Below are 72,089 nucleotides of genomic sequence, written 5' to 3'. Positions count from 1 at the left end.
TCAGGACCATTTTTGCAGTTGGCACTCCACACCTGCAGTATGTTTCAATCTTTGCTATAATAACTAGCTTTATGACCTGGAATTGCTTCTTTTCTTTGTATTTCCACTTCCATCTTTATCTGGGAAGTCAGAACACTGAACTAAATCAAGGCTTGGTGCTATGGCCTGGCTTAGTCTTCCCCAGATACCAGCACAGAGGGTTACACTCCAGAGTGGTGGTCCTGGGAGGGGCTGTAGCCCGCTAAGAGATGGAGCTTTTTAGAAGGTCCTTAAGCCATTGCAGATAGGAGCCTTGAAGGGAACTCTCCCTCTTCATCCCCTCGCCCTCTTCTTTTCCCTCCCACACTGCACCCGCCGCCAATCTGCCTCAGAGTAATTGATCGCCACAGCTTATACTCCTGATAGGCTGCACAGCCTACATTGGGAGTCCAAACAAACAAAGGGACAACTCTGAACTTGAGTCTCTAGAACCATGCCCCAAAAAGACTTCTCTTTACATCATTTGTAGCCTGTGTCAGTTTTTTGTTGCTATGGCCATGACAGAAAAGTGACTGTTGGCATAGCATGCATTTGGCACACTATGACCAACATACAGCGTATCACCTCATTAGCCAATAAACTTTAACAGGACACCTATATATTAACAACTTGCCTGTGGCTGATTTTGTGCTAATAGGACAGGATTTAGTAGCTATGACAGGGATCATATGGCCAACAAAGCTGGAGGGTTTTTTTTTTTTTTTTTTTTTTTTTTTTTTTTTTTTTTTTGGTTTTTCGAGACAGGGTTTCTCTGTAGCTTTGGTGCCTGTCCTGGAACTAGCTCTTGTAGACCAGGCTGGCCTCGAACTCACAGAGATCTGCCTGCCTCTGCCTCCCGAGTGCTGGGATTAAAGGCGTGCACCACCCGGCTAGCTGGAGGGTTTTGGGAGGGGGGAGTTTGCATACCTTTTTGGACCCCAGAAGCAAAAGAGTCCTTGGGTTCTTTCTGAGGATTGATACAGTCTGCCCTGCGCTTCCCATGGAGCTCATTGGTCATGGCAACACTATGGTCTGAGGCATTGCCATTACCTGTCTCAGCTCTAGGATAGAGGTATTCCAGCTGGACAGTCGGGGGCCTGGAGAGAACACCAGTTCTGAGAGGAGGGTCATTTTCCCACCTATAAAATGACAAGCATGGTACTCCTCCCTCAGGAGTTCTCCAGGGTGGCACAAAGTGGTCACTGTGAAGGAAATACTAGGGGTGACTCTCTCTGAATGCTGAGGAAGCAGAGGTCTGTAAGGGAAAAATGACTTCTTAACATCCTGTCTCCTGATTCCTACTTCAACACTTACTTCATGTGTGTGAAGATGCTCGAGAAATAATGGGGATGGATGGAAACGGGGCTCAGTTGGGAAAGCTGTTGCACTTTGTGAGTGTGAGGACCTGAGTCTAAATCCCAGCATCCATGTAAAAACTGGGCCCAGGATAACTGGCATGACTCACTGGACCACACAACCAATGTTTCGGTTCAATCCTGGAACCCCTGTAAAAGTGAAAGGAAGAACCAGCTCCACAACATTGTCTCCTGATCTTCACATATGTGTGTGGCATCTGTGTGTCCTCACTCACATTTCATACCCACACACAATAGTACTATTTCAATAACTCTGGTACAGTGATATATGTTCATGTTCCCAGGATGGAACAGGGAGCAGGGACAGCAGATTCCTGGGACTCACTGACCAGTCAATTTAGCCGACTAGTAGGTTCCAAGTTCAGTGAGGAACCTCTCAAAAAAAAAAAAAAAAAAGAAGACGGAAAGAAAGACGTGTGGAGTGACTGAAGAAGGTGATCAGCAACAATTTCTGACCTCCACACCACACACACACATGCACACACATAGCAGGAGAGAAAATAGCCCTCCATCACTCACTAAGAGATGAGAGAAGAGACATGACCAAGTAGGAAGTTAAACAGGGTCCTCTGGCCCGGAGGCTGCACACCAGGAGTTGAAGAGAAGATGGGGGAGTTTGAGGAGCGGGAAGAAAGCTGAAGCAATCAAAGGCCTGCTGTCAGGCAGCCTGCTGTCCTGTCTCCTGCAAACAGACCTCTGGGTTTGTAGGGGCAGGGGAAGAGAAATCAGAGCCAAAAGTCAGTGTGGACAGGTAAGGAGGTGGCTGCAGGACTTCCTCCGCCCTTGACGGTACACTTAATGAGGATACTTTTTGGGATGGTCCTGGGGAGCCAGGTATGTTACTCAAAATAATTTCCCACATCTCAATCCCTCCTAGTCTCCATAAAGCCAGCTCCACATCCTTTCCAGCAAGGGCCAGCCCCTGACTGACACACAGATGGTCCAACCTTACAGGCGAAATTACCTTTCCAGGAAAATGCTTCCACCATTCTGCAAAGGACACAGAAAATTGTGTAGAGAAGAAGATTGTGAACTTTCAAAACAGAACATCCTTTCTGCCCCTGAATTAGTACCTTTCATTTTATTTATGATGGTTGCTATGGTGGCATACATCTTTCAATACAGCACTCCAGAGACAGAAGCAAGCAAATCTCTGTGAATTTGAGGCTAGCTTGATCTACACCAAATTCTAGGCAAAAAGAGGAAGGAGACAAACATTTGAATGGAACATAGTGAGGACATGCAGAAAAACCTCTTTTTACCTGGATACACACATATAAACATTACTCTGATGAAATTGTGGGACAGCGGCCATCAGCCCCACCATGATGACCTAAAAGGGCACTGGCTCATATTTCTGACATGTGTTCCCCAGCTGGTGGTATTATTTAGGGGAGGTTTTGTCATCTTCAGAATATGAGGCCTAGTCAGCAGAACTACTTCTAGTGACACCTTCCAGAAGAAACTCAAACAGGGAAAGATTTGTTGCCCCTCACTATATTATCTTATTACTTATCTTGTGGGATCACTAGGGCTAGGCCTCAGAAGGGCACAGCCAAGCACTGGTCTGGTGCCACTCTGCTTTCTGACCTGCTGCTCTGGGAACAGCCTCCGCTGCATGCCTTACAACCATGGACTGAGCTGCTGTACCTGCCTTTTCTACATGATTGAATGAAGCCCCTTCAAAGACTGAGGTAGTTGGCCGCGGAGGCCTGTGGTTCCAATACTGGGGAGACCACGTCAAGAGGATCATGAGTTCGGGGTCATCATCAACCACACAGAGCTGGAGGCCAGGCTGCATTGTGAAACCTTGTCTCACACCGACAAAACCTAAAATAAGAACTGTGGGCTGCAAAAATCTTTCCAGGCTTGAGTTTCTTCTGGAAAGTATCCTGGCCACAGCACTGCTAGAAAAACGTATGGGAAGAATATAAATTAAAACAAACCTTACAAAAAACAAAAGCTAGACTGCAGAGCAAAACTTGAAAGCTGACAACGTTGTGACTGAGGTGAGCTGGGGTGCTAATCTGAATAAGAAGGAAGTGATCTGAACACAAACATCCATCTCGCTCTTCTTGACCAGCTGCCCCAAGTTCCTGATGCAATCTCCCCAGCCATGGTAGCTGGTGACCTGAGCTGAGCCCAGATAAACCACTTTCCTCCCTAGTTGTTTTTGCTATGGTATCACAGCAACAGAAATGTGACTAAGACATTAACTCATTTAATCGCCTTATTTATTGCTGCTATGAGGTAGGCAATGTTTTTAGTCTTATTTTCCACAGGAGGCAAGTTAAATTCCTGGAGGTCGGTGACTCAGCCGCAGTCAAACAGCCACGGTATCAAAGCCAGCATGCAAGCCTAGACATCCTAGCTCTCAAATGTGTAGCCACCATACTTCATTCATATATGGTGGATATGTTCCCCCAGTGACAGAATCCCAAGTCTCCGGGACACTGTGAAGTATGGTCTATGGTCAATGGAGAAGGCACACTCACTAGCAGTCTCTGCTGTGCACACATGGCAGGAGAGCGGGGGTGGCTCTCTGTGTCATCTCCATCAGTCTGCTTCCAGTGCTGTCAGGTCGTATGAAATGTATGATTGCAGAGAAATCTGGACCCAGGGTTGACATTGTGAACTCACACATTGAAGAAGACGCCATCTTATCTCCGCTTACCCCACCCACTGACTTCCATATCTGCTGTTTCTGCACAACTCCCATTGCCCACCACTCAGTCCCAGCTCAAAGTGAATGGAAATCTACAGCCATTTGAGGAAATGGGCTTGTTCCCCAACAGGAACAGAGAATTACTACAGAGCATAGAATCTTTCAGTGTTTTGATGTTTTCTGGCCACAAGGAATAAATGTTTAGAATCTATGAGAATGAGTTTGAAAATGAGAAAAAGATTTCTCTCACATCTCAGATCTTATCCCAAACCGCACACGTTTGTTGTTGTTGCTGTTGTTCTTTCATTTTCATTGTACTGACTGTGTCCTGAGTTCTTTTTTCTTCAATTCTTCTCTCAGACAATACATCCCGACTGGTTTCCCTCCCTCCACACCTTTCCTCTCCCCCAGATACACTCCTCCGCCGCAGCAGTTTCTCTCAGAAAGAAGAAGGGTACCCTGGAAAAATGGGGTTCGTTCATCTCATCACTCGTCACAAGCCTGGGAACCAGCCTCATCCCTTTCACTGCAAATCGGCCTACAAATCGGGCTGTCTTGAAAAGCTTCTAAGATCCGTGCGTGAGTCGGGTAGACCAGGCTCCGCTCTGGCTCTCCTGGCCACAGGCTGTAGGGAGGGCTTCGGATAAATTCCTCAACCCTTTACATCCTCCTGTGCAAAAGAACTGAAGAAGGGGCCACAGCTGGAGACCTGTGCCCGCAGAATTTTAAAGAAATGCTCCTTTCTTTCCTGTCCTTTCAAGGCTGCTGGCTATTTGAAGCTCTCTCTCAGCAAGCATGGGTGTGTGTCATGAACCCACTCACCGAAGAATTAACGCTAAGGGGATCCAAGTCTTTTCTCTGCACCTTCTCTTGGGCCCTCCTCCTCTCCATTTTGATTCAGCTCAAAATAACTGAACTCGGACTGAACCAAGTGGAATATCTCCCTGTATCCAGAAGCTCCACAAAGAGGATTAGACCTTAAACCCCACAGCTGTGGAAGAGTTGAAGCCAGACTCTGCCTGGCTACCTTAGACACCCTGTGGCTAATTTTTTTAATCTTAAAAACATGTGATTGAATGATTTCTAATTTTAAATTGTTTTAAGCCATACATACAATCCTTGTCTGATTAAATAGAATGAAAGAATTTGAAATGAGCAATTCTCCTCAGCTAGCTATTCTCAAAAAATTCAAGAAAGTGTTCTTTAAAGTGTTTTTATTAATTCTTTGAGACCTGCCTACAAATGTATTTTGAGCATATTCACCCATAATTCTTCCCCTTAACTCCTTCCAGATCCACCCACCTCCCCAACGCCCCTGACTTCCTGTCCTTTTTTTATTAACAGCTCCAATTTGTACTGCACATATATATCTTCATATAAATCTGCACATCTATGGGTGGGGGCATTCACTGGAGCCTAATCAGATTCTTACAGATCTTGACACACTGCTGTGTTTACTCAAAGTCAACAAAGGAATTATCAGTATAGTTCTAGATAAGCACAGGTGTAAGTATTTGTGTAGATGCAAATGTATATTTAAATATCAATATATAGGTTTAGAGTCCTACTGAAAGGAACATACCATGTTTAATAGATTTAATACAATATGTTCCCCAAAGGTGTGTGTGTGTGTGTGTGTGTGTGTGTGAGTGTGCATGTGTGTATGTGGGTTGAATACGTGATTCTTGATCCTCAGGTGATGGCACCATTTTGGAAGGTTCTGGAATTTTAGGAGGCAGAGCAGTATTGGAGAAAGAAGGTCACATGGAGAGTACCTATATAGTCTGTGCCTGGTACCTGGTAACTTCCTCTGCTTCTTTTACGCCACGCGGTGAAAGCCACCTCCAGATGCTCCCCGCACCATGTGCAGCCTGACTACAGGTCAAGAAGTCCAAAGGTGGAAAGGTCTGCTCTCCTGGAATCTAATATCTACAGCAGTACACTGACATGGGGGGGGGGGGGAGATGAGATAGATAGATAGATAGATAGATAGATAGATAGATAGATAGATAATGTATTATGTAAATTTAGAGTAGATCATAGAACATTGTCGAAAATATGTTCCTTTTTGAGAGGTTAGAGAAGAATTTAAAACCATGGTTAAATGGGAACACTAATTGATCCCTTCCTCTGTTTGACAGAGAACTGTTCTACCTGCATGGATGCCTGTATTACAGAAGAAAGCACCAGATCTCATTATAGTTGCTTGCGAGCCACCATGTGGTTACTGGGAATTGAAATCAGGACCTCTGGAAGAACAGTCAATGCTCTTAACCTTTGAGCCATCTCTCCAACCCCTCTTCCTCTGTTTACCTGCATGTTGAGGGACATAATTTAGTGGAACACTTACCCCTGCCCACTCCTGGGTTAAACCCTGCAGCAGCAGCAGTAATAAACCCAATGCTGTGACTCTCCTAACTCACATCCTTCAGAACACAATGAGGAAACATGACCTGTCATAGCTCCTCCCTCACCAAATCCGGCATCAAAAGTGCCTGGACATTGATCTTTAGAGGGAAATTCAAACCCCAGAATCTGTTATAGTCTCAAAAGGGGGGAATAAAACAGCTTGGAGCTCAAAGGGCTGGGGGCAGGACAGACTCAGTGCGGGCAAGCAGATGTTGCTAGGTCAAAAAACAAATGTTTTGGCCACAGCTGCCAGAAAAACCAGGTGAATGCCCACAGACCTTCTCCAGCCTCTCAGTTCTCCCAAATCTAATGCCTCTGTCTCATCCCCAGTGCTACAAAGGAACCACCAGCTGCACCCCCACCCCTGCCCACAGACCTTCTCCAGCCTCTCAGTTCTCCCAAATCTAATGCCTCTGTCTCATCCCCAGTGCTACAAAGGAACCACCAGCTGCACCCCCACCCCTGCCCACAGACCTTCTCCAGCCTCTCAGTTCTCCCAAATCTAATGCCTCTGTCTCATCCCCAGTGCTACAAAGGAATCACCAGCTGCACCCCCACCCCAACACATCTCCTGTGGAGCCCACAGATCATTGTCTTCTAACCTCCCTCCCCACAGGTAACACTGCACCACAGTCTCCAACACCGCGGGCACTCCCTGCGAACACACCAGCTGAACAGGCCACTAAAACAGGCAACACACAGACATCACAGTGTCCAGAAATTCAGAGAGAAAACAGAAGCTAAGGAACCAAATGCACACCCAGCAAAGAAAAACCCAGGAATCAGCACCTAGACCTGTAGTCACCCCAAACCCATATGCCTAGATACCAGCCTAAAAACACGGTCGATAACAGCCAAGGCAATATTTCCTCACTAGAGCCCAGATATCCTACCATAGCAGGCCCTGAATATTCCCAAACAGTTGAAGCACAAGAAAAAGACCTTAAAACCAACTATATGAAGATTATAGGGATCCTTAAAGAGGAAATGAATATATCCCTTAATTAAATCCAGGAAAACACAAACAGTTGAAGAAAATGAATAAATTCCTTACATAAACACAAGAAAATTCAACAAACAGTTGACTGAAACTGTTGAAGACCTGTCAATGGAAACAGAAGCAGTAAAGAAAAGACAAACTGAGAGAATTCTGGAAAAGAGAAATCTGGGTATTCCAACAGGAACTACAAGGGAAGCTTCACCAACAGAACACAAGAGATGGCAGTGGAAGGAAGAGCCACAGCCATTGAAGATATGATCAGGGAAATAAATACATTGAAGATGTGATTGGAGAAAAGAATACCTTGAAGATATGGTCGGAGAAATGAATACATTGATCAAAAAAGATGTCAAGTCTAAAAATTCCTGATACAAAAAATACAGGAAATCTGGGACATTATGGAAAGACCAAACCTAATAGTAATAGGAATAGAAGGAGAAAAATCCCAGCTCAAAGGCCCAAAATTATTTTCAACAAAAACATAGAAGAAATTTTTCCTAACCTAAAGGAAATGTCTATAAAGGTACAAGAAGCAGTCAGAACACCAAATAAACTGGAAGAGAAAAGTAAAGCCCCTTACTCCTTAATAACAAGAACACTAAACAGAACAAAAAAATTAAAAACTGCAGGAGGAAGAAGCCAAGTAACTCACAAAGGTAGATCTATTGAAATTGCACCCAATTTCTCAATGGAGACTCTAAAAGAAAGAGGGGTATAGACAAATTTGCTGAAGACTCTAATAGAACATAGATATCAGCCCAGATTACTATACCCAACAAAACTTTCAACCACCATAGATTGAAAAATTAAGATATTCTATGATAAAGTCAAATTTGAACAATATATATCTATAAATACAGCCCTACAGAAGAAACTAGAAGGAAAACTCCAACCTAAGATGGTTAACTGAACCTAAATGCACCCGTAAAACACAGGAAATAAATAATCTCACCAGCAAAACAAAAAGAAGGAAAACACAAACATATATACCATCACCACCATCATCAACAACAAAATAACAGGAATCAAAAATCATTGGTCATTGATATCTCAGTATCGATGGTCTTAATTCTCCAATAAAAAGACACAGACTAACAGAGAGGATTTGAGACAGGATCCATCCTGCTGATGCATCCAAGAAACACATCTCAACCTCAAGGATAGACAATATCTCAGGGCAATGGGTTGGAAAAATATTTTCTAAGCAAATGAACCGAAGAAGCAACCTGGTGTAGATGTTTTAATATCTAACAAAATAGACTTCAAGCCAAAACTAAACAAAAGAGATTTAAAAAGGACATTACATACTCATCAAAGGGAAAAATCCACCAAATGACATTTCAGTTCTTAACATCTATGTCCAAACACGAGAGCACCCAAGTTCATAAAAGAAACATTATTGCAGCTTAAATCACACATTGACCTCACACACTGATAGTGGGAGACTTCAACACCCCACTTTCACCAATGGACAGGTCATTCAGACAAAAACTAAACAGAGAAATACTGACACTAACAGATGTTATAAACCAAATGGACCTAACAGAGATCTACAGAACATTTCACTCATACAGAAAATATACCTTCTTCTCTGCATCTCATGGAATTTTCTCCAAAATTGACCACAAACTCAGACACAAAGCAAGTATCAACAGATAATTGAAATAACTCCCTGTATTCTTTTATACCTTCAACAAAACCAGAAACAACAGAAATTCATAGAAACTGAAAAAATTCTGAATGACTACTGGGTCAAGAGGTTTGATTCAAAAAGGCAGAAGCCACTGGCACCCTTGGTGAAGCAGAGTGGTTCCGAGCAGCCTGAGAGACCCAGCAGGCATCAAGAGGAGATGCAGGTCCCACAGTAGTTCCAGAACAAGTTTTTAAAAAGGCAGGTCTTACGGGAAGATGTGTCTCGAATGTGCTGGAATGGAAGTGGAGAAAGGCCATCGGCCACAGCAGAGGAGCAGCAGGTAGCAAGTGAAGTTCATGCTCCTTTAGGCAGGGCCATGGGACCACAGGCCCCAGAATGTCCTGTGCTTCTGCTGTGCCTCTACATGCTTGTTACTGCAATATTCCTCCAGTATCTAGCATGTTGTGGGGGGATGAGGGGAGATCTCCACTGCCTGTAATATAGTGTGTTTAGTCCTTGGAAACAGCCAGTTCTACTGGGCATTTTTATCTGTGGTTTATCAAGAAGATGACCCCTTCCTAAGCTGTGCTGTCTAAATTGATGATGGTAGTGATAACGATGGCCATACAGAGCTTTGATGAGTAGAAATAAATACGAGAATATGATTCACAGCCTGGGCCTGTGACTTTCACCTAAGGAGCTGCATAGATTGTAGTTCAAGTTAATGATTAACAATTGAATTCCAGTAGCCCAGCTAATTTAAATTCTTTTAACCTTAATGTTGGGAGATGCTCAAAGGTTTTGGAGTGCATCACAACTGAAACAAAGCTTTGAAAATAACAAAGTTAGACTAAGATGTGTTTGTTAAATGGCTTTGAAAATCTAAAGTTTTAGAAAGTCACATAGTTTAATGCAGAACTCGTTAAGGTCAGGGAACAATAACAAGCAGCCCAATTATCATTAGCTGACGTACCTTTCTTGCTAGGATTGGTTGATGATCAAAGTGATGATTAATGCCTTATACCCATTTCTGCCCTCAATCTCCTGATATTAAAAAACTATTAATGAGTGTGTTTATACTCTAAAGATATAAAGTAGAGCTGATTGATTCTTTTTCATATATAAAAGTTTAGGTTTGTGATTCCTTTAAGGTTCCTTATAAGATTACCTTTTAAGATTAGTAATAAAGCAATTGACCCTTTCTTTTGTAGCTGCAAAACACAGCCTGCCAGTAAAAGACCTGACAAGAATATTTCACTTGCCTGCAGTTAATCTGTAACAAGTTGCTTGAGTATGAATGTATGTGGGTTCTTGGGATAATTTGATTTTCACCTATAATACATAAAATGTTTAGTCATGTGAGGGAAATGAAAAACATGCCGTTTTACTGTTTGCTTTGTATTCATTATAATCATTCGCTTGAAAAACAGAATGTAACCACATTGTAATTCCTATATTGCCTGAAAACTTTATTGAATTATATAAGCTGTAGAAAGAAAGGATACATGAGAGAAAAAACATAGAAAGAACACAAGAGAAAAGAAAAAATAAAGAAGAAAGCCATCAGGAGAGTATGTGAGTGTTTTCTAACCCCCCTCCCCCACCACCACCACCCAGATAGAAAAGTCTAGCTTACGCCAACTGCAAGGATTCCTCAAAGCTCCATGTTGCTGGAGGCTGCCATAGACAGCAGGAGAAGAAAAAGAGGGTGGACTGGAGCCACATTCAGGAGAGAAGTGGAACTGGAGAAGCCAAATCAGAATTGGGTATGAGAGTACAGAAGCGACAGGCAACAGAGCATGTCCTTGCCAAGTGAGAATGGTTCCTGGCCTACCCAGAGACTCGGGCCACCTCTGGACCTACCTCACCCTGTTGCCCCCCACCAGGCTACTGGCACCAATAGGCCCACAGGCCCAGCTTGGGCATGGAGCTGCTACTGCCATATCTTGCCCTGCCGGTGGGGAGGAAAGCAATGGGCCATGGTGCTGCCCTCTACTGCAAACACAGTGGTCATGCCCAGGGAGCCATCAGGGCAGCCACAGGGGCAGCCTGCATCAGAGAGGTGTGCAGCAGCCTGGAACTCTCAAGGATCCTGCCCAGCTGCAAGACCATTCTGACTCCTGGTAACAACAGGATATCTGAAATGAGTCTCAGTCATAGTCCAGTATTACAGTGCTTCTGAAACCTTGACCCAGATCAACAACTCACTGCAGTAAGCATTTGCATGTAAAGCTGTTTGGGGAAAAAATGTACTGTGTGACACACAGCAGTTTGCAATGCCACTTTAATAAACGGCAGGATGAAGAGAGGCAGAGCTAGAGATGCAGCAGGATTGAGAACACAGTCATAAAGGACAAAGGAGCATGTCAGTGACAAGTAGGGAGCACAGGATGGTACACACCAGTCTGGAGCTCACACAGGTTCTGCCACCAAACCTGCTGCCCAACTGCATGATGAAGAAAGAGACATGACTTGGAGATGATGAAAGGTTCATTTTCCAGATTAAGCCTCCTCTATAGACCTTCATGGTCCCCATGTTGATATCCATGATCCATGCTCCCCCTGGAGGACGTGGAGAGATTCATGGTCCACAGATTCATGGTGCAGCACAGCCATCACCGAGGACTATGCTGCTGCCAGAGGCCGTGTGGATGTCAGTGGTCTGTGCCCCCCCAGAAACAACATGGAAGTCCGTGATCCATGCTGCTGCAGCTGTTATCAGCAAGGGAGCCTCTTTTGCAGTGGTATTGATGACTGCAAACTCGTAATTGAGAATAAGAAACATTGAATGCCTCTGTGACAACCTCTCCTTCCTCCTCTGCCTGCAAAAAATAAAAAAAGCAAAACAACAACAGACAGGAAGCTAGTGAAGAGAGTCGTCGAAACTGTCACAAAGATGCTGAAGTGCAGCTCCTCTCAGTCATGGCTGTCTGCAAGGGCTAGGGAAGGACTAGGCAGTCTTTAAGGGGCTGGCCACTGGGAGTTTGACCATGTTACAATAAGGATATTTTCTTTTCTTTTTTGTTTCCTTTTTTGTGAGGATGAGGGAGACAAAGAGGTAAAAGGGTAAAACTGGAAGGAATGGGAAGAAAGTGTGATTAGGGCAAATTTTATGAAATTCTCAAATAATTAATAAAAATTTGTTGCAGAAAACATAAAATCAACATGTACTCAAAAAAGAATAATGAAGGAAAGAAAAGAAAACTGGGTCAAAACAAAAACAAAGAAATTAAAGTCTTTCTGGAGTTCAATGGAAATGAAGACACAACAAATCCAAACTTACGGGGCACAATGAAACCCATGCAAAGAGGAGAGTTCATAGCACTAAACCTACATTTTCAAAAAGTGGAAAGAAAAAAAAAGTGGAAAGATCTCACACTAGCAACTTAATATCACATCTGATAGCTCTAGAAAACAAATAAGCCACCCAAGAGGAGTAGACTGCACGAAATTATCAAACTGAGGACTGAAATCAATAAAATAGAAACAGAGCCCAAAGAATCAATGAAACAAAAAGTAGATTCTTTGAGAAAACCAACAAGATAGACAAACCCTTACCCAAACTAACTAACAAACAGAGAGAGGATTTCCAAATTAACAAAATCAGAAACAAAAAGGGGAACATAACAGACACTGAGGAAATCCAGAGAATCAGAAGGACATAATTTAAAAATTTGTACTCCACCAAATTGGAAAAACTAAAAGAAATGGTTAATTTTTCCTTAGGTACACCTTACCAAAGCTAAATCCATTAAATCAGGAAAAAGAGAACAGTGCTGAGTGCTAGTTTTATACAGCCTAGGACCCAGTCCTTGGTGTGGTCCCACCCACATGTAGTGTGGTTCTTTTGACCTCCATTAACCTAGATAATCCTTTAAGGATATGTTCAGAGGTTTATCTCCACAGAGACAGAATCCTATCAAGTGGACAGTCAATACCAACCATCACACAGTCTGTTTGCAACTTCCAGTTTTGGAGACAGTACATTCCCATTGGTTTCTTTTTTTCATTTTTTATTGTTTTTATTGAGCTATCTATTTTTCTCCACTCCCCTCCCTTCCTCCCACCTCCCCTTCTACCCTCTCTCATGATCTCCATGTTTCCAGTTGACTCAGGAGATCTTGTCTTTTTCTACATCCCATGTACATTAGATCCATGTATGTCTCTCTTAGGGTCCTCTTTGTTGTCTAGTTTCTCTGGGATTATAAATTGTAGGCTGGTTTTTTGTTTTGTTTTGTTTTATAGGGTTTATTGGGTTTTTGTTTGTTCATTTGTTTTTTGCTTTATGCATAAAAGCCACTTGGAAGAAATCAACAAATTCCTTAAAGAAAACCAAGAAAAAGCAATCAAGCAGATGAAAGAAACAATTCAAGACTTGAAAACCAAAATAGAGACAATAAAGAAAACACAAACCGAGGAAATTATAGAAATGGAAATTAAGAAAAATATCAGGAACCACTGATGGAGGAGGGTCATGTGTCTATGTGTTGCTTTCATTGGTTAATAAAGAAACTGCCTTGGCCCTTTGATAGGACAGAAAATTAGGTAGGCGAAGTAGACAGAACAGAATTCTGGGAGAAAGAAAGCTGAGTCAAGCAGACACTATAGCTCTCCTCTCCATGATGGACGCAGGTTAAGATCCTTCCTGGTAAGCCACCACCTCGTGGTGCTACACTCATTAATAGAAATGGGTTAATCAAGTGTGAGAGTTAGCCAGTAAGAGGCTAGAGCTAATGGGCCAAGCAGTGTTTAAAAGAATACAATTCGTGTGTTGTTATTTCAGGCATAAGCTAGCCAGGTAGCCGGGTGGCAGGAACGTAGCCCGCCACTCCATCTACAATCCACAAAGCATAAACAGCAGAATACAAGAGATGGAGGAGATAACCTCAAGTGCTGAAGATACAATAGAGAAAATAACTACGCCAGTCAAAGCAGACATTAAATCTAACAAAATCTTAACATAAAATATCCAGGAAATATGGAACACCATGAAAAGACCAAACCTAAGAATAATACGAATAAAAGGAGAAGTCCGACTCAAAAGCACAGAAAATATATTCAACAAAGTCATAGAAGAAAACCTTCCCAATCTAAAGAAAGATATGAGTATGAAGATACAACAAGCTTACAAAACACCAAATAGACCGGATAAAAAAAAGTCCCCTCACCACACTATTCTATTTCTTAATCTATTTATCTTTTTGATCACAGGATTTAGCTCTGTCCCCCTATTAAAGAAAGGCCACTTGTTGGTTCATGGCTTAGACGTAAAATAATCATACAGAAACTATTAATTAAATCACTGCTTAGCCCATTAGCTCTAGCTTCTTATTGGCTAACTCTTATATTAATTTAACCCATTTCTATTAATCTGTATATCACTACATGGCTGTGGCTTACCAAGTTAGGTTCCCAGCATCTGTCTCTGGTGGCTCCATGGCTTCTCTCTGACTCTGCCCTCCTTCTCCCAGCATACAGCCTAGCTTTTCCTGCCTAGTTCTGTTCTGCCCTTGTCATAGGCTCAAAGCAGTTCTTTATTCATTAACCAATAAAAACAACACATAGACAGAAGGACCTCCCACATCATCCAACTTCCTGGTTCCTCTTTTCTCCTCAACTTGCACATTTTGTATTTTTACTTTCTCTGCTTGTTCCTTTTCATTATAAATCTTCATTAGAGTTACCACTAATAACCACATGACAGAGTTTATACTAGGTTGTTGTGAGGTTTTCACTGACAATGGAATAAATCCAAAACTTGTCACTTTAACCTCAGGCAGACTTTTCAAACAAGGGCAAAAGGCAGCTTACTTTCTTTACCAAAATATCACAAGAATAATCTCCAGGCAATGTAGTAAAATTCTTCTCCACTGAAACCTCTTAAACCAGTCCCTTATAGTTCAAATAACTCTTAGCACTACTGTCTTCCATGCTCCTACTAGCATAGCCCATTAAGCAGTGCTTAAAGCATTCCACTGCTTTCATAACCCAAAGTACCAAAGTCCAAATTCCCCCAAACAGAAACATGGTCCAGTCTATCATAGCAACACCCCAGTTCCTGGTACCATCTTCTGCCTCAGTTAGGGTTTCTATTGCTATGAAGAGACATCATGTCCACAGCAACTCTTATAAGGAAAACACTTAATTGAGGTGGCTCACTTTTAATTTCAGAGGTTCAATCTATTATCATCATGGTAGGGAGCATGGTGGCATGCAGGCAGACAAGGTTTTGGAATTACATCATGATCCCCAGGCAAAAGGAAGTAGACTAGGTGTCACACTGAACCAAGCTTGAACAGAAGACAAAAAACCATCACCTTTCCTCTAACAAGACCACCCACACCTACTCCAACAAAGCCACACCTCCTAATAGTGTCACTCTCTTTGGGACCTTTTTTTTTCCCAAACAATCTCAGTGTTGGAAAGGTACTCTGTATTCCACCTAAAGAGAAACATTGATACCAACCCAGCCACCAAACCTTTGACCCATAGTCTCTCTTGTCTGCAAAATATGCTAGGGAAATGGTGGCACCGAACTTGTGGGAGTAGTCAACCAATGTCTGATCTGACTTAAGGCCCCCTCCACAAGTAAGAACCCATACCCAACACTGAGTAACCAGGAACCAGAGACAGGATAGCCCAGAGACTTGGGGTAAAACCAAACACTGTTAGTCTAAAACAGAAAAATATCAATAAAATGATTCCTAAAAATATTCTGCTATACTCATAGATCAGTACCTTATCCAGTCATCATCAAAGAGGCTTCATCCAGTAGATGATGAGAACAGATACAGAGATCTACAGCCATACATTATGTGGGGAGAGAATCTATGTGGGAGATCTCTGTCAAACCCCTCCCCTCAGAGCTCAGGGATCCTGTGGGAGAGAAGATGGAAAGATTGTAAGACTCAGAGGGTTTGGAGGACACCAGGAGAACATGGTCCTTTGAATCAACTAAGCAGGGGGCATATGAGTTCACAGAGACTAGTACAGCAAGCACAGGGTCTAGCAGTGTCTACACCAGGTCCCCCATGTATTTATTATAGCTATCAGTTGAGTATTTGATTGTGCCTCTTGACTATGAGAAGGAAGCAGGACTCTGATTTTTTGATACTTTGGAAATTTCACATCATGTACAGTAATCCCACTCACCTCCCAGTCCCTCCCTATATGCTCCTCATCCCTGCAGTATTCCCCACAAATTAATTAAAAACAAAACAACCAAAAAAAAAGCTAACTCCCTCCTCCATCTTTTCAACACCTTTTCAGTCATCCTAGTGGCATGGGAAGCTGTAGTATGCCACACAGTATACCCATTTTGACCAATCATCCAGACCCATAGAATATTCATCATATTAGGAGTTCTCTGTTTAGATCTGTACCCCAATTTTATTGGATCGTTTGTTCTTTTGATGACCAATTTCTTGAGTTCTTTGTATATTTTGGAGATTAGCCCTCTGTTCAAAGGGATTGTGGGGTTAGTGAAGATCTTTTCCCATTCTGTAGGCTATCATTTTGTCTTGTTGACTGTGTCCCTTTGCTTTACAGAAGCTTCTCAGTTTCAGGAAGTCACATTTATTAATTTTTTTCTTCCAGTGTCTGTGCTACTGGGGTTATATTTAGGAGGTGGTCTCCTATTCCAATGCATTCAAGTGTACTTCTCACTTTCTCTTCTATGAGATTCAGTGTGGCTAGTTTTATATTGAGGTCTTTGATCCATTTGGACTTGAGTTTTGTACATGGCAATAGATATGGATCTATTTTTCTTCTTCTACATGTTGATATCCAGTTATACCAGAATCATTTGTTGAATATGCTTTTTTTCCATCTTATTTTTTTCCTTTGTCAAAAATCATGTGTTCATAGACGTATGGATTGATATCTGGGTCTTCGATTTGGTTCCATTGGTCCTCCTGCCTGTTTTATGCAAATACAAGTCTGATTTCAGTACTGTAGCTCTGTAGTAGAGTTCAAAGTCAGGGGTTGTGATGCCTCCAGAAGTTCCTTTATTGTACAGGATTCTTTTGGATATACTGGATTTTTTGCTTTCCTTATGAAGTTGAGTACTGTTCTTTCAAGATCTGTGAAAAATTGTGTTGGGATTTTAATCAGGATTGCATTGAATTTGTAGATTGCTTTTGGTAAGATTTCTATTTTTACTATTTTAATTCTACCCAAGAGCATGGGAGAACTTTCCATTTTCTGGTATCTTCTTCAATTTCTTTCTTCAAAGATTTAAAGTTCTTGTCATACAAGTCTTTCACTTGTTTGATTAGAGCTTATTTGAGATATTTTATGTTATTCATGGCTATTGTAAAGGGTGATGTTTCTCTGATTTCTTTCTGAACCCATTTATCATCTGTGTAAAGGAGGACCACTGATTTTTCTTTTGAGTTAATCTTGTATCCTGCTACATTCCTGATGGTGTTTATGAGTTGTAGAAGTTACTTGGTAGAATTTTGGGGGTCATTTATGTAAACTAACATGTCATCAGCAAATAGTGAGAGTTTGATTTCTTCTTTTTCAATTTGTATCCCTTTGATCTCCTTTTTGTTGTCTTATTGTTCTAGCTAGAACCTCAAGTACTATATTGAATAGATATGGAGAGAGTGGACAACCTTGTCTTGTTCCTAAGTTTAGTGAGATTGCTTTGAGTTTTTCTACATTTAGTTTGTTGTTGGCTGTTGGCTTGCTGCATATTGCCTTTATTATGTTTAGGTATGTTCCTTGTATCCCTGCTCTCTCCAAGACTTTTAACATGAAGGAATGTATTTTGTTGAGGGCTTTTTCAGCATTTAATGAGACAATCATGTGTTTTTTTTCAGTTTGTTAATATGGTGGATTACATTGACAGATTTTCATATGTGAACCATCCTGGCATCCTGGGATAAAGCCCACTTGGTCACAGTGGATGATTTTTCTGATGTGTTCTGGATGATTTTTCTGATGTGTTCTTGGATTCAGTTTGCCAGTATTTTATTGAATATTTTTGCATCAATGTTAATGAGTGAAATTGGTCTGTAATTCTCTTTCTTAGTAATGTCTTTGTTTGGTTTGGGTATCAGGGTAATTGTCACCTCATAAAATGAGTTTGGCAATGTTCCTTCTGTTTCTATTGTGTAGGGCAATTTGAGGAGTATTGGTATTAGTTCTTCTTTGAAAATTTTGTAGAATTCTGAGTTGAAACCATCTGGTCCTACTCTTTTTTGTTTGGGGTGACTTTTAATGACTGTTTCTATTTCTCCAGCAGTTATGGGTTTATTTAATTTGCTTATCTTGTCTTGATTTAATTTTGATAAATGATATTTATCCAGAAAATTGTCCATTTCCTTTAAGTTTTCAAATTTTGTGATGTATAGTTTTCAAAATATGACCTGATGAGTCTCTGGATTTCTTCCATTTCTGTTGTTATGTTCTGCTTTTCATTTCTGATTTTGGATATTCTCTCTCTGGCTTTTGGTTAGTTTGGATAAAGGTTTATCTATTTTGTTGATTTTCTTGAAGAACCAACTCTTTGTCTCATTGATTCTTTGTATTGTTTTCTTTGTTTCTATTTTGTTGATTTCAGCTCTCAATTTAACTGTTTCCTGCTGTTTAGTTCTCCTGGGTGAGTTTGCTTCTTTTCATTCTAAAGTTTTCACGTGTTCTGTTAACTCACTAGTGTGGGATTTTTTCCAGCTTCTTTATGTAGGCCTTTAGCGCTATAAACTTTCCTCTTAACACTGCTTTTATTGTGTCCCATAAATTTGGGTATGTTATGTGGTCATTTTCATTGAATTTTAGGAAGTCTTTAATTTTCCCTTTATTTCTTCCTTGACCCATTGATGATTCAGGTGAGCATTGTTTAATTTCCATGTGTTTGTGGGCTTTCTGAAATTAGTGTTGCTGTTGACTTCTAATTTTAAGCCATGGTGATCCTATAATGTACATGGGGTTATTCCATTTTTTTTTTATCTGTTGAGGTTTATTTTGCTACCTAGTATGTGGTCAATGTTTGAGAAGGTTCCATGAGGTGCTGAGAAGAATGTATATTCTTTTATGTTTGGATGGAATGTTCTATAGATGTCTGTTAAGTTCATTTGAGTCATAACATCTGTTAGTTCCCTTATTTCTCTGTTAATTTTCTGTCTGACAGACCTGTACAGTGGTAAGAGCGGAGTGTTGAAGTCTCCGGTTAGTAGTGTGTGATGTTTAATGTATGATTTAAGCTTTAGAAATTTTTTTTTTACATATGAGGGTGCCCTTGTATTTGGGTCTTAGACATTCAACACTGAAATTTCCTCTTGATGTATTTTTCCTGTAACTAATATAAAATGTCCTTCTTTGTCTCTTTTGATTGATTTCAGTTTGAAGTCTATTTTGTTAGATATTAGGATAGCTATACTTGTTTGTTTCTTAGGTTTATTTGATTGGAAATTTTTCCCCATCCCTTTACTCTGAGGCGATGTCTGTCTGTCTTTGAAGTTGTGGTGTGTTTCTTGTATGCAGTAGAAGGACAGATTGTTTTCATATCCAATCAGTTAGCTTGTGTCTAGGTCTCTGATTCTTTTGCCTGCTCTTGGGACTCTTTTCCTCCTGTTGGGTTGCCATGACCAACTTTTTAATATGACAGTTTTTACTTCATCTTATCATGTTTTATTTTGTCATATTTGCTTCTTAACTCCTAGAAGCCTGTTTTTTTTTTTCTAATGAGAGACAGAAAGGGAGCGTATTTGAAAGGGAGCAGGTGGGGAGGAATTGGGAGGAGGGAAGAAAGGGGAAGCTATAATTAGGATATTTTATGAGAAAATAATCTATTTTCAATAATTAAAGAAATGTTTTTATGACTGGCTAAAGATTATTTTAGCCAATACATAGTCCACTTTATTTTTTTTTATTTTTTTTTTAAAAATTTATTTATTATGTATACAACATTCCTTCCATGTTTGCTTGCATGCCAGAAGAGGGTACCAGATCTCATTATAGATGGCTGTGAGCCACCATGTGGTTGCTGGGAGTTGAACTCAAGACCTCTGGAAGAGCATTCAATGCTCTTAACCTCTGAGCCATCTCTCCAGCCCCCATAGTCCATTTTGTAAGCTTGCTTAGGCATCTCCAAATTGTGATAGGCTTTTCCTTCTACTCCTAATGATAAGTGGTGAACAGTGAACAGTCAAAGAAATATAACTAATACTGGCAATGATTTAGACAAAAGAGTATTTCTAAACACTGCTGATGGGAGCAAAAATTAAAGCATCCACTATGGAAATCAGCATAAAGGTTCCTCAACAAGTTCCTGGGTACGTGTCCTCACTTTCAGCCTTCACATTCACATGGAGATGCCTGCACATCCATGTCTACTGCAACATTACCCACAAGAACCAATTTGTGGAATCTGCACAGGTGTCCATAGACACATCAATAGATATATAAAAAAAATGTGGTGTCTACCCATAATGCAGCATGATCAGCCATTAAAAACAAATGGAATTATGTCACTGCCAAGAAATCTAGAGGATCACCATGTTAAACAAAATAAGCTAGATTCAGGGAGAGAAGTGTCACATTTTTACTCTTGGAGGGGGATGGATAAAGGAGGTAAATTATTTGGAGTGCCAAAAGGAAAGAGAGGACAAGAAAGGGTAAGATATGGGTAAATATGATCATTTTTATTAATGTATAGAAACAATGAAATCCCTTATTTGGTACAATTAATATGTACATCAATTTAACTACCAAATGAAGAGACCTCCCCAATCTGGAGGAGGACTTTTTTTCTGGCATTTCAAGAGGTCAGAAACTCACTGATCTTGACTGGAAACTTAAATCATGACTGATTCCAGTTGTTGCTTTTAAACTTGCACAAGAGAACTTATGCCCTCCCCCACTCGAACCATCTGAAGACGCAGCCCAGTTCCCCAGACTTCCCATCGGCTAGTCAGACATTCTTAGCTCTGCCAAGTTTTCCTTGTGGTTAATTGTTTTGAGGGTCTAGGCCATCCTTCCCACCACCATGGCACGGGTTCCTATGCCAGTATCTTTCCCTCAGAAACACTGGGCTCAAGATGAGCATGAGATACCAGCTGCTCTGGAGGCAAAGGACAAAAAAAAATCACTTGTGCCCAGAAATTCAAGAATGCCTTGGGCAACAGGATAGTGTGGAGGGGGTTAAGTTTTTGAAAACTGTGGTTCTTATAACCAAAATATGGTTCTCCACATGTGTCATTATTTTCCAAGACAAAGATGTTTGGTGTTTATTCTTAGCAGCAAAATGGAGGTGTGGTCATGGGAGGCTGAAATAAAACCACAAATCCACATAGTCCCATGACTACCTCCAAGATATCTAAAAAACTACTACATGAACTTCACTGCCATTTTACTTCCACAGTGACCATCTGGTAACCTATGGAAGGGCAAAGTTAAGTGAGCTGGCAGCCCTTGGCCCTGCTAGGCTCCTCCGCGGCACTGCCCGCCTGTTCTCATGGGAATCCAACTGCAGCAACCCACCTGTGGGCTGGCAGTGGTCAGAGCTGAGATTGCCCTGGCAGCTCCCACTGCCTGGCTCCTCTCTCATCTCTAAGTTCTTCCTGCTGACCCCCTTCCTAAACTGAGGTAAGATGTGAGTAAGACACAATTAATAGACGATTTAATATACAATCCATTGGCAATGCACAGCCACCATCTTTGCATTGTTCTGAAACACATCATAAGCCCTAAAGGAAGCTCCAGTGCCAATAAGCAGTCTCTTCTCATTCCCAAGTAAGGGCTATTTAAAAGTGAAAATAAGGGCTGGGCAGGGTGGTATATGCCTATAATCCCAGCACTTGGAAGACAGAGTCAGGCGGATCTCTGTGAGTTCAAGACCAGCTGGTCTACAAAGTCAGTTTAAGGACAGTCAGGACTCTTAAACAGAGTAACCCTATCTTGAAAAACCAAAAAGAAAAAAAGAAAAAATAAACTACACACTCCTATTTGAATGCCTTGTTTATTTTTCCCTGTGGGATTTTTTTTTATCATCTCATACAGTACTGACTTTTGTTTTATTTATTGTCCACTGCTTCTCATACCCTGTAATAGAAGGTAGAATCTTCTAGAAAGAAAACCTTAACTTATTTATAAGTTATTATAATCCCTTTGCCTATAGTAGTACCTGACATATATGTCCAAAATGCTCTCAAGAAAGAAAGAGAGAGAGAGAAGAAAGAAAAAAGAAAGGAAGGAAAGAAGGAAGGAAGGAAGGAAGGAAGGAAGGAAGGAAGGAAGGAAGGAAGGAAGGAAGAAACCTAAGGGCTAGCCAATGAGATTGTGTGCACTAGTTTTATGTCAGCTCCACACAAGCTAGAGTCATCAGAGAGGAAGAAACCTCAACTAAGAAAAATCCCTTCATAATATCTAACTGCAGGATATTTTCTTAATTAGTGATTGACGGCGGAAAGCCAAGCCCATTGTGGGTGGATCCACTCCTGGATTCTATAGGAAAGTAGGCTGAACAAGCCATGAAGAGCAAGCCTGTAAGCAGAACTCTTCTATGGGCCTCTGATAGCTTCTGCCTCCAAGTTCCTGCCCTGACTTCCTTTAGTGATGAACAGTGATGTGGAAGTTTAAGTCAAACCCCTTCCTCCCCAGCTTGCTTTTGATCATGGTGTTTTACAGCAATAGTTAACCTGACTGAAAAAGACGGCTCACCTGGTAAAGATCTTTGTTGACAAACCTGATAACCTGATTTCCATCCCAAGGACCCCATGATGAAAGAAGAGAACTGATTCCTACAAGACCTCCACATGTATACTATGGCTTTTGTGCTATAGCATGCAAACACACACACACATACACACACACACACACACCATTTAAGTAAGATCGTGAGTGGGTGCATGCCAGTTTCCAAGGAACGTGCTTCTTTTTCCATATACATAAAAACTTAACATTTGAAATAGAAGTTGTCAGTGAGCTCTGTCCTAAGAATATGCTTATCTTTTTCTTACCTGAAAAATATCGAGTCCGGGACTGGTTCGGTTAATGAAGTGCTTGTCAACAAGCATAAAAACCAGAGTTCAAATCCCAACACTAATGAAAAAGAAAGGAAGAAATCAAGGAAGGAAGGAAGAAAGGGAGGGAAGGAGGGAGGGAGGGAGGAAGGGAGGGAGGGATAATTGACAAGACAGCACCCCCCTGTAATCCCTGTGCTGGGAGGGGAGGCAGGAGACTCTGGCACTCCATGGCTAGTCAGTCAAATTGGCTCTCAGAGAGAGCCTGACTCACAAACTAAGGTGGAGAATGATTGATAAAGACCCTTTTCATTGACCTCTGGCCTCCACATACAAAAAACTCAGAGATACATGTACACATCAGAGAGAGAGAGAGAGAGAGAGAGAGAGAGAGAGAGAGAGAACACATAGGGCAGCACTGACTAAGGCTTTTTCATAAAAATATGAAAACCTGCACCTATTTCTCTCTGCGGATGAGTTCATGAACAACTTGGTCAGCCTAAGAAGACTTCCCAGCCCCCACACATGCAGTTGTTTGTCTCTCCTAGTCAGGCTTGTGGGACTCTAGACCTAGGTGAGACTTCTCAGTTTACAGAGGTGAGTAGTACAGTCCACATTAAACCAGAAATTACAAACCCATGTCCCAGTCCCCATGCAGTAAAAAGCTCTTGGAGAACAGAGTAACAGCAGCAATGAGAATCACAGTCAACAAGCACGCAGTGCTTCCTGTGTGCCATGTCCGTTGCAACAATCACTTTAAGTGGGACAGATACAAGGAGGGAAATGTTCATTGCCAACAAAAAGGGGATTTCCCAGTTCATGAATTAGAGAGGGTCTCTACCAGCAGTGATTCTGGGCAGAATGAATCAAAGATCAAATGGGCAACCTGAGCATATGATGGAGAATCATGTTCACATTTCCCCGTACTCTTTCTCCTCCCCATTTGAAAGACAGAGGCTTCCAGACTGAGCCTTCAGCAGCTCAAAGGGGATGCAGCACTGTGTATCTGATAATACCCACCCTAGGCCTTCAGGAAGAACAGAGGAGGTGTTTGGGGTAGATGGTGAAATGCTGCATAGTCATCTTCAAAAATAGCAAGAACACAGATGGGTGCATATCAAATGTGCCTCGAGCACATGACTCGGCCACCTCCCTTCTCACCAAGCCAAATATCCATCATTTAAAAGCTGCCAAATATAATCATCCCCTGCCAGCTTTCCACTTCCCAATGGGGAGAGAGGGTCTTGGCCATCTGAATGCTCGCATGCTTCTGGAATGACCTTGGAATTGTAGTGGAATACCACAAGCTGTCTGGTCTCAAGAAGAAGGAGAAAAAGAAGGAGGAGGAAGAGGAGGAGAAGGAGGAGGAGGAGGAGGAGGAGGAGGAGGAGGAGGAGAAGAAGAAGAAGAAGAAGAAGAAGAAGAAGAAGAAGAAGAAGAAGAAGAAGAAGAAGAAGAAGAAGAAGAAGAAGTGAAAGATAAGACCTCTTTTCATTGAGGGGAGGAAATTAGGGATGGAAGTGATGAAGTGGGGGTGGGCAAAGGCAGCGTAAGGGAACAGAGGCTATGTAGTCATAATGCCAGATTACAACAGACCAAGGATGCATGCAGAAATGAGGAATACAGGAGAGGAAGAGGAGGGAAGAAAGAAGAAGAGTATATCTGTGGGTGCATATTGGGAGAGAGGGGCTTGAATATCTTCTCCCTCCTTGCCACAGAATGGGAGAAAAAAAAAACCATAAACCTCCTTAATCACCACCACCCCCACACTGCTATAATAAAATGCTAATTCTTTCTGACTCAATTACTCATTACAACTTATCTGCCCTTTCCTGCCCATTCCTGCCCCTTCCTGGCTCTTTCTGACCCCTCTTGGTCCCTCCTGTACCTTCCTTGACCTTTCTGGCCCCTCCTGACCCCTTCTGCCCCTTTCTGGCCCCCCCCTGGCCACTCCTACCTTTTTCTAGCCCTTCTTGGCCTTTCACAACCCTTCCTGACCTTTTCTGACCCTTCTTGGTCCTTTCTAGCCCCTGCTGACACCTCCTGATCCCTCCTAGCCCACTTTAGAGCAGTGTATTCTCAAAAGGTCCCATCCTCCATGAACAGCCTTCTAGGAACTCTGCCTGGTCCCAGAGCTAGGAAGAAAGAGCTATCCTTTGGGTAAATGAGTTGCCCACACATAAGCAACACAGCCCTCAGAGCTGAGATTCTACCAGGCTTTGTAATTAAATCCTCCTTGAATCCAAAAGCACTTCAGGATTTTTCAGAATCTGGATCATGAGCAAAAATCTAATTCTGAACATCAAGAGACAGAAGCAGCCAGGCCGGCTTGAGCAGATCCACTGAGCATGTCGGGGGCAGCTCTGGGATAGGGTCTCAACGGGAACAGGGCTCATCTTCCGTAGAGCAGAACAAGTACAACTTATAATCATTTTAAATCCCAGTTATTTACTCTCTTGAGGAAAAAAAGACATTTATAGGGAAATCATTAAACAAGAACAAACCCACAAATTTTTAACTGGGATACCTCTTAGTATTGCTACTTTTCTCTATGTGTGAATATGTTCATGTATGGGGAGCACATATACACATGTCTGTGTGTGGAACCAGAGGGTTTTGGATGTGGCTCTCGCTCTCAGGCTTGTTTTGTTTTGTTTTGTTTTTTGTTTTTTGTTTTTTGTTTTAGCAAGGTCTTACTATGTGGCCCTGGCTGGCCTAGAACTTGCTCTATGAACCAGGCTGGTCTCAACTCCCAGAGACCCGCCTGCCTCTGCCTCCCGAGTGCTGGGATTAAAGGTGTGCACCACCACCGCCCAACTGTCATCTCAGTCCTTGATCTAAGGCCTCTCACTGACCTACTTCACCTAGCAGTCTGACTGAACAGTAGCCCGGGGACCTGCCTGTCCCTACCATCTTGTACCCCAGCACTGGGAACGCAACTGTGCACCCACAGTGTCTAGCAATGTTCTGTGTGGGTGCTAGAGATGGGGTCAGCCCTTTGGGCTTGAAAGCAAGCCCTGTCTTCCCAGCCCTAACCTCTCTTTTTATATCATCTTTAACCCTTTTCCCACTTTATACAATAAGCAAATATTTACTTTCATTGCTTTTTATAGGTTGGTTTTTTATCTTAAACTCCAGTTATTTGAACCTTCTATTTGAGAGCTATGTGTTCAATAGATATTTATAAAACACCCTCTGTGAACTGTATCTGAGTTGGTAAACTACAATCAGACTACATGCACACTTCTGTCTTACTGGAATGCGGGCCGGTTGCTCGCCTATGTGTCATGAATGGCTGTTTCTGCACTGTCAGGGCAGAGTTAAGTAAATGCAACACAGGCCACCAGTGAACCACGAGACCCTTGCCAGCTCTATTTACTGGTCCCTGAGTTGTATAAAAAGCTGCCAAGTGACAGAAACAAGCAAAAACAAGAATGAAGCGTGTAGCTTTGGGGCTGCACCTCTGGGGTCCTGTACTCCTCATGCAAATGTGCTGCAGTTGCAGGAAATGCAAGCTCAGCTGTGGCATTCATGTTCTCATGTCTGCCTAGAATGAGTTCCTGGTGCTCCAGGAATGGAGAAACCCCAGTCTTGCCTGCGTCCTTTCCCCCGCCTCCGATATAGCACCTCACATGTGGTCAGACACTCAGAGGGCTCTGGCACCAAGCATAGCTGTGTCCCAATAAAACTTTGTTTACTAAATGTATTCTCCCACAGACTGTATTCTCCAAATCAACTGTCTTTCCTTGCAGAGGACTCACAACTCAAGCTGCACTGAGGAAGCCAGCGTCTCTTACATAAAGCCAACAGAACCCACAGGTCTGGAGAATTTAAAGTACTCCTCTGCATTTACCGGAAGCAGCTCATTTTAGACGATGTGCCACCAAAGGCCCGTGTAAGTCCTTCCTAAACCCCAGCATCATCTAGTTTCACAAGAGATGAATAATAAAAGAGTTTCCAGACCCAGGTTCAGTAAGAAGACTCCCTGTTTCCAGACAACACTCAGCCCTGGCCCTTTGCTTCCCCTGATTCCTTATCTCCTTGGAAACATCATAATAAGCATATCAAAGGCCAAGGGATCTTCGGGAGATTTGTTGTTCTGCTCTGCTATAGGAATGTGCATGAGTAGCCTGTGGAAAAAGCCAGCTGTGGGTGGTCTCCAAGTGAGCCTGCTGGGCAAGAACAGACCCATCAGAAACCATGAGAGACAAGCAGGGCTCAGCCTCCAGGCAAAGAGAGGCGTGTGGGCAAAAGTTCTTGTTGTTTTATTGAGCTGTACATTGTCCTCCACTCCCCTCACTTTCTCCCCTCTCCCCTTCTGTCCTCCCCTGTGACCCCATGCTCCCAATTTACTCAGGAGATCTTATATTTTTCTACGTCCTATGTAGATCCATGTATGTCTCTCTTGGGGTCCTCTTTATTGTCTAGAATCTTTGGGGTTATGGACTGTAGGATGTTGGTCTTTGTTTTTGCTCTAAAAGTCACTTATGAGTGAGTACATACTATATTTGTCTTTCTGGGTCTGGGTTACCTCACTCAATATGTTTTTTTTCTAGATCCATCCATTTGCCTGCAAATTTCAAGATGTCACTGTTTTTTACTGCAAGTACTCCATTGTGTAAATGTACCACATTTTCCTTATCAATTCCTTGGGTTGAGGGACATCTAGGTTGTTTCCAGGTTATGGCTATGACAAATAATGCTGCTGTGAACATAGTTGAGCAAATGTCCTTGTGGTATTGAACATCCTTTGGATATATGCCCAAAAGTGGTATTACTTGGTCTTGTTTCCTGGGTAGATTGTTTCCTAATTTTCTGAGAAATCATCATACTGATTTCCAAAGTGGCTGTATAAGTTTGCACTCCCACAAGCAATGGAGGAGTGTTCCTTTTACCCCACGTCCTCTCCAGCTTAAGCTGTCATCAGTGTTTTTGATCTTGGTCAATCTTACAGGTGTAAGATGGAATCTCGGAGTTGTTTTGATTTGCATTTCCCTGATGACTAAGGACGTTGAGCATTTCCTTAAGTTTCTTTCAGTCATTTTAGAGTTCTCTGTTGAGAGTTCTCTGTTTAGGGCTGTATCACATCTTTTGATGTTAAATTTCTTGAGTTCTTTCTTTATTTTGGAGATTAGTCCTCGGTCCAATGTGGGGTTGGTGAAAGTCTTTTTCCATTCTTAGGCTGCTCTTTTGTCTTGTTGACCACCGTGTCCTTTACTTTACAGAAGCTTCTCAGTTTCAAGAGGTCTTATTTATTAATTGTTGTCCTCAGTGTTTGTGCTACTGGGGTTATTTTTAGGAAGTAGTTTCCTGTGCCATGTGTTCAAGTGTACTACCTACTTTTTCTTCTGTGAGGTTCAATGTGCTTGGTTTTATGTTGAGGTCTTTGATCTATTTGGACTTGAGTTTCATGCATGGTGACAGACATGGATCTATTTGCATTCTTCTGCATGCTGACATCCAGTTATACCAGTACCATTTGTTGAAGATGCTTTCTTTTTTCCATTTTATACTTTTAGCTTCTTTGTCAAAAATCAGGTATTTGCAAGTGTGTGGATTGACATCTGTGTCTTTGATTCAATTCCATTGGTCCTCCTGTCTGATTTTAGTGGGAAAATATTCTAATCAGGTGTCTGGAGCTTATTCCACATTCAACAAGATCCTTCCACATCTGTCTTTATTTATTCAATTATAAGGAGATGGTAGGGACCTTCAATTTTCTTGATGATTTAGAATAAAAACAAATGATCAGGTAGGGCTTGGGTTTTCTTTTTTAACATATTTCTAAAAGAAGCATGCTAAATTTAATCACAAGGCTTCTGGGAGACAGTGTTCAAGTGAGTGTCAGTTCAGGACCCCCCACACACACACACAGATACAGACACACACACAGTCTTCAAGTCAGTGTCAGTTCAGATCCACCACACACACACACACACACACACACAGATACAGACACACACAGTCTTCAAGTAAGTGTCAGTCCAGACCCACCACACACATACACGCACAAACACGCACATGGTTATAGTGGCATTTCAATTGTATTTGAATAAATAAAGACTGCCTGAAGATCAGAGAGTAAAACAGTCCCACTGGTCAGCCTTACAGACCAGGTTATGGTAACACACACCTTCAATCCCAGTAACCACAATGACATGCACCTTTAATCCCAGTAGCCACACTAGTTGCCATAGAAATTGGGTCGTGCATGCCTTTAATCATGGTGTTGCACTCCTTTAATCCTAGCCATAGAGAGGAATATAAGATGGGGGGAGACAGCTCTCAGACACAGTCTCATTCTGAGATTGCTGGGAGGCAGGATCACCATTTCAGACTGAGGTCGAGGTAAGAGCCAGTGGCTGGCAATTTTGCTTTTTAGATCTTCAGGTTGAACCCCAGTTTCTCTCTGAGTTTTTATTAATTGTGCTTCACATGGTCTTCAAGTAAATATCACGTGTCAGTTCAGACCCACCACACACACACCCCCCACAAATACACACATATATAAACACACATACAAACACACACCACACACAGTGATACACACAACTACAGATACATACTGAAACACATACACAAACATACAGTCTTCAAGTGAATGACAGTTCAGACCCACCACACACAGACACCCCACAAACACACACACATAAACACACACCACACATAGTAATACACACAGATACATACTGATACACATACACAAACATACAGTCTTCAAGTAAATGACAGTTCAGACCCACCACACACACACACAGAGACACACACGCATGGTTTTCAAGTGAATATCACATGTCAGTTTAGACCCAACACATACACACACCCCACAAACACACACATAAAAACACACACCACACATAGTAATACACACAGATACATCCTGATACAGATATACACACACAAGTCTTCAAGTAAATGTCAGTTCAGATCCACCACATGCACACATATACACAGGCACACACATATAAACACACACACACACATAAACACATACTGCATATAGTGATACAGACACACAGAGAGAGATACAGACACACACACACAGTCTTCAAGCTAATGTCAGTTTAGATCCACCACACACAAATACACACAGATACAGACACACACATATACATACAAAACACACACCACAAACACACACATATAAACACACACCACACACAGATACAGACACACATACACACACAGAATGAGTCATTTATATTTGAGAGGGATGCCCTGCCTTTCAAAGAGAAACAAAACAATGATAATGATAATACACCTAATTAAGTCCAGGGAGAGTAGACATGAGTCAGGCCAATGTTCAAACTCCAAGAACTAACAAAAGAAGAAAGGAAAACATTACACCACCCACACTGTGGCAGACACACTAAGGAAAGTTCTCCACCTCCATAAAGTCCCTGTGCTCTGAAAGTCAATTTTTCATTCTTTTTCCCCTATTATTTTCTTAATTGTGTTTACCATGTTTGAATTTCTTTTTATTTCATATGAAATATTCTCTACTGCTCAGGCTCCAATTCTGCAAGATTTTCACTTTGCCTTTGGTTTATTTAATTTGGGGTTTTGTTTTATTATACAAGGTTTGGATATGGAGAAAGAATGGGGTGAGATCCTTACCAGATCTGGGAGCTTGAAAACATTCAAGATTAAACAGACAACTTTGGTTTATACATGTCTCTTCAGGTGCACAAATCTGAGCAAGTGCCCATCTACCTTCCAGAGGCTCAGCTTCCTCGCGTGCCCTGCTGTGACAGTGTGTGCAGTGGGAAGGTGGCTCAATGCCCAAATCATTCACCACACAATGTGATGGCCTGAGCTGGAATCCATGCACAGTAGCCTGAATCTGTAATTCCAGTGTCCCGCGGTGAGATGGGAGGATAGAGGGCATCCCCACAAGCTTCCAGCCAACCATCCTTGCTTACACACCACAGAAGAGAGACCTGTCTCAAACAAGACTGAAGGCAAGTACAGGCACATGAAGTCATCCTCTGAGATACACATGCAAGTCATGGCATGAAGAGGCCTACATGCAAGCACATGTGTAGGAGGAAAGCCCACTTGTTCATCCTGCTGCCCAGTTCCTGGCTGCCTGGCTAGCTTACATCTGAAATAATCACACAGAAACTGTATTAATTAAAATATTGGTTGGCCCATCAGCTCTAACTTCTTACTGGCTAACTCTTACATATTAGTTTAACCCATTTCTATTACTCTGTATATCACCACGAGTTCGTGGCCTACCAGCAAAGTCTCGGCACATCTACCTCCAGCGGCAGGTCCATGGCTTCTCTCTACTCTGCCTCCTTCCTCCCAGCATGCCATTTAGTTTTCCCCACCTACCTAAGTTCTGCCCTATCAACAGGCCAAGGCAGTTTTTTTTTATTCACTAACCAATGAAAGCAACATATAGACAGAAGGACCTCCCACACCACACATGCTTCTTCTACCCTGGCCCCTTGGCCCTGGTTCTTTACCTTGGGAACCTCAAAGAATGAGAAAACAGATCTTGTATTTTGTACCAGTGAAGGTTTGCTTCTATCATCAAAAAATGGGGGCAAAATACTAAGAGAAATGATTTTACAAAGTGGCTCTTTTCCCTTTCAATTGGTTTGCATTTGTGGCATCAGATCTGGGCATGGGCATCTAATCTCTCTATGTGAAATGAGAGAGGAGGTAAGTTAGCCCACAGGGTTTGATATCCCCATCTGTTTTGGTTATCTATTCCATCAAACTACACTCCAAAATATAGTGACTTAATGCAACAATCTTGGGTACTTGGCTGATGGAGATGTGCTTTGGGCAGGGTGTGGTGAGATCTGGTCCATGTGGCACCCACTAGAATAGCTTGGCTGGGGGATACAGAGTCTACATCCAAGACAGCTGCCAAGTGGAGGCTGGCAGTTGGAAGCTCAGTTGGAAGATGGGCCACAGTCTTAATTCTTATCCACAGGTGTCTTTCATAGGCTATCTGGGCATGCTCACAATATGGAGACTTGGCTCTAAGAGTGAGTATTCAAGAAGTGTGTTAAGTACCCATAATGCAACTTCAGAACTCATATAGTGTCACTTCCAACACAACCCAAACAACTTCAAAAGCACAAAGGACAGCACCTCGTTAAGCTATGGAGAAACTGGTAAGATCTCATTAAAAGAATCACTCATGGCATAGGAAATATTGGTGTGGTCATGTTTGGAAAACACAAATCTTATCGCTGGTATCACAGGCTGCCAGGTTGAACAGCAACATCACGTGTATAAACATCACATGTATACACTCTGTCGACTCGTCTTCTATTCCACCATGTACTGTGTGTGTGTGACCCTCCTGCTTCCATGTCTCCAACACTGGCACAGCAGACATGTGCCGCTCCACTCAGCTTGCTTTGTGCACTTCATGGTCTGAGACGTTGTCCCAGTTTTCCATCTTCGGTTTTGAATCATCTGTATTGAACTTGGAACTAAGATCTATGATTCTCAGCTTTCCTAAGGCTGTGGCCCTTTAATACAGTTCCTCAGAGTGTGGTGACCCCAACCATAAAACCATTTTTGTTGCTATTTTGTAACTGTAATTTTGCTGCTGTTTTGAATCGTAATACAAATATCTGATATGCAGGGTATGTGATGTGCAACCCCTCAAAGGGGCCATGACCCAAAGGCTGAGAACTTCTGGCCTAAAACGACCTAGAAAGTAAGGGAATTCAAAGCAAACTGAGATGAGTGATGGGAATGCATCCATGCTGCAGAGTGACTCAGCCCGAGTGTGTGCACAGCAGACAGGGCTGACTGATTCTGACTTAACACTTTCCCAACAGGCTGCTAAGTCTCTGTTTTCATAGCTAGTACACATTCCCTTGAGGGGGGGCATTGCTGCCCATGTTGTATGTGTGGTTGCCACACCAACCATAACCAAGGAGAATGAGGCTCTTTAGCCTAAAGAGAGAAGGTACAGAGGAGACTGACACCATGCTAGGTCCTCCTGGGTGTTGAACTTTCCTAGGTGAGATCACCCAAGAAAGGAAAACATTATTACTATTAATACCTTTTTAATTGATTTTAATTTTCAGAACACTTTTAGACTTATGGGGAACTTGAGAAGACAAAGACAAGAATTCCCATGAACCCTTCTCTCATTTCTCCTATAATTAACATCATAATCTGGTATATTTGATGCAATTTAAAAAGCAATGTTAATACATGATTACTAACAAAAGTCCAGAGTTTGTTTGAATTACTTTAAATTTCTCTATGTGTGTTCATGTATGGCATGCCCATGCACATAAACATACAAATGTGTGGTGGCCAGAATACAGTCTCAGGGTTCATTTCCCCTTGAGGACTGTCAATCTTTTATGGTTTGCTTGTTTATTTGTTTGTTTTTTGTTTTAGAGACTGGTTTTCTCTGTGTAGCCCTGGCTGTCCTGGAGCTCACTCTGTAGATCAGGCTGGTCTCAAACTCACAGAGATCCACCTGCCTCTGCTTCCTTGTACTGGGATTAAAGGTGCGCAGCACCATGCCTGGCTAATCTTTTATGTTTTCGTTGGTGGTGGTGGTGGTGGTGGTGGTAGTGGTTTTTAAATTTATTGTTTTTAATTGAGCTATACATTTTTCCTCACTCCCTTTTCTTCCTCCCCTCTCCCCTTCCACTGTCCCCTCTGTCCCCCACACTACCAATTTACTCAGGAAATCTTGTCTCTTTCTCCTACCTGGATCCATGTATGTCTCTCTTAGGGTCTTCTTTGTTATCTAGGTTCCCTAGAGTTGTAGGCTGTAAGCTGTTTATTCTTTGCTTTATGTCTAAAAGTCACATATGAATGAGTACATACTATATTTGTCTTTCTGGGTCTGGGTTACCTCACTCAATGTGTTTTTTTCTAGATCTATCCATTTGTCTGCAAATTTCAAGATGTCATTCTTTACTGCAGTGTAGCACTCCATTGTGTAAATGTACCACATTTTCCTTATCCATTCTTTGGTTGAGGGGCATCTAGATTGTTTCCAGGTTCTGGCTATGACAAATAAAGCTGCTATGAATATGGTTGAGCAAATGTCCTTTTGGTATGATTGAGCATCCTTTGGTTACATGTGAAAGAGTGGTATTGCTGGGTATTGAGGTAGATTGTTTCCTAATTATCTTAGAAATCACCATAGTGATTTCCAAAGTGACTGTACAAGTTGGCATTCCCACCAGCAATGGGATACTGTTTCACTGGCCTGGAACTTTCCAAGTAAGTAAGGTTGACTGGTCCGTGAGCTCAGGAGACCTGCCTGTCTCCACCTTCCACCCTTCACCCCAATGCCGGGATGGTAATGGTGTACCACCACACTGGGCTCTTCACCCAGGGTCTGTGCTTGTGTAACAAGCAGTTTACCTACAAAATCATCTCCCCAGTACCAGATTAACTTGTTTCTTTCTTTCTTTGACCTCGGATTCCCTTTTTGGTTCCATAATTCCCTAGGGGCACTACATTAGGAAGCACCTAGCTCCTCTTGTCTCTAACAGTTTCTCAGACTCGATGACCCTGACAAGGATTCAAAATTACTAGACATATGCTTTAGGAACTTCCTTTACATGAGGAGTTGTTTGATAGTTTTTCCATGATTAAACAGAGGTCACAGGTCTTTAGGAGGAAGAACACAGATAAAGTAACATTTTTACATCAAGTCGATGACACATATGACAATGCCATTTATCACAGTTGGCTGTGGCCTGGTCCACAGAGCACATGTCTGTCAGGGTTCCCACTGTGTGCTTTCTCTTTTCCTTTCCTTTTCAAATTTTTAAAAAATATACCTGGTTATTGTGCTATACACGGAATACACGCATGCACTTGCCGTGTGTGTGTGTGTGTGTGTGTGTGTGTGTGTGTGTGTGCAGGAGTCAGCTCTCTCCTCCCCTCATAAAGGCTCCCCCAGGTGGTTAGGCTAGGTGGCACTGCTTTGCCTGCTGTGCCATCCTGCCAGGGCCACTGTGCACCAGACACACTGAAGTCCTCATTCCTGCTGTGTAGGGCCTTTCAGGAGTGGGCACTGGACAGAGGAGTGCACATATCCCTGTGAGTAACCCTTCCCCTGTGCTCTCTAAGGACCCAAGCCCAGCAAATGTGCTGATTCCCCGAAGTAAGCTAGGGGAAATTGTACCTTGGAAGAGGAAGGGCTCGGTTTGTTTGTGTCTTCCCTAGGAGGAATATGAGCAACAAAGAGCTATCAAAGGTAGCTACCAGGATCGAACCCAGGCTGCTTCAGCTGTCCCTCAGTTCTAACAGCCATCATGTGACCCTCCGACCTGATGGAACACAAACACAGGTTCTCAAACACAGGTGAGTAAGAAAAGTGGCACAGAGGACAATAAGAAGAGCTTCTGGTGGCTCACCATGACGGCAGCCATTTTCTTAATACCTTCTAGCTTCTGCCCTTCAACATACCACCCAATCTGGGGTGGGGGGCGGACTCTATTTTGGAGCCTGAGTTATCTTCTCTAAGTTCCTTAAATTACACTGCATGAGCTCACACCACCCACTGAGGAGCATGCCCTCAGCACAACACACCCCCTTTCAAACCTTGGAGCTCACACGCATCTCCATAAAGCCCTCCACATACCCCTCCAGTGCCTGAGAGCACCAAGACAAGGGCAGGGACATCTGATAAGAACTGCTAATCCTTTTTACACTTGGTTGATAAAGGTCAGAGCAGAAGCAAAAACAAAAGCCCAGAACTCTTCTGGAAGCCCCAAGGCACCCTGAGAGCTAGCCAGAGATGCTATGAAATGTCCCTGTGCAGACATGTGCCCAGGACATGTGCCGCAGGCAGGCCAGCTTCTGCTTCCACATCAAGCACAGCCTGAAATATGAATACAGCTCCTTGACTTCCTTCCTCCAGGCTGGGCACCAGAGGTCTTCCCTCTCCCCGTGCTCTACTGGTTCAAACAGTAGCATCCTATACAATAAAATTTCATTCTAGCAATTTCTCCCCTGCCTTTGAGAACAAGGGAGGCATTCTCAGACAGAGGACTGCTTTTTGTTAATGGTTTCTGCTTTTGGACGATGACAACACCCTACTTCTTGAAGAAGTAGAGCAGAGCCAAAGTCGGCTATGGCACCCAGCTGGGGTCCAAGACCTTGTTCATAATGCCTACGGAACTTCAAGAGCGTGCGAGGACAATTGCCTACTGTTCTGTGCTCATTGAAATCTAGAGGGCCTCTGAAAACTAGGCCATGGGATAATGAGAGGCAAAAATACTAATAAATGGAAGGGGAGATGCACCCAGGGATCCCTGCGAGCCTATGCTTCCTGCTTCCAGAACAAAATTGGATGGAAGCAGCAGCTTTCAGGAGACGTCAACACCGCCTTGCAGCTCTGGCAGCAGCCAACTTTGTTTTCTAAATTTAAAGACCTCGCGGCTTTGATAATCGGTCTCCCAGGAAGCAGGGCTCGTTATGTCTTAGCTTTGCTAAGAACTAGCTCTCTGTGTCTACACAGCTCCTCTCCTTGCTTGAGAAAATTCAGTTTACACATATGTAGAACAAGGAGACTGTGTACCCCTGTAAGATTGTTCTACCTGAAGCACTTCCCCAGTGGGATCTTGGGTGGTGTATATGTAGAAGATGCTCTGAGGAATCCCTGAGCCAGATCAGAGATTATTCCTGCCCTCCTGAAATTCAATAAATACCAGCGAAAGTGAAATTTGCATTGGGTATACATGAAAAAAAAAAGCATAAAATTCACACGCACCAGAAAATGGAAGCCCTGCAACGCACCCTGCCTGGCAGACTTTCAGGACGGCACAGTCGAGTCAGTGCAAAGACAAACATGGTTGTTTCCATGGACTTCCTTCCTTCCGCTCTTCACTGTCCTCTTCTCTGTAAGCTCCTCCTTTGGGACCATGGCTCATTAGAATGGCAGTAAACAGGGAAGCCACAGAAAGAGGCAAAGAAAATGCAAAAGAATCGTCTTGTGATACAACATCTCTGCCTAAAGTCTCATTGGTTCTCATTCACTCACTCCTTCAGCAGAGTCACTGAAATATCAGTGCGAAGACAGCAACGTGAACTAGTCAGGCCCTGCTGGTGTAGACACCGAGACTGCAACAGTGAGCAAGAGGGGCCTGGAGAAGTGGTGAGTGGCTGCAGAAGTCTCTCATATCACATCACCACAAGCTCTGATGGGGAACTAGCGAGGCACCTAGTCATGGGTACCCTCTCCTGACTCCCAGGGGCAGTCAGGAGGGATGCTCTGGAGGGCGTGGCATTAAGACAAACACAGCAGAGCTGACTGTTGTGGTAAGCTGAGGCAGTGTGGTAAGCAGGCTTGGAGCAGAGTAGGGAAAGCAGGCAGGTGGGAGCAAACGTACCGCATTTTGTGGTGGGAGTCAACAGGAGGAAGGCTTGAGAGGTAATCCAGCTGGCAGGGTGCTTTTCTAGTAGCTACAAAACCCTGGGCAACACCCTTGCACAGAGGAGGCTTGATCAGGTAGTTCATGCCTGTAATCACAACACTCAGAGATAGAGGCAGGGACCAGAAGACCAAGGTCATTCTCGGCTACACAGTTTAAGGCCACCCTGGACTACATGAGACCCTGTCTCAAAAACCAGCAAAGAAAACTCCATTTGGGCACATTATGGGAGTCAAAGAACAACCAGAAATAGAAGCCATGGAAAGAGGCAGTAGGCCTGGGTTCACACTTTGGGAGTTCTAGGCTGTGCTTTAGGAAGGGCAATAGAGGTGGAGGACCACAGAGAATGAGATGACCTCGATCCACTGTTGAGACCTCCATGCTCTGTCACTATGCGCAGGCGCCGTGGTGGGAAAGGCACAGATGTGTTAAGGTGTGCTGTCCTGGAGGACATCCTCAGGTGTTATTCCCTAGGCACCTTCTTTTTGAGACAGGTATTTCCCTGACCTGGAACTCACCAGCAGGCTAATATGGCTAGCCAAGAAAATCCCAGAGATCCACCTGTCTCTGTCTCCCAAATCCTGGGATTACAGGCATGTGACATTTTATACCTGAGTTCTGGAGATAAGGTCAGACCTCAGGCACTTTCCCAACAGAGCCATCTCTCTAACACTGAGAACCATTATTCCTGTGTGTGTGTGGTGTGTGACATGTGTGTGCCCACAGAAGAGGGAATCACATCCCCTAGACCTGGAGGCGCTGGCAGTTGTGTGCCCTCTGATGTGGGAACTGGGATCTGAATTGAGTTCTCTGGAGAATCATGAGACTGAGCTATCTCTCCAACCCCAACCATTGCAGCGCACAAATGAGGATGGCAGAGGGCTCTTCCTCTCCAGGGTCTGTGTTTCCTCAGCTCTGTCAGACACACTCTCAGTTCCCTAGACTTCCACGGTGTTTATGAACTAACGCAAGGGTGACTGTCCTCCTGTTAACTAAAAACGTTACTGTGCTTCTAGAAGCAAGAGGTCACATATGCAATGCCATACATTTCTTTTCAAACTGGCACTTCATTGGTGCCCAAATGATCATGATTCCTGTGATATCGCAGTTTGTTTCTGCCCAATTCTGTGGATATTTTTGCCCAGTCTTGGTAACCTGTCACTCACTTGATGGCTTAGTTTCCTCCCGGAATGGACATTACAATAATTAAATCAGGGAGGGAGAGATAGCATAGCAGGTAAAATCAAATGCTGCTCTAGAAGACCCAAGTACTGTGGTATGTTATTTGTGTTTTAATAAATAAAGCTTGCCTGAAAACCAAAAAGACAAAGTAGCCTTACTAGTCAGGCCAGGGAGTGGGGGTACACACCTTTAATCTCAGGACTTGGAAGAGAGAGGCAGTTCAAACTCTGTGAGTTCAAGGCCATGCTGAGCTACACAAGATTGAATCTGTCTAAAAGAGAAACAGAGCTCACACAAAGGTGATCCCAGCACTTGAGATCACTTGCCTTCACTCCCAACACTAGGGATGTGGAGACAGGAGTGATGTGGATAGGTGGAGAGAGGAATATAAATGAGGAAGAGACAGGAACTCAGGGGAGTGTGGAGTGTGGCTTGTGAGGTACGGAGTCTTCAAGGTTTGCGGAGACAGGGTCTCGCCCATTTTTGGTCTGAGGTAGAGGTAAAGCCACCAGCCGGCCGCTTTGCTTTTCTGATCTTCAGGTTGAATCCCAGTATTTGTCTCTGGATTTTTGTTATTCACATTTCACCCAAGTTTGGCCCCAAGCACACATGTTAAGAGGCTCACAACTGCCTGTAACTCCAGATCTGATGCCCTCTTCTGGCATCTGAGGGCACCTGCACCCATGCAAATGTATCCAAGCAGACACAGTCTGACATGCTTTGCAGACACAGACACACACAGAGACATGCACGCAGACACACAACACCCCCCGACACACACACATAATTAGAAATAAAATTAGGACCAGTGGCTGAGTGGTTAAGAGCACTGATCACTCTGCCAGAGGACTCAGGTTCATATTCTGGGGCTCAAAACCAGCTGTAACTCTAGTTCCAATGGATATGATGCCCTCTTCTGACCTCCAAAGGCACTGCAGGCATTGGTTCACATACTACATGTACAGGAAAAAAGGCTCACACTTATTAAATAAGATAATATAAATAAAAATAATTTTTAAAATTTTAAGGAGATAAAAATAATCTCTCTAAAAGAGCTAAATCACTCATCTCGTGAATCTGTGCCCCAAACTACATTCTGTGGCGGATCTGAAGGGAGATCTTTATTAAATCAGAAAGGAGAGTGTTTTCAACAAGTAGCTAAGTGCAGGCAGAGCGCAGTGAAGCTTATTTCCTCTGCTTCCGCGTTATGTAAGAGTGCGGCAGCTGAGGGACTGTCTTCCCTTCTCAAATTACCCTGCCAGACAAAAGCAGTTTGTAGAAGAGCCCTGAACATGTGATTTTATTACCTTAGCACTGATTTTAATATAATTCGTGTAATTTCTTCCACAGGGGAAAAGCAATTTTCCTAAACACCTGGTAAGTGAGAGCGGATGGGTTTTGACTCTCACCAGCCCTCCCTGTAGAATTTTCTCCTAAAAGAAGCAACATGGAGAGGTGCCCTGCTTGGACAGCCTCTCCCACAGCACCTTCCCAACTTGGACAGTTCCTACGCTGCATCTCGGCATAGACCCAACAGATGTGTGGGGACACCATCTTTGATAAAGATGGAGCCCAGGCAGAATTCAGGAATCTGTCAACCCCTACAAGATAGGCATTTGGGGTTGGAAAACCGCTGTTGGAGACTGCCTAGACATTACCAGATGAGTTGTTTACTGTCCCTGACCTCCACCCACTCAGGACCAGCTGCCAAATGCGACAGTGAAAATGCCTAATCTTTTAAAAATACATTTATTTACATGTATGTGGGGGTGCACACACGCAATGGAGCACATGTGGAGGTCACAGCAGAGGACAGCCTGCTGTTGGTGCTTTCTCCCCCTGTGACTCAGTTCACCAAGCTTGGCAGCGATTTCCTGAATGTGCGGAACAATGTCACCTGCTCCGCCTCCATATTTTTATCAAATGAGAAACATATTAAATTTAATCTTTTGTTCCAGGACCTGTCTTGTTTATTCCTGAGACCCATCTAAATCAGAGAGGCTCCAAAAGCTGCCTGCATGCAGTGCTCAGTGCTAGTTCCTCATCAATAAAAAGAAGCACATCGCTGGGGGAGGAGGAAGACTCAGAAGTCTGCAAGCTGTGGTCCACACCTACAAGCCGAGTTCAGGCTAAGGCATTTGATTCTATAGCCAGAGTTCTTAGAAGGCTATGGTGTGTATTTGTGTGTGTGCCTGTGGAGTGTGTGTGTGTGTGTGTATCTATGGTGTGTGTGCGTGCCTGTGGTATGTGTGTTTGTGTGTGTGTTTGCCTATGGTGTGTGTGCCTGCAGTGTGTGCACACCTGAGTGTGTGTGCCTGTGGTGTGTGTGTGTGTGCCTTTGGTCTGTGTGTGCATATGCCTATGGTGTGTGTTTGTGTGTGTGTTTGTATCTATGGTATGTGTGTGCCTATGGTATGTGTGTTTGTGTGTGTGTGACTATGGTGTGTGTTTGTGTGTTTGCCTATGGTGTGTGTGCCTGCAGTGTGTGTGCACACCTGTGTGTGTGCCTGTGGTATGAGTGATTGTGTATGTGTGTCTATGGTGTGTGTGCACCTGTGTGTATGTGGGTCTTGTGTTTTTGTTGTACTTGGGAAACAGAGTTGAAGTTGGACTCAGTTCCACCTGGTCTCCTTTCCTATCTATGTTGCTTAGCAACTGGTGAACATGAGTCAGTTCCCTGATGCCTCTGAGCTTCACCTAGTTACACACAAAATGGGAACTATGGTTCCTACAGTAAAGGACTACAGAGTGTTTGGTGCCCAGTCATGTGATTCTTGTTACCTTCTGCTTCAGAATTGAATCATTTCCAAATGTAGGCAGAGCACTAGAATGGTCCAGGTCACCATCCTCTCACCGAGCTGACCACAGCAGCCTCTTGAATGGTCTCCCTACTTACTTTCTTGCCCTGGCAGTAGGTTCTTCTCACAGTGTGCATCATTATTCTTCTCCCTGAATTACATTCTCTGGCCATGTGACGTGGTGCCTTTCACTGAGGAAGTCGAATGTATTTACTTATCCCTTGGGTCTTGTCTAGTCTTCAGCTTATACTACTATGTAGTAGAAGTGATAACTGTGCCAGTTCTGAACCCAGATCTCAAGAGATTTTCCATGCCTACATTCTCTTAGGTACTATATGGCTTGCCCAAGCAGGAGATGGCAGACCAACTTATCATCCTCACTGTGATACTACACATCTGAAGGAACCAAACCAATATTAACAAAACTGATCCAAATTGATGAATGAATAAGCCCGCCTATGCCCAGCCTAAATCCCTGCTTCAGCTCAGACATGCAATGTCCTTCAAAATCACTTGTGTTAAAGGCTTGGATCCCATGCATCAGAATTCAGAGGTGGGATTCCCAGGAAAGTGATTGGATTATGAAGGCTCCAACTTCATCAATGGATTGAAATCTATGGATGGAGCCATAACCAGATGGTTTCATTGAGAGGTGGTGGAAATTAGAAGGCTTAGTGTGGCTGGAAGGAGGAAGTTACCGGGGACATGCTTCTGAAGGACATCATGCTTGTTTTTGTCTCCCTTTGTCTCTGCTACCCTAAGCCCTTCGCTCTGCTAGGCCAAATGCATGTTAGGACATCTGCTATGCTAGGCTCAATGTATGATGGTCCCTCCACTACCCTGGGTCATCCTCTCCTACCCTGGGCCCTCCACTCCTACCCTGGGCCCCCTCCTCTCCTACCCTGGGCCCTCCACTCCTACCCTGGGCCCTCCTCTCCTACCTTGTGCTCTCCACTCCTACCTTGGGCCCCCTCCTCTCCTACCCTGGGCCCTCCACTACACTGAGCCTTCTCTGTCATGATGCCCTGCTTCACCAGAGCTCACAACAATGAGGCCAAGCAACTGAAATCACAAGATGAGATAAAAGGATTCATTCTGTCTTAGGGTTTCTGTTGCTGTGAAGAGACACCATGATTGCATAAACTCTTACAAAGGAAAACATTTAGTTGAGGTAGTAGCTTACAGTTCAGAGGTTCAATCCATGATCATCATGGCGCAGAGCATGGCAGCATGCAGACAGACATGGTGCTGTCTATGTTTTGATCAGAAGGCAACAGGAAGTAGTTTCTAAACCTGGGAGGTATATGGAGCATAGAAAAGCTCAAAGCCCACCCACAGTGGCACACTTCCTCCAACAAGACCACACCTACTCCAACAAAGTCACATCCCCTAATACTGCCACTCTTATGGTGACCAATTACAGTCAAACACCACAGATTCTTTCCCCTTTAAGTCATTTTTCTCAAGTACTTTTCAAGGGCACAAAAAGTCTGAGGAATATTATCATTGAGTATAAAACATGAGCAACCCATAAATGCCCTGGTTTTTTGGCAATTGGCTGGCTTGAACCTCCCAGACTCCTATCCATGTGGGAGCCAGCATTCGCTTATAACTCAAAGTTGGGTGATGGTAGCACGTATAAGAGATCCATCACCAGTACCAAAACCTGAAAAACAATTTTAAAACTAATTTGGAGCATGTCACTTCCCTGATTATAACTCTGAAGATATTTCATCTTACCACATTTAGAATAAAATTCAAATCCCTAAAATGATTTGCAAACTGCTTGGAGGAGCTCCTGTCCTCCTTCTGACCTTATTATCCCACATTCTCCCATTGCAAGCTGTGCTCCAGACCTGCTGATAGCTGTGCTCCAGACCTGCTGATGGCTGTGCTCCAGACCTGCTGATGGCTGTGCTCCAGACCTGCTGATAGCTGTGCTCCGGACCTGCTGATGGCTGTGCTCCAGACCTGCTGATGGCTGTGCTCCAGACCTGCTGATAGTTGTGCTCCAGTCCTGCTGATAGCTGTGCTCCGGACCTGCTGATAGCTGTGCTCCAGACCTGCTGATAGCTGTGCTCCAGACCTGCTGATAGCTGTGCTCCAGACCTGCTGATAGCTTTGCTCTGGACCTGCTGACCTCCATCCTGTTCCCAGTGCATGTCCACTCTATTCTTGCTTAGCCAGCTTGTAGTTAGCTCCTTCTACCTGAAAGACTTTTCTTCCTTGTCTTGAAATACCTAGTTTCTTCTTGCCTAAAATCCTCACCTCAGGGCAGTCAAGAGCCCCCCCCCCCCTTGTTCAAAGACATCTCACACTCATTTTCTTTTCCTAATAGTTTGAGGCCATGTTTGGCTTTGCATACTTGTGATCCCAGCACTCTAGAGACTGAAGTAGGAAGGCCATTCCTTGGGACCAGCCTCCGTGTGATGACCGGGAACTTGATGGGATTTAGAATTAGTGTGGAAACATATCTATGAGAGATTACCAAGATGACAGCTTTCTCTGAGCTCAGATCCTGGGTGGAACACAAAGGAGAAAGCCAGCTGAGCACCAGTGTCCAGCCATCTTCCCTTCCTGCTTGAGAAGGCAGTGTGCCCAGCTGCCTTAGGCTTCCACTCCCACCACAATGGCTGCAGCCCCTCAGAACAAGCCTTCCATCCTTAAGTTTCTACTTGACAGGTCTTTGGTCACAGCAATGAAAAGGTAACTAAGGCACTGACCTACACAGCAAAGCCCTGTCTCAAACAAATACAAAAACACACCCTAGTCTCTGAAGTTTCTGAAATGGCGGCTGCTGCTCCATACTAAGTGGCAGCCTCTGTGTACAGGAACAGACCTCCAGCCCCCTCAGCACCCCACATCCCAGGGGCTCACTGAATAACTGCCTAATGAGTCAGAGAGGCAGGTGGCCCTTTGGTCCAGGCCTCCCCTCCACCACATCTCCTATTCACATCTCCTCCAGTCTGCAAGGTCCAGTGGCTCCTGAAATACAAAGAGAAGAATACCCGCAATCATTCCAATCATCCGGTACAAAACTCAATAACAGAGGGGAAATGGAGTTGAAGATTACATCACAGGCAAGGCAAATTCATGCTGTGAGACCTCCACCTAACGAAAGGGGGCTGATTGTGGTTGCCTCCTGACCCCATTAACACATCACCGAATGAAAAAAGAATCCCACTCCCTTGGTGGAGCTCAGTGGGGGAGGTGAAGAGATGTTGCCTCTTCTGTCAACTCCCCAAACCTCATCTCTCAACCTTTTGATGCTTTCATAAACAGCAAGAAGAAATGCACAAAAGGGCAAGATTTTAAAATTCACCAGCAAGATGGCTTAGAGGACAAAGATACTTGGGGGGGGGCCTGAAGGCCTGAACTTGATCCCCAGAACCCACAGATGATGAACAGAACTCGCTATTAAAAGCCACCCTCTGACACCACGCTCACACCGTAGTATGTGAGTTCACATCTTCATACTCACACCATGGTGCATGCCACCTATACTCACACACAAACAAAATAACAATGTGTTTTTACAAAGAAAAGCCAGATATGGCGACTTCTCCTGTCATCCCAGCATAACCAAGGCTGAGACAAGAACACCACAGGTCTCAGGCCAGCCTGGGAAACTCAACAATACCCTGTATCAAAATATTAAAGGAGATGTCTTAGTTACCTTTCTATTGTTATGATAAAACATTATGACCAAAGTAACTTATAGAAGAAAGTGTTAATTAGTTTAAATAAAAATGTCCCCCTCTCCAGAGGTTCATATATCTGAATGCTTTATCATCAGGGAGTAGCACTGTTTGAGAAGGATGGGTAGGTGTGGCTTTATTGGAGGACATTGTCACTGGGAGTAGGCTTTGAGGTTTTCGAAGCCTGAGCCAGGCCCAGTGTCTCTCTCTCCCTTCCTGATGCTTACAGATCAGGACATAGAACCCTCGGTTACTTCTCTACACCATGTCTGCCTGCACACTGCCATGCCCATCACCATGAAGATAACAGACTAAACCCCTATCTCTGTAAGCAAGACCCAATTCAATTTTTTATGAGAGTTGCTGGGATCACAGTGTCTCTTCATAGTAATAGAACATTGACTAATATAGAGACAATGTAGCATTCCCTCAAGGCCAAACTCTGCTGGGCCTGAGAGATGGCTGCTTAGGCGGCTGGTACAAAACACTGTTCACTTGGCCCACTTCACTCTCTGAAGTCACCTGTCCCAGAGCCCTCTCTCCCCTCTCCCCTCTAACTCACAAACTCTCTCACACAAACACACACATGCACACAATAGGGAAATTAATGGACACTGAAGTCTTTTGCCTAGTCCGAAGTATGCACACAATAGAGATCATTGTTTGACTGCTGTCTGGTATCAAATGGGAAGGACCCATATTCTGAGTTTCCCCCTTGGCCATATCCCTGGAGTGAACAGAGAAGACACAAATCCTAACCAGTTTCCTTTCTAGCAGCATTAGCTATGATTAAATGTTATTCAACAGATAGGGACCCATGGAGAAAAAATAACATGAACAAGATTGTAAAGACGTTTAATGTAGCACAGACTGCCAACTGTCCAAAAACTACTACTTTGTTTTGTGTGTGTGTGTGTGTGTGTGTGTGTGTGTGTGTGTGTGTGAGAGAGAGAGAGAGGGGGGAGGGTGTTCTCTAATACTAGGACAGAATCTCAGGAGCTCGTACGTACTAGGTAACTGCTGTCTCACTGAGCAATTTTCCCAACAGTCTTCTTTTATTTTTATTTTTTAGAACAGAAAGCAACCTACTATTCCATGCATGTTAACACTCACCTAGCTTTCTGCGCTCTCTCTCTCTCTCTCTCTCTCTCTCTCTCTCTCTCTTTCATTTGTTGTGTGTAAGGTATATCTGAGGAGGTCAAAGGACTAGTTGTTGGAGTGTATTTTCTCATTCTATGTCGTGGGACACAGGGATCAAACTCTGGTCACCAGGCAACAGTGCCTTTGCCCTCGAAGACACTGCAACAGCTTTGCTTCCCTTTTGTTGTTGTTGTTTGTTTGTTTGTTTTTAGCAGAGTTTCACTCCATTGCCCTGGTTAACCTGAAACTCATTCTGTAGCCCAGACAGCTTCAGACTTGCAATCACCCTGCCTTAGGCTCCTGAGCAGTTGGGATTACAGCGTTGGACATTAGGTAAGCCTTGACAAGTGTCAGTTCAGTGTTACAGAGGTGGTCCATGACAACATGGAGTGTGCAGGGCCTTCCTAGATGAAGAAAAACACACAGATTCACCAACATGAGAGAAGCCACAGATGGCCCCACTCACACCATCTTCGATGGTGGTCACAGCCACAGGATGAACAGACATGGTTCCACCTCTATAGGCTCATACAAATCTCTTGGCCTTCTCCAAATCTGTAAAATGGATATAATACGTGAGCCACCAGTGTGTCAGAGAATAAAGAATTTACCTCCCACAGCACATGTGGCAGGCACAATGTCCAACACAAAATAGGGCCTGCTCAAAATTAACATTACCATAACTAATCTCTAACCTCTGTTCCATAGAAAGACCCAGAAAGTCTACTGTGGGCTGAAGATGTGGAATTATTTGACTAGATATCAAAATATATAACCAGAAGGAAGCATGTAAAAGATGAGCTTGAAGGACATAAACACAGGAGAGACTGGTCACAGAGGGACAGTAGGGGAAGGACTTAGCAGACAAACAGAAATTGGTGTTATCTCATTTCTCCCTAATCCTCGATGCCCTGCCATTACCAGCCACTGAGGTAAGCCTCCTGTTAAGATCCTCAGGAGAGAATATCACATCACAGTTCCAGAATTTGAGCATAAAATACTAAACACAAAGGAAACTAAATAGTGTGAAAGGAAGGACCAAAACTGAATTAACGTCTCCAGGAAGCAGGGCTGGTAAAGGGAAGGAGAGGCAGGCACCGCTCTGAAGCAAACAGCTCCCAGGGCACGGGAAACCCTGAACAGCCCTCAGCCAGGAAGAACACAGCTCACACCAGGCATTCACACACAGGGCTGCCTAGGACACTGGAAGTGTCTGCTCTAGAAAATCCTGCGGGCATTTAAGATAGGCATATGTTACTTGTGACATATCATACACATATATAATGCATTTTGATTGTACCCACTCCTCTACACCTTCTCTTGTCCTTTCCCATCCCCCTTGATCCCTTATTCTTGTCATCACCACTTTTGAGCCTTTTCCTTTTTATGGAACCCAGTAATTTTAATTATAGCTGCTTACAACAGTGCGAGCCAAGGGGTATCTGCGAAGTAGCTTCCTGGTGGCTGTACCACTGAAGAAACTGTCTCCCCTTCCCCAGCCAGCATCAACTGTCTATAGAGCCTCAGGAAGGGGTGGAGAAGACACAGGAGCCCTTCTCCCCAACTATAGCCCAGTGCCTTGTGAGGCCCACCCCACAATGGAATGTTAACAAGCCAATCTTGTACAGTAGGTATTGAATTTTCCATGTTGGCTCTCTTCCCCTGCTCTGAACCCAACATCCCAGGTATACAGGGCCCTAGAGAGGATTAAACTTGTGAGGCCAGGCTAGTCTGGAGGGGCCGCCTTGCCCAGAATTAGAGAGCCAATTCTCTAATTCTTTGCAGAGCCAAGCAGTCTGAGGGAGCACCTTCCACATGCAAACGAACCAATCAGAGCCCACACCCTGAACTTTCTTTTTAATTAACATTCAAAGTAACAGGTTTTTAAATAATATTTTCATACATAGTTGTTTTTGTTGATTCCCACTGCCCACCCACTCCTCCCTATCTCCTTAGCCCCCCTAGCCACATTTGTAAGTCTGCCTTCCCTTGTTTTGTTACCCTCCCACCCTTCCTTCTCTAAGCCTCTTTGCTCTCCTCTCAGGGGCCCTGTGTGGTTTCAGGCTCTCTGCACACACTCACGCCCACATAAATGCTGTTACAACAGTTGTGAGAGCAAAGAAGCAGTGTTTGTCTTTCTGGACCTGCGTTACTTCATTTAGTATAGCATTTCCCCCATTCTGCAAACTTCATTATTTGATTTGCTCTACAACTGAATAAAATCCCACTGTGTATACACGTATTCATTAACCATTTATCAGTTGATGGACATGTTGGTTGATTTCCTTTCCTATCCATTGTAAACAGAACAGAAATGAACTTGACATATGGGTATCAAATCTTTGAGTATTAGCCCAGAGTGGTATAGCTGGGTCATACGGCAACTCCTATGTTCATTTCTTGAAAAACTACTACACTGGTATAGTAGCTATCCCAGGTTTCTGTACCAGCATTTGCGATTTACTTTCCTCATGACAGCCATTCTGACTGAGTAAGATGGACTCTCACAGCAGCGCACTTCTGTGAAGAGTCCCAATCATCTGCTTTAGAACAAGTACTAGCAACTTAGGGAGCCCCCCCCCCCAACCACCAGTCATTCAAACTTACCAGCACTGTGCTTGTTCTGTCTGGCTCCTCCTTCCCCATGGAAACTACAACAAAGGCTTTTGCTAACATTTTTCCCTCACTTTTTCTTGCTTCATGGCCAACTTGGATGTTTCCCTTTATGCAGTGTCCATGGGGATACTGCATGTCCCTTTCCTAAGGGTCAGTCTGCAACCATAACACACTAAGCTTTCTATGGTTGCCGTCTGATCTGATGATAAATAATAATTGTGGTTGTTAGAAAGAAAACAGCTTAAAAGAGAGTGGCATTATTAGGAAGTATAGCTTTGTTGAAGAAGATGTGGCCTTGTTGGAGGAAGTGTGTTACTATGGGGATGGCTTTAAGGTTTCCTATGCTCAAGCTATGCCCATTATGGGACACAGTCTCCGTCTGCTGCCTGCAGATCAAGATGTAGAGCTCTCAGCTACCTCTCCAGCACCGTGTCTGCCTGCACACTGTCATGACAATAATGGACTAAATCTCTGAAACTGTAAACAGCCCCAATTAAATGTTTTCCTTTATAAGAGTTGCCATTGTCATGATGTCTCTTAACAGCAATAGAAACCCTAACTAAGACAGAAATTGGTACCAGAAACTGGGGTATTGCCGTTATATACTTGACCATGCTTTTGTTTGGTGGAATTTGGACTTTGGTAGAATTAAGTATTGCTTAATGGGCTATACTAGTAAGAGCATGGAAGACAGTGGTGCTAAGGGTTATTTGAACTGCAGGGGCCCAGCTCAAGAGGTTTCAGAGGAGAAGAATGTTAGCATGTTACCTAGAGATCATTATTGTAATATTTTGGTAAAAAAAAGGGGGGAGGGGGAGGCTGCCTTTTGCCTTTCTCTGAAAAGTCTACCTAAGGCTAAAGTAAAAAGTTTTGGATTAATTCTGTTAACAGACGAAATCTCAAGATAGCCTAGCATAGACCCTGTCATGTGACTGCTAGTGGTAACTCTAATTAAAAGGAGCAAACTGAGTGAGTAAAAATACAAAATGCACAATTAGAGGAGAAAAGGAGCACCAGGAAGTGGAATGGAGCTAAGTGTTGTGTTCAAGAAAATAAACAGATTAAGAAATGGAATAATGGAAGTGGTGACCTTAGAGCAAGATCCCACCTGGCTAAATATCCAACTTGTGAGAAGGAATTAAAGAAAAGCTAGAGCTGGATATGGTGGTGCACATCGTTAATCCCAGCATTCCAGAGGCAAAGCCAGGTGGATCACTGAATTTGAGGTCAGCCTTGTCTATAAAATGAGTTTCAGGATAGCCAAGCTTAGGCAGTAAAGATAACCATCAAAAACATAAAGCTGGTAAACATAAAGCTAATTGCACAAGCAGGCCATGTTCCAGCCCCAGTAAACAACAGAACTTGACAGCCTCCAGCCATGTGGTTCTGGCTTTAGAGTCAAGGACAGAAAAAGAGGAATTTGCTTCTGCAACTAAGGACAGCCAGTGAGGCCAGACAGGTATCAGGGGTGTCCCTAAATGGAGGCCCAGAGAGGTCACAGTGTGAAGCTGTAAAGGTGAAGCCTAAATTGTCTTGGAGACCACAAGATGTTGGAGATGACAGAGTCCTGGGATAACTGCTAAGAGGAAGTGAATCCAGCCCAAGAAGAAGTGTGCTGCAGTCTACAAAGCTAAAAGGAGTTGGAAATATGAAGAACGCTTTAACATCAGACATGGAGATGCAGAGCTTAGAGTTTGCCTAATTGGTTTTTGGTCTTGCTTTTGTCCAGTATTTCTTCATTACACTCCCTTCCCTATATTTTAGAATGGTGATGTATATCCTGTGTATGTGATATGCTTTTTGATTTTGATTTTACAGGTGATGTATATCCTGTGTTAGAAGTATGTGATATGCTTTTTGATTTTGATTTTACAGGGGATTAATTACAGTTAAGAGACTGCATGAACCTCAGACTTTGAACTGTAGACTTTAAATAAGTTTGGGACTGTTATTAACTATGAGGACTTTTGAAGTTGGAATGAATGTATTTTTGCATTATGATGTAACAAATCATTTGGGGACCAGGGAGTGTAGTGGTTTGAAAGAAAATGGGCCACAAAGGGAGTGGCATTGTAAAAAGATAAAGTTCTGTTTATGTAGGTGTGGCCTTGTTAGAGGAAGTGTATCAATGTGGGAGGTAGACTTTGAGGTCTCCTATGCTCGAGCTATCCTCAGTGTGGGAAACAGACTCCTGCTGTCTGTGAATCAAGATATAGGACTCTCAACTCCCTCTCCAGCAACATGTCTGCCTGCACACTGCTGCCATGCCCCATCATGATGATAATGGACTGAACCTCTGAAACTATAAGCCAGCCCCAATTAAATGTCTCCTTTATCAGAGTTGCCATGGTCATGGTGTCTTCACAACAAGAGAAACCCTAAGGTAATAATAAAACCTATACTTTAAAATATAGCCCAAGCAATCCCCACCCCAAAGCCAGTTTCCTAGTCTCAAAATTCAGTTTGTGCAAGAACCACCTCCAGTAAACCAGCAGAGACACAAGGATAAACTCATAATACATTAGTTCATGTATGTCAACAATGATCTTTTCCTCATAGCTGAAGGGTATTCTCTTGAGGTCTTTGGTTTTCTCGGTTCATGCCCAACCCTCTAAAGTGAAGTGTCCTGTGAGGGGTGGTGCTGGAAGAGACATTTTAAATGAGCTGAGGAGGAAAAAGTGATCCAGAAGAAGAAGAGCAGTGTGAAGTCCATAAAGACAAGGCATATATATATATATATATATATATATATATATATATATATATATCCTTGTAAAAGAAGCACCTCCCACAATCTCCAACAATGCCTTCGAGTTTCCTTGAAGTTAACTAAAGAACAAACAAACACACACACACACACACATCACTATCTGTGACTCTACTAACATGCATAGTTTAGAATAGACAAATTTACAGAGACAAGAAGCAGACAGGTCCCCAGAGGACCTAATCAGAGGGTGCCATGGTACTTACTAAGTGGGTTCAGTGTTTCCTCTTGGGGTATTGATAGAAGAGTAGGTAGCTGCTCAACTGTAAACTACCTGGTACCTCTAAACTTCGAAGCAATTATTGGCCTGTTTATATATGCTCCCATCTTTCCCCAGTCAGTCCCCAACCCCCTTGTAGATGCTGTTTTTCCCTCACCCTTCCTTATTTTCTCTCTTCTTCCATTGTCCTCATTAATCCATGCACAAGTATAAATACATAAGCACCAGTTCACTAAAAAGACCGCCATCTGTTGATATGATAGTTTACATAAATGATACCAAAATTTCTAATAAGGAATGTCTACAGCTCATAAACACTTTTAGTAATGTAGCAGAATACAAGATTAACTCAAAAAATCAGTAGTCCTCCTGTACACAGGTGATAAAAGGGCTGGGGAAGAAATCAGAGAATCAACACCCTTCACAATAGCCACAAATAGCATAAAATATCTCTGAGTAACTCTAACCAAACAAGTGGAAGACTTGTATGACAAGAACTTTAAATCTTTGAAGAAATTGAAGAAGACACCAGAAAGTGGAAATATCTCCCATGCTCTTGGGTAGGCAGAACTAACATAATAAAAATGGCAATCTTACCAAAAGCAATCTACAGATTCAACATAATGCCCATCAAATTCTTCATAGACCTCGAAAGAACAGTACTCAACTTTATATAGAAAAGCAAAAAACCAAGGATAGCCAAAACAGTCCTGCACAATAAAAGAACTTCTGGAGGCTTCACAGTCCCTAACTTCAAACTCTACTACAGAACTGTAGTACTGAAAACAGCCTGGTATTGGCATAAGAACAGACAGGAGGACCAATGGAACCAAATAGAAGACACAGATATCAATCCACACATCTTTGAACACCTGATTTTTGACAAAGAAGCAAAAAATATCAAATGGAAAAAGAAAGCATATTTAACAAATGATGCTAGCATAACCGGATATCAACATGTAGAAGACTGAAAAGAGACCCATATCTATCACCATGCACAAAACTCAAGTCCAAATGGATCAAAGACCTCAACATAAAGCCAGCCACAGTGAACCTTATAGAAGAAAAAGTGGAAAATACATTTGAATGCATTGGCACAGGAGAACACATCCTAAGTATAACCCCAGCAGCACAGACACTCAGAGAAACAATTAATAAATGGGACTTCCTAAAACTGAAAGGCTTCTATAAAGCAAAGAACATGGTCAACAAGACAAAACAGCAGCCTAAAAAATGAGAAAAGATCTTCACTAACCCCACATCAGACAGAGGTCTGATCTCCAAAATATACAAAGAACTCAAGAAATTGATCACCAAAAGAACACATAATCCAATAAAAAAAATGGAGTATAGACCTAAACAGAGAACTCTCAACAGAGGAATCTAAAATGGCTGAAAGACACTTAAGGAAATATTCAACATCCTTAGCCATCAGAGAAATGCAAATCAAAACACTGATGACAACTTATGCTGGAGAGGTTGTGGGGAAATGGGACCACTTCTGCATTGCTGGTGAGAATGCAAGCTGGTACAACCCCTTTGGATGTCTGTGTGGTGATTTCTCAGAAAATTAAGAAACAACCTTCCTCAAAACCCAGTAATACCACTTTGGGGTATATATCCAAAGGATGCTCAATTGTGCCACAAGGACATATGCTCAACTATGTTCATAGAAGCTTTGTTTGTCATGGTCAGAACCTGGAAACAACCTAAATTCCCCTCGACTGAAGAATGGATAAGGAAAATGTGGTACATTGACACAGTGGAATACTACACAGCAGGAAAAAATAATGACAACTTGAATTTTTCAGGAAAATGGATGGAGCTAGAAAACATTATTTTAAGTGAGGTAACCCAGACACAGAAAGACAGTTATCAAATGTACTCACTCATAGGTGGTTTTTAAACATAAAGCAAAGGAAACCAGCCTACAAACCACAATCCAGAGAACTTAGACAACAATGAGGACACTAAGAGAGACTTACATAGATCTAATCTACATGGGAAATAGAAAAAGACAAGATATCCTGAGTAAATTGGGAGCATAGGGACCTTTGGGGAGGGTTGAAGGGGAGAGGGGAGAGACTGGGAGGAGAGCAGAGAAAAAATGTAGAGCTTAATAAAATCAATAAAAGAAAAAAAAGATTAGCAGTCTTCCTCAAAGGCTGACAGTGTTCAGAGAAAAGCAGGTCTGACTGAGAAGGGAGGCTGTCTGGGACATAAGCATCCATGATAAAAAATGTACCAAATGCGTCATTTCGCCCATCCCAGGCCTTTATTCCTGATGCCCACAAGGAAAGGGGTTATTATCACTACAGTCAGACCATCTCAGGCCCTACTTCTGGTTTCTCCAAAGCTAACTCTGACCTTTACCTGGAGTTGACATGACCTCCTTCCTGCTTTGTATTCTCTGTGTACATCCTTCATGTTTAGGTCAGAAGAAATGGAGGAGAGGAGAAAGGGTTGTGTGAAGGCCAGAGACTAACATCAATTACTTTTCTAAATAGGGTCTCTCACTGAACTGGGACTTCTCTAATTTGGTTAGGCCAGCTGACTGGACAAGCCCCCGGAGTGCTTCCTCCCTGTCACTGGGGATATTTGTACACTGTAACTCAAACTCAGGCAAGTGCCTATGCACTGACCTCCAGCTCCCAGAATGATTGACACAATTGTACCCTCCCAGACACCAGAGGCTCCTGGCTCTTGACACAATCAAGTTCTGATTGCAAGATGTAGTCAACAGTGCCCTGCAGTTTCAGCCCAATGTCAGGCTCTCTTCTTTCACATTCTGCCTTCATGGCTTATCCTGTTGATGCAGAGATATCTGTCTATTCTTTGCTTTCTTATCCAAACCCTCTGATCACTGTAGACCTAATCCTGTCACCATTAGGGGAATCACCATTTGCATGCTGATGCTCAGGGGTAACTGATGGAGGAAGGTCATTGGCTAATAAAGAAACTGCCTTGGCCCATTTGATTGGCTAACCTTTAGGTGGGTGGAGTAAACAGAACAGAATGCTCGGAGGAAGAGGAAGTGAGTTCAGATGCAGGGCAGCTCTTCTCGGAGCCAGATGCGATGCAGACAGCCACCAGGTCAGACATGCTGAATCTTTCCCGGTAAGACTGGTGCTACACAGATTATTAGAGATGGGTTGATCAGGATATGAGAATTAGCCAGTAAGGGCTAGAGCTAATGGGCCAAGCAGTGTTTAAAAGAATACAGTTTGTGTGTCGTTATTTTGGGGCATGAGCTAGCCAGGCGGCCCAGGAGTTGGGGCGGCAGGAACGCAGCCCGCAGCTCCCCCCCACAGGTAACCTCCCTCTTTTGTCCAGTAGCAGAAGTGACCGGATGTGTTCACTCATACACACATACACACACACACACACACACACACGTAGAAACTTCAGGATGAGGACTAGCTAGAAGCACATCACTGATGCTGGTAAACTGAGAAGCACCCACTTTTCAGAACCAGGAGCTCCCCTAGCCCTTCAGCGACTCAGCACCAGTAACCATATCAGCAGCAGCAGCCCAATGCAACACACTGCCACCAAGGCCTCGAGTCATGCTCCCATTATAGAGCCCAGGCCTCCGTGGCCTGCCCCCTTTCCTTTTCCATCCCTACTCAGAGAAGGCCTTTGTGCCCCCACCCAAGGGACTTTGACCAGCTTGAGTGTGGTGACCATGTCTCTGGCAGGCCCTGCCCTTCTCTCTCATTCCCTCTGCCTTGCTGAAAACCATTAGATTACATTCCTAAAGCCAACCTTCTAAGTCTATTCCCTTACTTGGCCACTTCTTCCTCCTGAGGCTGACTACCAAAGTCTCGCAATCAGATGCCTCCTTTGGTTCACCTAATTAACCTGCCCAGTTAAACACCTCATCCCAACATAGGTTTCTCCCTTATCTTTGTAAACTGCATTTGCCTATGTGCTGCATCTGTCTCCCTCTGGGACAAACACCCCTCCCCCACTTCCCTTCCTCTTCTTCCTTGTTCCCTATCTGCCTTGCCACAGCATCCTAGCCCATTCTCACACTGACCTCCCCACTCCTTCCTCTTAAAACACCTGCATGGTTAACCTGCTGCTCTTTCTGTCTGACTCAGAAAGCAACCACTTCAACTTTTCTTCCCCACTTAATAAAGGCTCTCTCTGTGAAAACAAGGGTTTGGGTGTGGTTTTGCACCTAATCAAAGGTCTAGGAGGAAGTCTTCACTGTTTGGGAAGGGTCTCTTCACACACACCCCACCAATAATCTATTGCATGAAGTCTGTTGTGTGGTATAATCTTTGTGGTATTCCTTGGCCCTCCAATCACAGCAAAATCCTAATAACTGGGGTTATACGTAGGAAGTGGTCTCCTGTGCCCATGTGTTGTAGAGTACTTCCCACTTTCTCTTCTATCAGGTTCAGTGTGTTTGGACTGATATTGAAGTCTTTAATCCACTTGGACTTGAGTTTTGTGCATGGTGATAGATTTGGATCTATTTTCATTCTTCTACAGATTGACATCCAGTTTTGCCAACACAATTTGTTGAAGATGCTCTCTTTTTTCTATTGTATACTTTTAGCTCCTTTATCGAAAATCAGGTGTTCATAGGTTTGTGAGTTAAAGTCCAGGTCTTCTATTCGATTCCATTGGTTGACTTCTTTGTTTTTATGCCAATACCAAGTTGTTTTCAATACTGTAGCTCTGTAATAGAGTTTGAAGTCAGGGATGGTAATGCCTCCAGACGATCCTTTATTGTATAAGATTGTTTTGGCTATCCTGGGTTTTTTGTTTTTCCATATAAAGTTGATTATTGTCTTCTCCAGATCTGTGAAGAATTTTGATGGGATTTTGATGGGGATTGCATTGAATCTATAGATTGCTTTTGGTAGAATTGCCATTTTTACTATGTTGATCCTCCCAATCCAAGAGCAAGGGAGATCCTTCCATTTTCTGGTGTCCTCTTCAATTTCTTTCTTCAAAGACTTAAAATTTTTGTCAAATAGATCTTTCACTTCCTTGGTCAGAGTTACCCCAAGATATTTTATGATATTTGTGGCTATCGTGAAAGGTGATGCTTCTCTGATTTCCCTCTCTGCTTCCTTATCCTTAGTGTAAAGGAAGGCAATTGATTTTTTTGAAGGTGATCTTGTATCCTGCCACATCACTCTTGGGAATATACCCAAGAGATGCCTTTTCATACAACAAAAGTATATGCTCAACTATGTTCATAGCAGCATTGTTTGTAATAGCCAGAACCTGGAAACAACCTAGATGCCCTTCAATGGAAGAATGGATGAAGAACATATGGAATATATGCATATTAGAGTACTACTCAGCAGTAAAAAATAATGACTTCTTGAATTTTGCATGCAAATGGACGGAAATTGAAAACACTATCCTGAGTGAGGTAAGCCAGACCCAAAAAGAGGAACATGGAATGTACTCACTCATATTTGGTTTCTAGCCATAAATAAAGGACATTGAGCCTATAATTCATGATCCTAGGGAAGCTAAATAAGAAGGTGAACCCAAAGAAAAACATATAGGCATCCTCCTGAATATTAAACTTCATCAGGCGATGAAAGGAGACAGAGACAGAGACCCACACTGGAGCACCGGACTGAAATCTCAAGGTCCAAATCAGGAGCAGAAGGAGAGAGAGCATGAGTAAGAAACTCAGGACCGCGAGGGGTGCACCCACACACTGAGACAATGGGGATGTTCTATCGGGAACTCACCAAGGCCAGCTGGCCTGGGTCTGAAAAAGCATGGGATAAAACCAGACTCGCTGAACATAGCGGACAATGAGGACTACTGAGAACTCAAGAACAACGGCAATGGGTTTTTGATCCTACTGCAGGTACTGGCTTTGTGGGAGCCTAGGCAATTTGGATGCTCACCTTACTAGACCGGGATGGAGGTGGGTGGTCCTTGGACTTCGCACAGGGCAGGGAACCCTGATTGCTCTTTGGGCTGACAAGGGAGGGGGACTTGATTAGGGGAGGGGGAGGGAAATGGGAGGTGGTGGTGGGGAGGAGGCAGAAATCTTTAATAAATAAATAAATGAATAAAATCCTAATAACTGGGTGAGCATTTCTGCTTCCCATTTTCCATGGCGAATAATTCACTACCATGTACTCCTGGCGCTGTGATGTTCTGTCCAAGTGACCGTGGACTGAATCCCCTGAAGCCATGGGCCAACACAAACCTTTCTCTGTTGAGGTGTTTCTGCCACTTACAGAAAGTGGCTGGTCCAGGCAGGTCCATGAAGGCTGTCTTGATACTGGAGGCTCTGCCATGGTCAGGGCGGTGTCCTCACCTAACACAATGACTAGATTAAAAGTTCTCAAGGACATCAAGGATTTGGGGCAACACATCAGGAACTTTCTGAGCCTTGCCACTTCCATAAAAATGAGCTGTGCAGCAGAGACCTTGGGAACTAATGAAGTATTAGGGCATTTTTATGCACAGACACAAGCACCCATGCACTTCGGTAACACACCCACAGAGCAGTACCATCAGCCTGTGTTCTCCTCTCTTACTTCATTAATATTTGACTTCTCTGGCTCTCAGATGTCTTGAATATTTTAATTACAGAATCTTATTACATGCTCAGGGATTCTTAAGAGAAACAGACACAATTTTCATACAAGTTTTATGAATCTGACTCAGTGTGTGACTGTAGTACAATCCAATAAGTATTAATAATAATTAAAATTTATGGGACCCTCACTTGCTGCTGAGTATTATCTCATTTTACCCTGACTACCATCTGACCGAGGTTAAGAGGAGTTAAGTGCTTGGCCAAGGTCACAGGGTCTGACTCCATTAACATACAACACCAGCTCCCAAAGCTGATGGCCTCCTCACATTTGTATAAATAGCTAATCAATTTCAGAGCCCTTACAATGTGGCAGGGAATCCACCTATTCCTAGAAATGCCAGTGTTCATGTAGATCTTCCCCCTGCAGCCCCCAACAGGTGTCTGCCCAGTTCAAAGAGAAGCAGCAAGCACCCTCCCTACAGAAGCTGTGCTCTGCACCCCCTACCATGACTTCCTGGTGGCATTAAGCCCTGGGACCTGTCTGCATAATCTCCTTTGTAGTGGTGTTTCATATAATCATTCCCCAAAAAGGGTCCCTAAACTCTTTTCTCCAAGACTTCCCTTCTGGGGAACCCCAACCCAAAGTCATACTTTACAGTAGGATCGGTAATCTCCATTAACAGGTCAGCAAGAAAATCCCTGCAGATACCAGAGCCTCAGAGGCCGGCTCCCACAGCAGGCAGTTCACAGCCCCCTGCTAACTCCAGCTCCAGGAGACCCAATGTCCTTTTCTGGCCTCTGCAGGCCAGACCACACATATAGCATATTCATGTACAGACACATGCATAAAAATAAAAAAAAATTATTAAAAGAAAGTATCTTTGGCTTTGAAAGCCAAACATTCTCTCTCACTTTCACCTCTGCCATTGTAGCAGGAAGGTTACCATAGATGGTATATAAAGGAATGAGTGTACCTGTCTTCATAAAAATTCACTTGTGGACACTGAATTTAGGATCTCATTATTTCATGAAATGATTTTCTCTTTCTTTTTCTCAGTTATTTAAAAATAGTTTTAAAGCTTGGGACTGGGGTTTAGCTCAGTTGGTAGAATGTGCACCTAGCATGCGTGAGTGCACACCTAGCATGCATGAGTGCTCGCCTAGCATGCATGAGTACTCACCTAGCATGCGTGAGTGCTCACCTAGCAGATGTGAGTGCTCACCTAGCATGCATGAGTGCTCACCTAGCATGCATGAGTGCTCACCTAGCACGCATGAAGCCCTGGGTTCTATCCCCAGCACTGCATAAACTCACCATGGTGGAACACTCCTCTCGTCTCAGCACTCTGAGGGGCTGTGTTGAGGGGTATGAAGACAGGGGCATCAACAATCCAGGGTCAGCCTTAGCTACATAGAGAGTTCCAGACTATCCTGGACTACATAAGACCTTGCCTCACACACAAAAATTTAATAAACAAATAAATAGCTAAATAAATGGTTACACAGATGTTGTGGGGAGCTGCAGCTCCCACTACACACAGACCTTTAATTTAAGCACCTGAGAGCAGGAGCAAGCAGAGCCTCATGAGTTCATGGTCAGTCTGGTCTTGTGAGTCTCAGTCAGTGAGACAACATAAACAAATACATCACACAACTAGCCAGCCCTGGCTTGCGGGAGGTAATTTCCCAGCCTTGCTTTATAGTATCTCCTACAATTCTCCCATTAGCTGCGTGAGGACCATCATTGTTTCCGTTACCCAGAGAAAGAAAGGTGGAGCTTAGGAGGGTTTAGTGGTACTCTGGGGAGATGGGGCAGCAAATAAAGGTGTCTGCCTCCAAGCCTGGGGGCTGGAGCTTGATCCTCAGGCCACTAGGTAGGAGGAAACCCGCTCCTGAAAGTTGTCCTCTGATCTGCACGTGGGTAACCTGACAAAGTGCATACTTGCACTCATGTGTGTGCACACAAGCGCACATGCGAGCACACACACACAATGAATGAATGAATGAATGAAATTACGACATTTTATCCTGCGCTCGTACACGTATTGGCATGGCTAACTGCATTTAGTTGACTATCAAAAATAAAAGTGATCCAGTTGGGCGAGTGGGAGAGAGGCTGGTGGTGATGGGAAGCAAGTCAGCGGCAGCAAATGGGGACCACAAATGATTATAGTTCACTATAAAGCTTTATGAAATCCTCAGAAAGGAGAAAAATTTAAGAGGAATTAATCTTTTTAAAGAAGAAGGTTTAATGGCCTTAAGAGAAATACATGTCCACGTCCCAGTAACAGTGGCCAACAGTGGCCATGGTCAGTCCACTCCAGCCTGTTCAGAAACTCCTAGCATCCAGCTAGGATGACTCTGAACTGTGAACCGTTCTGCAAAGGTTTCTCCGCTGTGCTGGGATCCTTGGGATGAGAGCGGATCGTGAAGGCTCTGCTGTTGGGCTGCTGATGTGATGGCCCTGGGAGGCAGAGACATTGGGGTCTTGTTGGGGAACACAGGCCCCTTGACCTCGCCTTGGAAGGGTCTTTCTCTCACCACATCCTGCCAGGCATGAGAGGAGCCCCACTTCTCTACTGTGCCCTCCCCCACATGATGCCCTTAACTCTAGTTCTACACACCCAGTGCTCTCTTCTGGTCCACAGGAACCCCCACCACCTCTGAAACCAATGTATCCGCATCCTGCTGCTTTTTTTTTTTCAGGTATTTTTATCAGATAACGGAAAAGCTAACACTACATCACGGCAGTGAAAGAGTGGCTTTCTGTCCTGAATGCTGCCTGTCTCTCTTCTCTCTCTGCACGGTGACAGCCCAGTGCGGTGACTCAGGAGTCAGGGGCTGGCAGCAGCTGTACGAAGATGTCATCTGAAAGATGCTTGCTGCTACTCACCTCGGTGGCAGCTGCTGCCTCCACCTTTGCTAAGAAACCAAGCAGGCTCCCAGACGAGCTTGAGAAGACCAGGGATGCTCAAACTGCTCACTGAACCTGGGGCAGCTAAAATAAGTCTCACCCCACCTGCTGTTCTGCTGGTCACACTCCACCCTAAATTTCTCCGTGGCATCTTTGTACCTGTACAGATGCACCTTACCTGTGATTAAGAACACAGTACATTGTGCACCGGAGACCAAACAAACCTGAAGCCCGAAGCCATCACGCCAACACTCCTGCTTAGTCAGTGTAGCACAAAAGAAGCTTAGGACCACCTCGTGCCACTGCACAATGACCAGGTGGGGAAATGAGACCAGTTACATAGTCCTTACAATGCCCCAGGCCCTGGCCGGAGACTCCGTATTCAGGAACTTAATTCCACAGCAATCCCAGAAGGCAAATGCTATTAAAAACTCAATTTTGCAGATGAAGATTCTGAGAGGCAAAGTCATTTTCCCAAAGTCACCGGGCCTCACACACAAGCAGACTGACTCGGGTATATGCCACCACCACAGGCTGGTGAGCATGTCCAGTCAAGTAGACAGTAACTATGTATAAATAGAGCATCCCCTTCTCAAACTCTTTTTTTATTTCTTAACAACGCTTCTAAAAATGTACAAACTGGGTTGCAGAGGTGTCAGTAGGTAAACTGTTTGCCTTTAAAACACAAGGATCCAAGTATCCATGGTAAAAACAACAAATCCACCCTTGTAACACAAAATGGGGGGAAATAGATGGGTAAATCCATGGAGCTCCATGGCCAGCCACCTAGCCTAATCAATAAACCCCAGGATACAGGGGGCAACTGTGTCTTTGAAAAAAAAAAAACACAAAATAGAAAAGTAGAGAGCACCTTTGGAAGAAGAGTTGAGATTGTTCTCTGTCCCCATGTAAATTCATACACATGTGTACCTGCACAGGCACACACATGTGGCACACACATACACAGACACACACTCGAAGTCAGTCCTTGTTTATGGGCAGCTGTTGGATCATAGAACTCCTTAAACTGCTATCCATGGTGCCAAAGAGATGCCACAACTTGAATATCGCAAACAAATCCAGTCCCTCAAATGAATTCCTTTTAGGTCAAGTATGGTGCTTTATTCCCGTAATCCCACCACTTGGATGATGTAAGAGGCAACTTGGCACCAATACAAGGCAGGTCAGGACTACAATGTGAGGGCCTGGAAAGACAGACAGACAGATAGACATAAAAGAAAGGATAATGGGAAGGAAACAGAGATTAATAGGAAAGAAAGAGAAAGAAAAAGAGAAAAAGAATAAGAGAGCAGAAAGAGAAGAAAAGCAAGAAGAGAGGAGATGAAGCGAGGACAGACAGACAAACAGACACTTTCCAGGTCCTTCCTGAATTGAGTATCTGAATATGGGTTTGCAGGGGAAAGAGGTAACATTCATTTAGACTGAAACAACAAAACCAGTGTTTTTGAAAAAATAAGGCATGAGGAGACGGCTCTTCAGACTGATCAGGCAGCAAGCCTCAACACACTGCACTCCTGCTCGGCCTCACACACACACACACACACACACACACACACACACACACACCAAGGTCCACGTTTTACAGAATGCTGGTAGCTTGTTAGACTCCATCACCAGGCAAACCTGAGGCCGCGGTGTGCTGACTCTTGGAGCTGTCCTTCAGCACTCTGTCAACCCTTCACCAAGACAACTGAGAGAAAAGCTGAGGAAAAGACAGACCCACTCAGTTTTCAGGACTTCAGTGTCTGAGCTTTCGTGCCTCACTGAAAGCTTTCAACGCTCCTCCTGAAGACTAGCTCGGCTCCTGCCCTTGTCTGTGCAGACACGCTCCTCCAGTTTATGCAGCTCTCCCATAGTCCCTGTAATAGGAAGGAGCAGGCAAAACCATCATTAACTGAGTTACATTCTCAGAATAGAGCAGTTTCTGTTGCTAAAATAACACCACATTAAGAAGCCACTTCAAGGTTTAATGTCATAGAACAAAAGGATTATTTTAACTGAGGTGTCTTGGTTTCATTTTGCCCCAAATATCTGTTATCCTTTCCTAGGTACCGGTGGTCTGGCCTGGTATATTAGTTAATTTTCTGTTGTTGGGATAAACCTCCATGGTCAAAAGCAACTCAGAGATGAAAGTTTCTCTTTGCTTACAGTTCCAAAGGGAGAGTCCATAATGGCAGAGGAGGCATGGCAGCAAAAGGAAGAACAAGTTTGCTGTCAATATCTTTATCTGTACTATCAAAGCACAATGAGACAGTGGGAAATGGGGTGAGACTATAAACCCTCACAGCCCACCCCCTATGAGTGCTTCCTGCAGTGAAGCTCCACCTCCTAAAGGTTCCCTAACCTGTGGGGGGCATTTCTTTCTTAAATCACCCCACCCGAGAATGTGCTTTTCATTGCGGTGACAGAAGTCCAGGGCAAACAGGAAGCACATTCACATCTGCCAATATCCCACTGGCCAAATGGAGTCCCGTGTTCATCCAGAGTCAAAGTGGGAGGACACTTCTGACTCACATAACAAAGAAAGTGCATGGCTCTCACCAGCCACGGGCTGGTGTGTGTTTGCAAACTGTGAGACACAGATGTAAAGATGCTAGATTACCTGACGATTAGCCCTTACCTTTTGGCTAAGGCAACTGGAACACAAGGTAGCAGAAATGTATTCCTCCAATGAAGTCATATTTTTCTCCACGTGTCTGAAGCTTTCTAGATTTGCATGCAGAACGGAAGCAGAAGTTTCCTGTGGTTTTGAAGGTCGTGTAAGAAAGGGTACCTGGGTACCCTGGCAAATGAAGGAAGACAGTGATTGAGCATCAGGGAAGGAGATGACAATGTCTGGAGGGCTTTGTGGGAGGAGTCTCCTGCTGCCCACTGTGTTCACTGAGGATGACTTTGAACCCCTGGCTTCTTCTCTCCCTTCCTCCAGTGCCAGCATTATGGGCATGTGCCCTCACACTCAGCCTATGGTTTATAAGGTGGTGGGGATCAAACCCAGGGCTTTGTGCATGCTAAACAAGTGCCCAACCAAATGAGCCACACCCTGGGCCATTGCTTGACTCCAAATTCCACTGAAAAAATTTCAAGGTCACTCCTTCACTAGGGTACTTCAGTATTCGGGAAAGGAGAAACAGAGTTTCATTAGGACATGAGAGGGGAGGGAATCATTCACAGTCCAATGAATGCTTAGGGAAAAAAAACCTCAGAGCTAAGACGAAAATTAGGAAATTAGAACTAAATAAGAGGATTTAGGCAGAATCATCACTATCAACAGCAGCAAGCATATGGGATGGGCTGTGGAGTGGAGACCATCAAACTGAGACATGTAAATGAATCCTGGAGATTAGACTGATTGCCCAGAAGAGAAGGGAAGCATGCCTTTTGAAAGCCCAGATACCAAATTCAATTTTAGGTTTTGATGCAGCCACAGCAAGGCTGCCCTGCACTTTTGTCTAGCCTTTGGAGACAATGACAGCTTCAGAACACTTGATGCAGCCCCTGGAAAAGTTTCTACAAAGCAAAGAAAGGGTGAGGCACACCCCCACCCCAGGAGATTACTCGGTAGAAGGTGTCTTTTGAAAGTATCTCTAACAGCCTGTTGTGTTTTAATGAATTGGAAGGCCTGCCTCCATCGGCTGGGATTCTCAAGAAGGCTTTCTGTGGCTCCCTCTGGCTCCTGCTAGTTCCTGTTTGATTCTGCATATTCATAAAACACTCTGCAGGACACGGCGCAGTTCAAAAACTTGCTTTCAGCTTTGCCAACTTCAATAAGCCTGTTCCTCTCCACTTGGCAGTTAATTCAGTGGGCTCAGAAGACACTCCTACTGGGCATTTGAGCTGCAAGTTGGCAAAGCAGGCTGAGAGGTTTCAAGGACTAGGACCGGCTTTGTGTGGGGCTGGAGGAAAGGTTTGCCAGAGGGACTCTGCCCACTTCAGGCTAGTCAGGAATGAAGTGCCCTCCCCTGGCTCAGTTTGCAAAAATAGTTCTGTTTTATAGTCCTCTTCTTCTTTCTGCTTTGGGAAGCTGTGTGAAGGAGGAAGCAGCTGCCTAAGCAGTGATGCGTTAAGACTGAACTCACTCTGGCTCAGCATCATCCTCCTATGCTCCTCCATTATAAAGTCAGCCTAGAATGGAGTTCAAGGCCAAGGCGACTTCCCAATTGCCTCCTAGGGTTGACCTTATTCTGGCATCCCTGAGTCCCTGAGCAGGATGACATTTCCAGAGCTCAACTGGAATCCATGGTTCCTCTATTGGGCACAGAAAGCAGAACAGTGGGCATTCGCAGTGTCTCGAGCAATTGGACTCCAGGCAAGTAATGGCAGATAAATCCCCTGGCTTCATGAAGCTCCTCGTCTGGCGGAGGAAGCCAGGTGGGTCCAAGTGAGTACAGAGAAGTGTGGAATTTTCCAGAAAGAGTGTGTGAGGTGGAAGGATGCAGATGGAGGCATATAATGGGAGTAGGGGTGTCAGGGAAGGCTTTTCTGGTAGGCAATGTTGGCAATACATTTGAAAGTTCTTCAGAAGGTCAGCATGGGGAGTTTGCCTGTAACCCCAGCACTCAGGAAATAAAGGCAGGAGGATCTTGGGTTTCAAGCCAGCCTAGTGAGACAGTGTCTCAAAAACAGACAGACAAGCAAGCAAACAAACCCCCTCAACAGTTCCCTAGAGTATTAACCAGGTGGGCTGGGGTAGGAGACAGGGAAAGATGTTTCTAGAGAAAATGACCATCCAAACGCTTCAGTTGTCCATAGAAAGGACAGTAGCTGAGGATGCAGAGAAGCGCAGCCCTTAAGAGTGGTTGCTTTTCTTCCAGGGGACCTGGGTCAGTTCTCAGCAGCCATGTCCCCTGGCCCGCAATTGTCTGTAACTACAGCTCTGGAGTACCTGAGGCCCTCTTCCTGTCTCCTCCCCAAGCTCTGTGCTCGCTCGTGCACAAATCCATACAGAGCCATACGCACATCATAAAATCAAAAATAACATAAAGGACAGCAGTCCCTTCTGTGCCCCAAGGCCCCCCATCTTCTAATTATATTCCATCCCTAAACTCCTCCCTTCCAACACCAAACCCGCCATATGTAGCCTAGGGAAAGAAAGGACCTTGCTTGATCTCTCTCTCTCTCTCTCTCTCTCTCTCTCTCTCTCACACACACACACACACTCACACACAGGCACACTCTCACACACATGTTCTCATACACATATATGCACTCTCTCACACATTCTCACACACACACGTGCACATGCACACTCTACAACACTCTTATACACACTCACAAACACTCTCACACATTCTCATACTCATACACACTCACTCTTTCACACATTCTCACAGTCACACATGCACACTCTACAACACTCCTATGCACACTCACACACGCTCTCTCACACACAGCACTACTAATGTGAAGCAGATGCCAATGCTGCTCCAGTTTCACAGGAGTAGAAACTGAGGTTTGATGTGGCAACAAGCAGTGATCATCAAGAAGGATCTAGAGCTGGGATTCAAACCAAGAAGTCTGGCACTGGAAACTTAACTAGATGTTATGCAGCTCGCCTCTAATATGGCAGCAGTCAGGAAGAGGAAACGGGTGAGGTCTTGACAAAATTTGATCCACTGGTAGAGGTTGTCCCATCCAAGTTCATAGGAAAACTTGTTTGTGATTGATTAGTCATGTCTGCCATGAGTGCAGCACAGGAAGACACAGTATATGCGCTATGTATGTATTTTTAATCCCTGAGCCAAAATATGCATTCTAAACTCCTCCCTCAGGCCATAAGACTTCCTGAGCTTTCTCTGGCCACTCCAGGTTTTCAGTGTCATGTCTGATAATGTCCCAAAGTCCCCACTCCATTGCTGAAACAGCCAGAGATTAACTTAACCAAAGTCAGTCGTGTCTCCTGCCACATTTCTTCCCACTAGGCTTTTCCTTCCCACTAGTCCCACAGCCCTAACCTCCTATCTCTCCCTGCTATACATGAAAATCTTTCTCAAGTGAGGAATCCATCTCAGGTCCTTTGAAAGAGCAATACAAGCTCATAAACACTGAGTCATCTCTCCAGCCCCTGTATCTGTATTTAAAGCTACACCTGCATAAATAATAAGAGCAAATTAAAACTTTTTAGAGGCATCCCATGACCCTGTCACATACACAGAATACCGGACAAAAAGGAGAAAGCTCAGAGCTTACCCATTTGATGTGGTAGGGGTGGCAGGAATTTGCAGCTCAGGGGCCTGGCATAGCTGCCACACCAGCGTCTGTCCTAGTACATCTGTCTGCTACTCCAGAGCCATTCCTACCAGGGAAACTCCAACTGAAAGATACAGGTGACCAGGCTTCACCACACAGTGGCCTACTGTTCTCAGAGACCTCACTGAGTCCATCCCAGTACACACACACACACACACACACACACACACACAGGAGACTCATTTGAGTCTGAAAAATCCAAGGTTGGTTCTCTTACCAACCTATTACTGTAACACCCACCAAGCCAGCTGGGTGCTCATCAATGCCCAAACCTAACAAGTTTCAGTAATTTATTTTGATCACACCATCTGTGCCAAAAAGGAACAAAGGGGGTGGGGAGGAAAGGAGTAGGTTCACCACATGGACCTCCCTGAATGCAGAGCTTCTGGACAGAAGTGCACGTGCTCCCTTAGTCTTCCTGCTTCTCCACAGCTTTGTCAGTGGCTAAGAAGGCTTTTTGAGGACTGGAAATTCTTTCGACTGTTAACTGTGGGCAAATTCAGGTCACTCTGGCATTCTTTCTGCACTCCATTTTGAGAACAGCTCTGTATTTGACAGAAAACAAAGTTTTTCTGCCTTTTCTCTTTCTTTCTTTCTTTCTTTCTTTTTCTTTTTTTTCCCCAAAGCAATTGGAACAGAGACTTAGAATGCTCACCCTGGAATCAGCTTTCCTGGGCTGAATTTTGTCTACATCTCTTTGTGCAACCCCCCAGGCCTCCACAAATGCACCTGTAGCATGCCCCCACCCACTCATGTTCACACTACGGGAGCAGATGGCAAGAAGGACCAGGTCAGAACTGGGGTCCATATAACCTCCAGAGTTCACCCCAAGTGTCCTACATCCAGAAGTTATGCTCTATACCCTCAAAGATCCAAAACAGTGTCCCACCTGGGCACCAAGTACACACACATGAAACTGTAGGGAATGTGCTGGGACCTCCTTATCTGTGGGGAGGGATTAGTTGTGTTTAGAACAGGCAGTCACTTAGTGTGTGATGCAGAAGTGTGTGTTCAACAAAATAAATACCTTGGTTGTAAAAATAATTCTCTGCCTTGACATCCCCCTGAGGTGGGATTCCCCTCTGTATGCTGTGAATATGTTTTATTGCCAATGGTTAATAAAGAAACTGTTTTCTGCCAATGGCTTAACAGAGCAAAGCCAGGCAGAAAATCCGAACAGAGATGTAGAGAGAGTAGGCGGAGTCGAGGAGAAGGACACGATCAGCCACCCAGAACCTTACCGGTAACCCACAAGCCTCATGGTAAAATACCAAATAATAGAAACGGGTTAATGCAAGATGTCAGAGTTCGTTAATAAGAAGCCCACGCCAATAGGCTGAGCAGTGTTTTAATTAATACAGTTTCTGTGTGATTATTTCAGGTCTGGGTGGCCAGGAACAAACAAGCAGGCTCCGTCTACCTCCCTGCCCCCTGCTTCCTTCCCAACTGTCAGGTCCAAAGGAACCTCCAGTTCCCCATCCCCCAAAAGTAGTCCACATATCCAGGAATGAGCTCAACCTGAATATAGGAGAATTTCAGACGCTTAGATAAAAGCCAACATCCTCTAGAAACTTGTGAAACTGGTTCCCTCAGCCAAGGGAATCATTTCTCTCACAAAAGGGACATATGACTGTTGTGGTGCTTATTAGTATATTAAAGCTCATGCTCCAGGCTCCAGGCTCCCTCATCATGACGGGTACCTGTTATACATTTCAGAGTTCATGCTAACCCTTCTTATGCCTCCTCTACCTAAACTCCCTTCAGCTTCCGGGCTCCCATCTCCAGAGCCACTACTCCTTGTAACCCTGCTATTCTCGCTGTTTCCTATCTATCTTTCTACCTGTCTGTCTGTCTATCCATCCATTCATCTATCTCTCTATCCATCTATTCATCCATCCATCCATCTATTCATCCATTCATCCACCCATCCACCCATCCTCAATCCATCCATCTATCCATCCATCCATCCATCCATTCATCCATCCATCATCCATCCATCCATTCATCCATCCATCCATCTATCCATCCATCTATCTACATATCTATCTATCTTCTATCTGCCTGTCTATCTGTCTATCTTCCCAGCTTCTGCTTCTCTTACTATGCTTTCTCTAGTCTCTATAGCCTGCTAGTCTCCCCTCTCTCACAGATAGCCCTGTCCACGTCCAATCTGCTGGCTCTGTTCTTTCTCTCTCTTTGCTCTGGACTCTTCCAGATACCCCTGACTGTTTTTTCTCTCAATTCTCCAATTGAAGCCTTCCCCTTAATACCATGGAGTAGCTGTGAATTTATATACCAACTAACAGCTAAATGAGCCCCAGAATGAAGGAAGAATGAATGAAGACAGACAGACACTGGGGTGGCCATTGCCGTAGGCCCGCTGAGAGCTGGGCATTCTTGTCATTCCCGTCCCAGCAAATGGTCAAAGCCTAAGGAAACACAGATTGCTCATTTTTCTTCTGAATCTTTTTGGGGGAGGTGTGTGAGAAGGGGTCATGGAATGCCTTTCAAATGTTTTGATTTGCTCCCATTTCTTAAAAACATAGTTGTAAATACAAATGTGAAGGCTTAGAGAGACAGCTCAACTGCCAAGGGTAAGCACTGCTACGGTGAAGTGTGTCTCAGGTAGGCCACACCTGGCTAAGCCTCCAGCCTCAGGCCATCAGATGAAGGGCAGTTCCTCTGGGCTCTCTTCCCTGACTGCATGTTTGCTTCGCCAACCTAACCCCTGTAGATATCTGAGGTTATTATTCTCACCCTCTGCTATGCTTGAGAAATACATCTCCCTAGGACTAGGTATCAAAATTTGGTTTTCCCTGTTCATGGCATTCTTGGGAGAGCATGGAACCTAAGAGGTGGGACCTCCTGGGAGGTCTTCAAGTCTTTGGAAATGTCCTTGGAGAAGATGATGGGGCCTAGCTCCTTGTTTCCTGCATCTTTAGCATCTGAGCTATGAGTGAGCAACTTTGCTCCACTGTGTTGTTCCCCATCGTGATGTACCAACCTGACACAAGCCAAGAGCCAATGGGGCCACGAGCAAAGCCTCCAAACCCATTTGCAATGTTCTCATTGTAAGTTGATTTCCCTTGGGTATTTGTTACAACACCAGACAGCTGACTAACACACCTATTTCCCAGGAAGAATCGTCTGTTCAGACCCATGCAGGCAGACCTGCGACAAGCTGCTTCCTGTGTCGAGCTTGGTGTCCTCATTCATTAGGTAGAGATTGGACTCAACTTCAGCTCAAGAATATACATATTAAATTGGAGGCTGCACATGAGATTCCATTTGGGAAAGCTCTGTTGCTCCTGCTTTTATTAACCCTTACCTCGAACAGACTGTGCTTCCAAAAGTAGTCTTTCTGAAAGAGGGGGGGTTCCTATTTGAGGAACACACTTGCTGTACTAGCCGTAACGATGTACAACAAACTGAGCGCCACTTCTCTTGAAATGTGCCTGCTCCGTTCAAAACTGAGGTGCCACAGGCTTTCTCACTTCATGACGCTGGAGAGATTCTGTCCCGTGCTTACTCTAGCACCTGGCAGGTGCTAAGACTGAGTTCTCCTGCCGGAAAGCTTTGCTCCCATCTCTCGCCATCATCTTGTGGGCAATGTGCCATGATACCTGTTCTTATGAAAGCATCAGTGTTGGCTCAGGTAGGTATAAACTCAACTATGAGAGCAAAAACTGTTCACATGTGAAGTCACACAGATGATGTGAATCGACATGAACTCTGGAATGACACTGTTCCGTGCGAAGCAGGCTAACTGGGGACATCCACCCTCATTCACAACTGATGGAGTCATTGGCTGATCACTAACTGGCATCAGATTACAAGTGTGGGAAGTGAGGAAGCAGTTCAGTCAGTCAAGTGCTCACATGCGAGCATGAGGGCTGGGTTTGATCCCCAGAACTTGTGTTTAAAAAAGTCTGGCATGGCTGTGTACATTTGTTATCCCAGAACATGGAAAGCAGATACACATGGACCCCAGCCAGTCACCCTAAGCTACTTGGGGAGTTCCAGGACAATGAGCGAGCCAGTCTCAGAAATAACCAAAGTGGGGCTGGAGAAATGGCTCAGCAGTTAAGAACACTTGAGGCTCTTCCAGAGGACCTGTGTTCAACTGCCCAGCGCCTATGTTTGGCTGCTCTCAACACCCTGTAACTCCAGCTCCAGGGATCTAACACCCACTTCTGGCCTCTGAAGGCATCTGCATACATGTAGCTTGCATTCACACACACACACACACACACACACGCGCGCGCATGCATACACACACAAATAATTAAGATAAAATAATCCTCAAAAAATAGCCAAAGCCTGAGAAACAATGACTGAAGGTGTCCTCTGGCCTCTACATACATGCATATGTGTGCACACACTCACATACTTGAGTGTATATAAGGCAAAGACCACAAAGACTTTATAGTCTTGCATATAAGCTTTCTATTCTTGGGGCTAATTTCAAGCTAAAGCCACCACAGTTCTTTATTGCAT

This window comes from Chionomys nivalis, chromosome 7 (genome assembly GCF_950005125.1).
Source record: "Chionomys nivalis chromosome 7, mChiNiv1.1, whole genome shotgun sequence".
In the NCBI taxonomy this organism is placed as follows: domain Eukaryota; kingdom Metazoa; phylum Chordata; class Mammalia; order Rodentia; family Cricetidae; genus Chionomys; species Chionomys nivalis.
The sequence above is the reverse complement of the archived record's forward strand: the minus strand, read 5'-3'. Positions refer to the sequence as shown.